Raw genomic sequence first — 60,948 nt, 5'->3', positions numbered from 1 at the left:
TACTTAGAAAGGCAAGGAGGAAACAAACTTTGAAGGGAGAGATGAGACATTTATTGTTGCAAAGCCGAGAGACAGGTTCTTAAAGTCTGCATGAAAGTATTCTGGGAGCAGTATTTAATATGCTAAAGGATATGAGTTCTTTAATGAAGAAGTTTGATTTTTCATCTGCTAGTTACAAGCTGTAAAATGAAGCTTTGTCTCCCTGGCAGGCAAATTTTGGTTTGGTTTAGTGGAAGTTCAAGCCAGTGGCCATTTTCCCTAAGGCGGGGTGATGAGTTTAGGAATACCCAGCTCTGGGAGGAGCCAGTGGACTAATCCTGAACCCTTGAACTATTATCTGCTTCAGCAGTTTTGGAAAGTAGCCTGTTAGGATGGTAGCCGATGAATGTGGCCTGTTATTCTATTGGGGAGTTGGTTGGGACTCTGGAGATGGTATCGACACTGGCGTGCTCTGACTGTGTGGCCAGAGATGGCACAGCATTCAGTCTGCGCACCCAGTTCTGTGGTATCCTCTAAACAAGAGAGAGAACGCAGCCCTGGTTTCTAGAAGAAGATTGTCGTTCCACGTAGCGCAATGTGTCACCAGGAGTTTTTTCATTCCAAGCCTTTGGGCTTCATAACATTGGAATTGTTTTTTCATAATTCCCAACATTCCATAAATATTTGTCAAGGACAAAGAAAAGGAGTGTGTTTCTTTATTCTTCTCACATAAATAACTTTGTACACATGACTTCCTGCTTTCATATGAAGAAGAAACTAGCTCCCTTGTGTGGCAGCTCCAAAATTAAAAGATTGTTGCACATATAAGGGGTTGAATATATTTTATAAAACTAATGCATTTGTATTTCTGTGCTGTTCTAAAGATTACCTTTTTACTTATATTAATTAAAGATATAGAAAGTATATATTTAAATCATGTAAATGTGACTCATTAGGGAGTTTCCTCAATCTTAATAGTCATCAGCTTCTCACACTCATATAGTATGCTGCTCAAATTTTTTTGTGTGCAATATGAACATTTGAACATTTCAGTCAGGTACTGAGCCAGAAAAGGTAATTGAAGTTTTTAGAAAACTTAACGTTGCTTAGAAAATATTTTGTTTTCTTGAAGTAGTAATAATTTGTAGCTGGAAAGATAAGATCAAGACTTATTTCAGGCCACTTGGTCACTGGTTCCTAAATTTAGGAAGCACTTGATTAACAAGTTGGTGAAAGCATTTAGTGGATACAGGAATAGTTTAAATACTTGAGATTAAAGGCTTTCCTCCGATCCCTTTCTAAGAAGTTTTAGCTTAGAAATCTTAGAAAGTTTTCTAAGGAAGTATACCTGTGGTACGTTTTGATCAGAAAGGTAGTTTCTCTTTGCTCTATTTGTTTTATAATTTGTACTAGTTATTTGTTTCTGTTGTCATTTTTTTAATGTTAAAATTATAAATCATGTCTAATCATACTGAATTATAAAACTTCTACTGTATCTTTAAGGAAAAATGAGAATTATCCTGTTTGTCCTGCAAAAAAAAAAAAAAAGTATTGTTCAGGTCTCCTTACGAGAATGTGTTTATGGTAGACATATATATTCTTTGCCAATAAGTATATATCCTTGTCTTTCATGATCTGAAATTTTGTTAGCTTTAGGATGTCTATCCCAGCTTTCTTTGAGCTTTTATTACTCTACTTTTTCTTCATACTTTCATTCTCATCAACATCCCTAAACTTTGTGTGTGTATACTGTTGAAACTTTTAAAAAATCCATTGAGGGTCCCTGAGTTCTAAATATTTTTTGTATTGTTAAAAGATAGTTCATCTTCTCCATTTATAGTTATTTTTCTATTTCTTTTTTTCTATCATACCCATACCTAATATTTTGAGTCCTTTTTATATTTCTTGTTCCTGTTTTCTATTTTTTTCTTACTTTAGTTATTTAAAAGTCTTCATCTGTATGTCCCAGTACTTCTGCTTCAGATATTGTGTATCACCCCATGTGGTAGCCAGTCTTCTGACATAGCTCCCAATGATCTCTGCCTCCTGTTACTTACATCCTGTGTGGTTCTCCTCTATGTTGTACTAGGGTTGGCCTATGTGACCAAGAAAATACAAGTTGTATGCCATTTCAGAGCTTAAGTTATAATAGACATTGCAGTTCTGTCACGGTCACAATCTCTTGCCTGTCTTCTGGGACCACATGTCCTGAGAAGCCTGATTGGAGAGGCTCATGTGGGGAAACCTCCCACTAACAGCTCTGTGTAGGCCATATTAGAAGTGGGTCCTTCAGCCAAGTCATCCCTTCAGCTAACTGCAATCCTGGCTGAACATGACCGAAACCTCAGAAGAGACCCTGAGCCAAAACTACATGGCTAAGCTGTTCCCAGATTCCTGACCCTCGGAAACTGAGAAAATAAATATTTGTTGTTTTAAGCTAAGTTTGGCAGTGATTTGTTATACAGCAATAGGTAACTAAGGTGCATGTATGCTCAGTCACATTCGACTCTTTGTGACCCTATGGACTGTAGTCTACTAGGCTCTCCCATAGAATTTTCCAGGCAAGAATACTGGACTGGGTTGCCATTTCCTTCTCCAGGTGATCTTCCTGACCCAGGAATCAAACCCTCGTCTCCTGCATTGGCAGGCAGATTCTTTACCACTGTGCCACCTGGGAAGCCCATAGATAACTAATATGTCCAGTTTATTTTTCACTGGATGTAGTTATACTGCTCTGGTGTATACATTACCCTGACGTGGCAGCTGTTCTGGCTGGTAACTGTACTGAGGGAATGCTGAAAGCCAGACTAGACTCTGGTTAATCACTTGGAGTCCAAGGGATAAAAGGATGTGCAGGGAGATGGGCCAGATGGTGGACAGTCCCAGCACCATGCAAGCAGAGCTCTCACTTGCATCTATGATCACATTACCTGACAATTCTGCTGGTAGAGTTTCATCTTTAAACCCTAAGAGGGGGGGTCATTTCCCAAGTGGTACCACCAGCCTTTGTGTCTGGAGGGGGACAGTGGAGGAGTAATCACTGCTCTGGCTGCTCATTTCCTCTTCTCAGCAGGGTTCTTGACACCCTGATACTAGCCCTCCCCCCAGACACCTGGACCAGTGGTTTGGATGATTTCTGCAGTGAGGGGGCAGACAAGGCAACGTGGGGGAGAGGTAACAGCCAGAACTTAAATCTCCAACCTCTCCTGTATTTGCTGCCTCCAGCCATCCACCACTCAAAACTCAGGCCAGTTAACAACCACCTTCCAATTCCCCATGGGTCTTCACCACTGTGATGCAGTTTCTAGAACTCATATTTCCCTCTGTAGTTTCTCCAGAGAAGTTTCTGGGCAAGGGGATCAGTGGCTTGTGCTGTCTGCCACCTTGGCAGGAAATCAGGAGTCCCAAATAACTTTGGAAACTAATAAGAGATTTCTGTCCTTTAGGGTATCTGAGCCTCATGTTCACAGAAAGGACTTCTCTGGTCTTCAGAGGTCCCAAGCTGCCATATACAGAATTGACTTGGTTGACCTTTCAAATAGCTAAGCTCACTGATCATGGAATACACCCAGAGGGTGTCAGCCAGTTACTGACAAAGGCGGCCAGATTCCCCCATATCTTGGATGGCCCCTCGGGCCAGGGTGCCTGAGCCCCTTATTTTCACTTGTTAGACCTACAGTCTTGGAGATCCTAGGCACAGAATGGTCTTGACCCTGCACCTCCAGTGACTGAGCTCTCATCTGAGAAGGGGGGTTAGCTTACTCTCCAATACTGGGGGGGTGGGGGGGTGATAGGAGCCTTTTAAGTTATCCCTAGCTTTATATGTCATTGTTGGGAGAGACAGATAAGAGAATGGCTGCCCTGATGCCCACCTGCCTGCATTGCCTAGCACAGCAACTTCTGGCCAGAATCCAGCACAGTGAGGCTACAACTTGAAGGACCCGTTATTTCACTCACCACCTGCCATGTCCTCAGTGCAGGGACGGCACTCAGCCTCTGAGAAGGTAAGTGGAAAAAAAGGCCCTTTTTTGGATCATTATCCTCCACATATGTAGGTGACTTCTTTTAGGGCCTCAGCTTTATTAGAGCTTGATATTTTTGTCCACAGTAATGGGATAGAGAAGACAAATATATGGTTTCCATTGCTGAAATGGTTAAGGTATCCATGAGCTGGAAACCCAGTTTAGTGCTTAGAGCCCTAGGCATGGCAAGGCTGTCCCCAAAGCATGTGGCAAGAATAGGAACCTTAGACCCCTGCCAGGACCACTAGCATTCATGCATAAGACTTACAGGGAAGGGTCTGGATCTTAGAAATGGTGACATGTGCAATGCTAGAGGTAGCTCATCCAATGATTCTAAGTAGCCCATACTTCCCAGTCTTTGTAAGGAATCTTGCCCTTTCTGAGTCAGGAACTCTCCCACCCATCCCTCATTCAGGGGACTGTCCTAAAAACATGTATTTACAGACATCATCCAGACGCTCACAGGCAGACAGATGTACCACAAAATAGCTTCAGGCCTCCTCAAGTGGTGTTTGACCTGGGCTCTCACCTTCCAGAATTGATTTATCAGTATCCATTCTCCTGTCACCAGGGAAGTGGGAGCCACCCTTCACTTGAAATGGGCAGTGTTTCAGCTCCAGCAGGTAAAGAGGCCCTGGGGATTCCATTTATAACAAAAACCAGGGAGAAGGCAGAGAAATACACAGACCACAGTGACTTTCACGTGTGCAAAGTACAGTTGTTAAAAACAAAACAAGAAAACAGAGAAAGGAGGCCAGGGCCTCCATGGGGCACTGTCAAAGCAAAGCCCCATACTCTCGGACCTGGGGAGACAGGGCACTATGCTCCCACAGGTCTAGGGCTGGCAGGCAGGGATGTGGGGTCTCACGTGTAGGCCCTCTTGGCAAAGAATGGAGATCTGATGGGGCTGATGGAGGGCTGAAGGGAGTCTGATCAAGATGGGGCTGTGGCCTCAGCTCCCTCCTCTGAGTCCCACATCTCTGACTGCAGGTAATCAGCGAAGAGAGCCTTGGCCCGGCGTAGGACGCGCCCCAGGTGGTGTTTTCGCACGAGGCGGTCAAAATGCATGGCCAGCTCGTTGTAATCCAGCCCATTGCGCATGATGTGGTCACGGTGCTCCAGCAGGATGGCGAGGCACAGGAAGAGCATGAATGGGTTCCCTCGGCCAAACTCCTGGGGTGGGGGCAGGCCCAGTGGGGGTGGGGGTGGCAAGGACTTCCCAGAGTCTTGTGGGGAGCCCACCTCTGGCATCAAGGGGGATCCAGCAGCCACGTCACCAGCAGGAGAGGCATCCTGGGTGGATGGTGGAGATGAGGAGGATGGTGAATCAGGGTGGGAAGAGGGAGAAAGCAGTGGGTCTGAGGAGTTCAGCAAGGGCTCAGAGAGAGACTTGGAACCGATGAGGGCGGCTGGGTAGGGCAGCTGGATCAGGGAGTCCCTCCTGGGGCCCGTTCTATCCCTGAGTTGCTGGAGGTCATCCAGACTGGCTTGCCTTAGAAGACGCCCCCCGCCACCAGGGCCCTGGCTGCTGGTGGTCAAGTGGTCAACAGCATCTTCAAAGGCACCACCTCCTCCACCGGCAGGCCTAAGCATGTGTCTCTGCCGCATGGGCCGTCCCCGGTGGCTCCCGAAGCCCATGTCCACCACTAGGCTGGGGGGGCCCACGAGCTCTACCTCGTGCTCAGGAGGGTCAGGGGGTAGTGAGCTCCAGGTGACCTCCAGCATGCGCAGAGCGTCGTCAAAGGCAAACTCGCGCTTGAGCTCAAGCAGCAGCCAGCGGTAACAGAAAAAGAGGTCATCAGCACCGGCTTCCTGCAGGTACTGGTAGAAGTCAGGGTCCGCGTGTCGCAGCAGCAGCTTGAGGTGAGCGAACTTGGTGGCCATGGCACGACCATCAGGGTGGAAGTTCGCAGCCAGGCGCTTCATGATGCCACAAAAACAGACGAAGGCATGGCCCTCGTGGTCCATGACAGCAAGGATGGGCGAGGCCAGGTCACTCATGCCCTGGCAGTAGGACACCTGCGGGTGGGTAACGGCATAGGTGGTGAGCAGGTCGTGCAGAGCCCGCAAGTGTGGGCCGTCCTCGGGCCCTGCATAGTAGGGGTGGGCCCGGTCAGTGCGCAGCACATCCTTGAGGACTGTGCTGCGGATGAACTCCAGGTCCTCGGGGCTTGCTCGCTGGGCCCACTCACTCTTGAGCTGCTCATACTCCCGGCTCTTGCGTTTCATGTAGTCCATCCGCTCTCGGCCTGTCAGCCCATCTGGGTACACATTCAGCAGGTACCGCCACACCACCTGGCCAGGGATGAAAGGGATGAGGCAGCGGGTCTACAGATGAGCTGCCATGCCCTTGTGTGTACCTATCACCACCCAGCCACCCTGGGCCCCTGTTCTCCTTTGGAAAAGCCTGCCTTCCTACTGCTGCATGCACTGGAGCACTTCCATAGCATCCCCTGAGAGTGCGGCCCAGAGCATGCATCTCTTGAGCTATTCATGTGTGCGGGAGTGCTGGACCTAATGAGTGATGGAGAAGGCTCACTTTTCGCAGGGAGGGCTCGACACCACCATGATAGATCCGCAGACGCAATTCCTCGGGGCGGGAGAGCTGGCCCTCGTGGTTCAGGTAGGTATGAAACTCCGCATCGCTCAGGGGTGGCTTGAAGGGCTTGACATCTTCCCCATATGACCAGCTCAGCACCTGCTGGACCTTAGACAAGGTGCGGCCCACCTGTGAAAGAAGGAGGGGTGGGGGAGGCCACTGTTCAGCTGGGTAGGCCAGGGGCAGGTGCCAACTGGCAGGCTCGGAATTGGGGGTGCCAGGGAGGCACTGCCCTCCAATAACAGCTGGGCCCTGGGGCTCCCTGAAAGCACCTGAGAGATGATGGACTGTGTGAAGGGCAGGGCAGCTGTTGTCAGTGATGACCGCTTCTCAGCCAGTAGCACATCGGAGCCAATGACATCCTTGGGGCTGATTATGTCCCAGTCTTCCAGCAGCGGGCCTGGGCACACAGAATGACATGGTATGAGAACCCCAGAGCTCAGGACCAGGTTCCTCTCCCTCTGAAGCCAGGCCACCCAAGAGGCAATAAGCCACTCCACTCTCCCTTCCTCTGTCATCCTAATCACACAAAAAATAAAACCATGAATAATCTGGTGGAAACAGTCTCACAGAATGGCTGGTAGACTCTAATAGTAACATTTTAATAACATAAAGCAATGTTTATTGAGAGCTTTGTGTCAGGCACCGTGCCAGGGCTTAACATCAATATAAACAATAAGAACGCTAGACAGCCCTTTCCAGCGGTGACGACTTCCTCATGAGAACATGCCTCTTGCAAAGGATCTTCTTCATTCCTCTCCAGAAGAGGAGAAGAGGAAATGCAAAAAGAAGTGCCTGGTGCAGAGCCCCAATTCCTATTTCATGGATGTAAAATGCCCAGGATGCTATAAAATCACCACTGTCTTTAGCCATGCACAAACAGTAGTCTTGTGTGTTGGCTGCTCTACTGTCCTCTGCCAGCCTACAGGAGGAAAAGAAAGGCTTACAGAAGGATGCTCTTTCAGACGGAAGCAGCACTAAAAGTACCCTGTATCAAGATGAATGGGAAACCATCCCAATAAACATGTTTTGGATACAAAAAAAAAAAAAACAAAACAGAATGCTAGACAACACTTCCATAGGGCTGAGTGACAGGAAGTGTTGTGAGCTCTTTGCAAATGTTAATTCATTTACTATTCATACAGGTAAAAAAATCTGCCTGCCAGTGCAAGAGATGCAAGAAAAGCAGGTTGGACCCCTGGGTGGGGAAGATTCCCTGCAGAAGGAAATGGCAACCCACTCCAGTATTCTTCCTGGAGAATTCCATGGACAGAGGAGCCGGGTAGACGACAGTCCATGGGATTGCAGAGATGGACACATCTGAAGCAACTGTGTATGAAGTACATACACACATGCACTCTCTAAATTGAGCACTATTATTATCACCAATCTTTCTAAGAGGAAACAGGCACAGCCAGAATTAGTATTAATAGTTGCCTAAGGTCCCATAGCGAGTGGGTGAAAGAACTGAAATTTGAAAGTCAGGCCCAAAGCTCAAGAATCCAAACCCTGAATCTTACCTTCCCACTAGTCCTCCTTCCACAATTGGTATAGAATACCATTATTCTCATCTTACAGACCACGACAGAAAGGTTGGAAAAATTAGTAAGTGGACAAGGACATGGTAGGGCTGGGATCTTTATCTTATTCACCTTACTCCAGGGCCCAGGTAAATTTTAGCAAAAGTATCTGTGGAGCAGGTACGTCATGCACGTTACACAGAAGAGATAATGATATGCTTAATTTTATCCAATTCTGGTCCTTGGTCTCTCCCTTCTCTCTCTTCTTTACTCCCCCTTGCATCCTTTCTGCCCACCTCAAATGTCATGTGGCTTGAAGCAGCAATGGCCAATTGAGTAAGTTTGAGAGACTCAAGAGATGTCCACCCTGGCACCACAGAACTGCTAAGCTGACAACAGCAAAGACCAGTGGCTTTCCAACTCTATTACATGAAACAAATCAACTGGGATTTGTTCAAGCCACTGTCATTTGCAGGCAAATGCCATCCCTAAGCAACATTCCCATGAAGTCCACTATACTTTCTCACAGAGCTGAGGGGGAAGCAAACCCTGGGCCACAAGTCACTGCCTCTCCCTGGATGTCCCACTGGGCACTGCAAATCTAATGGGTCCACAAGGGGAGCCCGAGATCCATTTGAGACATGACCTGCTCCCCAAGTCTGAACAGTGTCTCTATCTCTTCAATTGCTTAAGCCCCAAACCTGACAGACCTCTCTCAACTCCCATGGCTTCTGCATGCAGAACATACTTCAATTCCACTTCTTCTCTCAGCTCATACCATGCCTCTCATCCAACCAGTCCCTGCTTCCCCTTTGCCCCTCCTTCTATACTCTCTCCCAACAGATGCCAGAATGGTCTTTCTAAAACATGAAAACACTTAAAATGAAGATCACACTACTCACCAGGTAAAATGAAGAAGGTCACACCAATGGTCTGAAAGACCAAGAGAAAAACCCTTTTCAAGGCACAGAGCTAAAGCTTAATGATGAGAGGAAAGCAGAGAGACCTGGAGGGTGAGTCCAGGAAACCTGAGAGGCAAAAAGTAGGAAATGTAGGAGGAGAAAAGAGATCAAGCAGAGACAGAATTACCAAGATATGAAGGAAAGTGTCCCTGAGATGAAGAAGTGGGTTGGCAAGTCTCAGATAGGATCAATCAATGAATAGCATAGACCATGGGCCTCTCTCAACTCTTACTAATCTGCTAGCAAAATGCCCACATTCTAAGAATGAAGACAAATTCTTGCCAGCTTCCAAAGATAAAGAACAGGCTGCTTACAACTGGAAGAAGGTCAGACTGCCAAAGGGCTTCTGTTCCACAACTCCGAAAGCAAGATAGTGACTTTCAGTATCCACGGAGCACTGACATGACAGGCCTGAGATCCAAGGGCCCCCATCCAGCCACATCAGTACATATCCACCACAACCAAAGAAAGAACTTTCTGATTATTAGCATATATGTAACCCATGCACTAAAGAGGAATTAAAGAGCCTCTAGATAAAGGTAAAAGAGGAGAGTGAAAAAGCTGGCTTAAAATTCAACATTCAGAAAACTAAGATCATGGCATCTGGTCCCATCACCTCATGACAAATAGATGGGGAAACAATGGAAACAGTGACAGACTTTATTTTCTTGGGGTCCAAAATCACTACAGATGGTAACTGCAGCCACAAAATTAAAAGATGCTTGCTCCTTGGAAGAAAAGTCATGATAAACCTAGACAGTATATTAAAAAGCAGAGACATCACTTTGTTGACAAAGGTCTGCTGTATAATCAAAGGTATGGTTTTCCCAGTAGTCATATACAGATGTGAGAGTTGGACCATAAAGAAGTCTGAGTGCCAAAGAATTGCTGCTTTTGAACTCTGGTGCTGGAGAAGACTCGCGAGTCCCTCGGACAACAAGGAGATCAAACCAGTCAATCCTAGGGAAATCAACCCTGAATATTCAGTGGAAGGACTGACACTGAAGCTGAAGCTCTAATACTTTGGCTACCTGATGCAAAGAGCTGACTCACTTAAGAGCCTGACTGACAGCAGGAGGAGAAGGGGGCGACAGAGGATGAGATGGCTGGATTGCATCAGTGACTCAATGGACTGAGTTTGAGCAAACTCTGGGAGATAGTGAAGGTCAGGGAAGCCTGGCATGCTGCAGTCCATGGGGTCACAAAGAGTCGGACACAACTGAGCAACTGAACAACAACAACCATGCACCTTACTGGAGGGGAACAAAGAAGTTCTCTAAGAAACGACTACTGAGTGACTACGAGAGCTCAAGGTGGGTGGAGGAAGGCCAAAGGGAAGGTACATGGTGACAAGCCACAAGTTTTTAATATTAGTATATAGTTAGACATAAAATGACAAAGAGACTGTCATTGGGAGTGTAATATTGTTACATCAGAATTCCTGAAACGTAAGTGACTAACTCTAAAGAAAAGATAATGACAGCCTGGAATTGAAAAAGAAAAACACAATACTGCCTAAGCAAAGCCCAAAAGTTAAGGGTTAGGGACCAGAAGAATGAGAATGAAAAGTGTTCCAAAGCTTCCATTTCAAGGGCTAGGGTGAGTGGGGGTGGGGGAGACCGGAGGGGAAAAGTGGTCAGAAGATTTCACTGTCAGTTGTGTAAAAAAGCATAAATCCAGCTATGGAGTTTTTGTGAGAGACACAGTAAAACTAGGTGACAAAGAAAGGTTAAAAATTGAAGAAATCTGAAGGCATACCTGGCAAACAGAGAGAGCAAGAGCAGCTATGTGAATGTAAGAAAAAGCACTGCTCAAGACCGAAATATGACAAGAAAGAGAGACATTCTATGTTGATTTTTTAAAAAGAAAGAACCCATTAACAAAATGGGCAAAGGATTTCCACAAGCACAAACTCATCTAGTGGCAAAACTGGATCTGAACTGATACGAGACTATATCTAGCTTTATGTAACCCACTAAGTATGAATATACACACATTTCCCTGAAGAAACACTCAAGTTTCATGTAGGGTGCTGTCTCAGGCCCTGCTTGCACTATTACACAATATGTGCTACATGTACTACACCTCCTTATGATAAAATTGTCAAATCTCCCAAATGCTAAATTATATATTCTGCCAACCAGAAATGTAATAGGTTTTTTTCTGAAACTGGGTAAAATTATTTTAACATTTGTATGAAAGAATTCACATTTAAGAATAGTTAACAAAAAGAACCCCCCCCCCCTGAAAAAAATTGTGGGAGGAATGCAATGTTTGTCTTGGTAGAATTCAATATAGAAAGCCCAGAAATAAATCCAAGTACATATATTCTGGTCTGGGAAGATTTCACATGTCACAGGGCAACTAAGCCTGTGGCCACAACTACTGAGTCTGGGCACCACAACGGAAGATCCTCTATGATGCAACCAAGACCTGATGCAGCCAAATAAATAAAAATAAATTAAAAAAAAAACTAGGTCCACTAATCACAATGTTGACTGAGTAGAGATTTATATGTAAAAGAGAAAATAATAAGTGTGTTAGAAGAAAATATAGGAGAATATTTGTATAAAATAGAAGAATATTTGTATAAGTATGTGGACGGGGAAGATGTTCTAAAGAGGAGAAATTCAGAAATCATACAGAAAAAGACAGATATATGTACAAGACTGCATACAAACATTAGTTTTTGATAGGACCAAAAGAGCACCACAAACAAGGCCACAAAACAAAAAGATGAGCTTGGAAAAAAATATCTGCAATACATATGACAGAAAGGGAATTCATATCACGAATGCACAGATTGATTCTGTCTAGGCTTGGCAATCTTCCAACTGAAGAGGTGACAGAAACTGAGTTCTTCCCAGAAAGAGGGACTGGGCCATCTAAGTGATCACAACATGCCTGTTGCTTTTGCATTCATGAACACAATCCCAAGAATTCATTAAGAATATTTATAACAGTTCCATCAATCGGACACTCACCTATTAATGTGTAGTATGATTTATGTTAAACACATACCATTTGTGTACATATACAAATACAAATATACTTACATCTCTCCATATGTGGACTAATTTGTGTGTATATGTGTGTGTGAATAAAGGACCTGTAAGATTACACATCAAACTGATCAAAGTAGTTCCTGCAGGGCAAAAAGATAGGTCTGTATTGCATGCTAAGTTGCTTCAGTCATGTCTTTGTGACCTGATGGACCAGAGCCCGCCAGGCTCCTCTGTCCATGGAATTCTCCAGGGAAGAATACTGGACTGGGTTGCCATGCTCTCCTCCAGGGGATCTTCCCAACCCAGGGATCGAACTCATGCCTCTTATGTCTCCTGCACTGGCAGGGGTTCTTTTCCACTAGTGCCACCTGTGAAGCCTAAGGTAGGGGGTCAAGATTAGGCACGGTGATTCAAGAGACAGACTTCATCATTATTTCTAATATGGATAATGTATTTACTGGATAATTAAAGATTAGTTTCATTAGGGAATTCCCTGGCAGTTCAGTGGTTAGGACTCCGAGATTTCACTGCTGAGGCCTGGGTTCAATCCCTGGGAACTAAGATCCAGCAAACTTGTGTGGTATGGGGGAAAAAAAAAACAACTCCAATCAAACTCCCATCAGTATCTTAATGAAATGATAAGCTAATTCCATTAAATGAAAAGAACAGTAAGTGCACAAGAATATTCAGGAATAATTTTAAAAAGGAAAACATATATCATAAAACTATGTGATTAAAACAACATGGAACTGGCTTAGGATTTAACAAAGAGATCAATGTAAGAGAATCAGGAATTCGGAAACAAACTCGTGTATTTGCAGGAGTTTTGGAAATAAGACAATGGTAGAAATAGAATGGAAATACTGGAAAGTTGATTCTCTTTATAAAGGTAACTTTTAAATGTCCTTTTGCCAAACTACTGGGTGTCTGTCTGTGTATTTTGCATTCCTCTCAGTTTGTGTGTAGCTGGGGTTTTCTTCACATGTTTATTAGCAGAGCAGATTTTATTTCTTTACTGAAATAGTGCTACTGTGTCTATTTTATAGGTAAGGAAATGGAGGCTGGGGGAATTAGCTAAGTGACTGACAGAGTAAGTAGCACACAGGGCTGCTTGTGCAGAGGTTCCTGTGTCTCTGGCTACCAGCCTTTTCCCATTTGTTTCTCTCCCTGTCTCAGTCACTGTCTTTCTCTCTGATTCTTGTTTCTCTCTCTCTCTGATTCTTTTTCTCTAATGTCTTTTTTTAAATAAGCACCACATTTTATAGTCGAATGTTTAAGAGCAAAGACTCTTGAAGCCAGTTCAGCCACCACCTGTGTTCAAATCACGCTCCTCCACTGACTGTCTCTGTGACACAGACAGGTCCTGTCCCCTCTCTGAGACTCAGTTTCCTCATCTGTAACATGGAGATAACGGTCATCCCTACTCTGTAGGATTGTTTTGACAATCCAGTGAATAAATATTATGTGTGTAGAATGGCCTCAAGTGCTCAACACATGTTAGCTATTTATGTTATTATGACATCAATAAAATGCCTATTCAGGCATCTCAAATAGGCACTGTGAATTTCCTGAGACTGGAAACCATGTCTTCTACTCCACAACTTTTTACTTGAAAAAAATTTCAAATCTATGACAAAGTTAAAATGATGAATACATTGACCATCCATACATCTTTCATCTACTCCCCTAACTGTTCATATTTTTTGCCACATTTGCTTCATCTCATTCTCTCCATATATATACATACATTTATTATTTTGCCAAGTTATTTGCAGATATTATAACACCTTACCCCTTAATACTTGTGTTTTTCCCAAGAACAAGGATATTTTCCTTCAATAACCACGATACCGTAACCATACTCTGGAAATTTAACACTGACACTATTATTATCTAATGTATGCTTCATAATCAAATTTTCAGGACCATGTCTTAATTTATCTGTGGGCTCCCTGGGAACAGTACAGGCAAAACTAGGGGAACAGTACAGGCAAAACTAGGAACTAGGAGAAGACTGAAAGTGGCTGAGAGATCAAAGGAACAAATCAATGAAAGTGAGTAGAGGATGAATGAATGAATAAATACAATTACCATGACTATAATCAGCATTATTATATTTACAATATTATTATAACTGAAACATATAATACTATAGCTCTATTATTATACTGCATTCTGTAATTATCACTAGATTATATGCTATAATAAATATGACAATTATTGTCATTAGAGCTAATACTTTTTGAGCATTCACAATGCAGCCATGCACCTTTTCAGGCACTTTTACATGAATTTCCCTGTTTAATCCTCATGATGGCCCTAAGATACCATTATCTCTACTTTATAGGTAAAGAAATGGAGGGCCAGTGGCCAAGCCAGGATTTGGACCTAGGATTCCTTGCTCCTTAGCCCACTGTGAAGGAGTGTGTTGTGAGGAGTAGAGTCATCCTATGGGGAAAGGGGGGTATCACAGAGCAGTGCCCCCAGAGCACCGGGGTACTCACTGTCCTCAGTGGGCCGGATATCTACACGCAGGTGCAGGTAAGGTTTGGAGGCAGTGGCGAAGGCTGTGCTGAGGTCCCAGTCAGACAAGAGTGAGAGGTAAGCTTCCTGCCCCATCCGATCTCGGCCCAGGTAGCTGATACCAAAGTTCTTCTTCCTGGACAGAGGAAACACCGCAGCTTTCAGGGCCCCTGTGCCTGGGAAGCCTCAGGGACCATTTCCAAAAGAAGCCTGGGAAGTTTGTTTCACAAACACAGAAACAGATGCACATCTGCTTGTATCTGGAGAACACACTGAAAACTGGTACTGGGGTCTCCTCTAGGGAGGGTAACTGAGTAGTTGAGGGATTGAAGTGGGAAGAAGCAGCCTTGTGCATAAAAAATAAAGCAAGCTGTATGGTTGTTATTTTTCACAACAGAAAATGTTTATGTAAAAAAGTCAAATTACAATTAAGAACTTGTTCTTTAGATACACCAGTGCAACTCTATGCAAAGCATATTGTGTGATAACTACTGTCACCATGAACGTGTTTAGTCACTCAGTTGTGTTCAGCTCTTTGTGACTCCATGGACTGTAGCCTGCCAGGCTCCTCTGTCCATAGAATTTTCCAGGCAAGAATACTGGAGTGGGTTGCCATTTCCTTCTCCAGGGGAATCTTTCCAACCCAGGAATCAAACCCTCATCTCCTGTGTCCCCTGCATTGCAGGTGGATTCTTTACCCGCTGAGCCATTGCCAGAACTGACAGTCACCATGGAAACCCCCCCAAATACACATCATTTCTGTATCCTTTGAGTCCATTACCATGTGCATATATTCCTCCAAAATAACAATGACACCAAAATAACCATCACATTTGCCCCCAGGAGACACTATTTTTCATCTATCAGGTTGGAAAATTTTCTAATGTTTTTTAGTAACCAGTGTTTGTGAGGAAAACAGAAACTTTATGGGCTGCTGCTGAGACGGTAAATTGGTAACACCTACCCAGAGAACATTTTGGAAACATCTGTTGAAACTTAAAAAAGTATACACCCTTTAATTCAGCAATATCACTGCTAGGAATTCATCCTATGACTAGATTTCCCAAAAAATTCCAAGATATGTATGTGGCTATTTGTTTATTATGAGACTATTTATATTAATAATAACAAAACAAACAACCCTCCCTACCAAACGACAACAATAAAAGTGCCAAACAACTGCTGTCAAGGTGGGTGGCCCACTGGTTTTGCCCCACACCCCATTACTCACCCATTCAAGTCAAAGGCTCGGATGAGGATGTGTTGCAACACATCGAGCGAAGTGATTTGGGGGTCCACAGCAAAAGAGCGAAACTCAAGTGGCAAGAAGCTCTCACATTTCTGTGGAGAGAAGACATGGGGTAGGCCATCAGGGGTCACATCACCACAATGACATGGATGATATGGCAGAAGGTAAGGGTAGAGATGTGGCAGGGGCCAGATCAAGGCGGGAGTTCTGGGCCATGGAGAGAACCGGGGTTTGTGCTCTGAGTGAGAGGGGAGGCTTGGGAGAGTTCTGAGTAGAGGAGGGATGTGGTCTGATTCAGGATTTAACAGGACCCTTCTGGCTGCTCTATGAACAGTCCGTGGGGGACAAAGGAGAAAGCAGTGGTCCAGTGAGGAGGAGGCTACTGCAATAGTCCAAGCACCCAATCCTTCTTCTACATCCCCTCAAGGCTGGTTGCCAAGATCACCATGTTCAATCTTTGGTTGATCAGTTGCTCAGTTGTGTCTGACTCTTTGTGACCCCATGGACTGCAGCACACCAGGCTTTCCTGTCCTTCACTATCTCCTGGAGTTTGCTCAAACTCACGTCCATTGAGTGTGTGATGCCATCCAACCACCTCATCCTCGGACGCCCCCTTCTTCTCCTGCCCTCAATCTCCCCCAGCATCAGGGTCTTTTCCAGTGAGCCTTGAGAACCCCATGAACAGTATGAAAAGGCGAAAAGACATGTCCAGCTTGGCCTTTATTAAACCAGTCCTCCACGCTGCAACCAATCTAGCATGTCTATCTACAACACTCTCTTGCTTAAATCTCTTCAAAAGGAACCCCAGGATTCCCAACAGGAGCTTTTTTGAACTTTACACTCTGGTACTACCAAACTCCCAGAAGTTACTCCGAACACATTTTGGCTCCAGGCCTGTGCTTGTGGAGATCCCCCAGTCTGGAAGGTCCTTCCACTCTTTAACTGGCTCACTCACAGCTTAAGCATCTTCTCTTCTTTGAACACCCAAACCTCTACCTTTGAGCTTCCTCTATTACACTGCAGTGATGTTTACTTCTCTCAGGAATCTAACCTCTTCTCGTCACCACCAGTGCCACCACCCTAGTCTGAGCCACCATCACTGCTTGCTGGAACTACTGCAACAGCTTTCTTACTCAAGAATAGAATACATGCCAAAGGCCCTTCACAATCTGCCCCTCTCTTACCTGTCCTATCCACCCCCTACCACTCTTCCCCTCACTCTCTGGGCTCCAGCAATATGGAAACCTAAGGGAACATGTCAAACTCATCCCCACCTCCCAGCTTTTCTCTCAGTCTAAAACGCTCTCCTTGTTGTTCTCTCGGTCTAAAACACTCTTCCCCCCTGATATGCACATTGGTTACTCCTTTTTATTTGGGTCTCTGTTCCTTCAATACCTTTCTGGGTATTTCCCAGCACGACCTTGGCTAAAGTAACTCCCTAGTTCGGAATCTTTTTCGTTATCTCCCCATGACATTCACCACTGTCTGAAGCATATCCTTTATTTAGCTGTTTGTCTCCCCGACGAGTGTGTCTGCTCATCCAGGATGGGGATTTGCACAAAAGTGCACTCTCAACACAATGTTAAACTGATGTCAGCGCCTCCTTTTCAGACAGCAACAACCTCCCTCATTTCTCAGGGCTCCACTCCATTAAGGCCCCTCCTCTAACCCTATAGCCCCTCCTCTCTACCCACAGTCTCCTCCTATCCATTCCAGAGGGCCCTACCCTTCTATTTGTAATCCCCACGCCCCACCCTCTGCCCCCGCATTCCCAGGTCCAGCCTTCCCCCAGCCCCCAACCCAAGCCACCAATATTCTGCCCTCTAGCCTCTCCCCTCACGTAACACCCCAATTCTCAAGTCCCGCCCTCCATCCTAGGACAGCCACCACCTTCCCCTCTCCCGGGAGCTCTGGGCGGGCTGAATGACGGGCCACCAGCCTCACCTTGACTCGGACCCGCACCACCTCTCGCTCCTCCTCCTCAGCTGCCGCCGCCTGGGCTCCCCCACCAGGCGAGGGCGCTCCGGAGCCAGCCAAGTCCGAGGACCCAGAGGCCGTCGCCATCCTGCTGCCACCCACCTCAGGGTGACAGCTAACCGTTGCCCCCTACCCTTGTGCGCACGCCAGAATGCGGGCGCCCGCGGCCCCACCTTGTGCCCTGGCGCAGGCGCAGAGGGCGCCACGCGACCCTACCCACCCCCCGTTTGGCACAGGGAGGAGGTCACCTCTGCGCTTGCGCAGAGTGTGCAGTTGCCAAGAGCCCCGCCCCCAAAAGCCGGGCATTTTGCCTCAGTTTAGCCAGTATGCAGGCGCCTACTGAGGCCCCGCCTCCCTCGTCCTTGATTTGCTCACTTTGCTTCCGGATTCGCCTAGGTGAGTGTTAACGCGGCGACCTATCGGGGCGAGAAAAGTGGGCGGGGAAAGGACGCTGCTGCGCGATAACGTCAAGGCCCCACGTCCTGCTTCAAGTCGCCTCGCATCTCTGCTTAGAGATGACGTCATCTATTTAAAATCATTTCAAATGAATCTGCTGAATGGAAGAATAATCCTTTTTCCACAATCTTTTAAAAAATAGCTTACACGTTATGAAAATTCACGGACCTGTACATTTAGATGTTTGCAGTTTCTGCCTGCATGTTATACTTCAATAAATAATTTACCCATAAAATCCATTTGTATGCTCTGTGGACAAGTTTGCCTCTGTTTTTATTGAATCTTTACAACACGTTGAAGTCAGTCTTGTTATTAAACGGTGTGTGCCTACCAAATATCAGCTGAATACTGGACATATTTTAGACTCCTTTGAGAAAGTTTATGTGCCACAAAATGCAAAAAGCCATTCTCACTTTACTGTACAACGTCTCTATGGTTTGGACAAAATACATACTGCCCTTAAAAATGTAATTTCTAACCAAGGAGTCCTGTAAGGTACCTGGACTTCAGCTATTGTTGCAGTATTGTACAGATGTTACCCTTAATGTTACCTTTTTAGAGAAGTCTCCTTTTCTAACACACTTCTTGTGGCACTGCCAGATTTTCTGATGGAAACAAGGAGTTTGAAAGTCACTTTTCATTAAAATTATCATAGAGTGGAATGAGCAAAACATTAGCCTAGAACTTGGAATTTATCCTGAGGGCCCTGGAGCACAGGCTTATGATGTGTTCAGATGCCCCTGTCTTGGTTGTGGAGAAACCTCTGGAAGGAAATATACTGGAAGCAAGGAGAGCAAAAAGGAGGTCCTTGCCACAGTGTGGGGGAGAATTTTCTCTTTCATTTGTTCATTCTTCCATTTGTTCATTCTTCCATTCAACAAAGTGTATACCATATAGTTTAAATATACTAATTCATCTAATCTGCATAAAAATCCTGAGGTAGGTACTATCATTATCAGCATTTTACATATGAAAGCACTGAAAGAATGTCATGGGAAAACATGCTCAAGGGCAAAGGGATAGTAAATGGCACAGAGAGAAGAGAGTGCAATGGACAGAAGGTGGGGCTGTGCCTGCTATGCTTGAGGGAGAGCAAGGGCACCATCATGCCTTAAGAAAATAATGAAGTAAGTGATGGATCTGAGGTGAGAAATTAATGCAGGGTTTTGGGTTAACAGTGAGGCATTTCTCAAAAAGTGACACTGTAGGCTCAAGCAGTAAACTGAAGTCCTGCTCTGCACAGGTCACCTGGAGCCCATCTATAGGTATCTGCAGTTTAATTATTCATGGTCATCTCCACAAAATTTCTCAAGTACCCATTTGTTTTATGACTGAAGGTCTATGAGGTTAAAGACAGAGACTGCTGGATGAGCAATAGGGGTCTGTAGGGTTAGGGGTATCTGTGGGTACATGATAAGTGGTCTGTGGGGTGAGTGAAGGGATGTCTGTAGGATGAGTGATAGGATATGGTGTAAGTGATGGAAGATCTGTGCGGCAATTGGGGATCTATAGGGTGAGTGATGGGGAATGTAAAGTAAATAGATTCTTCAAAGTAATTATGGGGAGTTTACAGGGTGAGTGATTGAGGGATCTATGGTGAGTGATGAGACTTATTGGATAAATGATAGGGCATTTGGTAGGAGAGTGATAAGGTCTGTGCAATACATGATGGGGGAATCTATGAGTGAGTCATAGAGTTGTAAGTGATGGAAGGTCTCTTGGGGCAAGTGATGGGGTCTGTGGGGTGAGTGATGGAGGTCTGTGAGGTGAATGATTCTCTCCATCAATGGAGCAAATGAAAGGCTGTTTGTGGGGAGAGTGATGGGTATCTTAGGATTTAATGATGGAGTATGTGGGGTGAGTGATGGGAGTGTAGTGGAGTGACTTTTGTGGGGGTCTCTGGTGTGAGTCATGGGAATCTTTAAGGTAGCGATGGGGTTCTTTGGAGTAATAGGGGATACATGGGGTTAGTAATGGGGTATTTGTGGGATACCTGATCAGGAGATAAGAGGCTGAGTAAACTGAAGAACTTGGATTTGGAAAATTCTCAGCCTGACCATATTTCAAAACAAGAAAGGGTATATTTTGGAGAGAATGCCAAGGGTGTGGATGGACAATCATGCCTTAAAAGACTTTACAGATGTGATTCATGGATCTAATTAACCATCAGGGGAATCTGTGGGGTCAGTGATGGAAATTTGTGAGGTCATAGGTTTGAGGTCTATGGGATAATGATGCTGGTCTATGGCTGAGAGAATGGTGGTCTGTGGAACGAGTGCTGGAAGGATCTATAGGGTCAGTCATGGGGCATCTCTGGGGTTAATAATTAAAAATCTCTCAGTATAGGGTCAAGATCTTTATTTCCTGATTTAAAAAATTGTCCCCATCACAGACTTCCTAGGTTCTCTTGTACCTTTGTCCTATTGGCTCCTGACAGTGGCTCCGCATGGCTCCTTTCTTCCCACTGCCCACCCATCAACCTGAGCTTGACAGGATCAATTCAATTTGTCCTTCCGACCTGTGGGAGCAAGGATTGGGATCTTCTGGTAGGTGGAGAGTTCCTCAATAGCCGGTGTTTAAGCCTAGTTCATCACTCTTTAGTTCTGCTTGCTCTTGGCTTTGGGTGCTTTGGCATCCAGTATGCTCTGGGCATGAGCAAGTTGCTTTATAGAATCCAGTATGAGGAGTCCGGGCACCACCAGCCACAGGGAGTTCAAGAAAACAAAGTAAAACCAGAAGTAGAGTGGGTGGCCCAGCTCCCCGTGCTGGAATCCATCACGGTACTCTGTCAGGAAATAGAGCACATCTCCATATACCTGACCTGTGGGAGGTAGAAGGAGAAGGAAACTCTGTAAGGAGGAGGAACAATTCCAAGCCATTTTCCAAGTTATTAGAGCTCAGGATTCCCAAATTCAGAGACATAAAAGTTCTGAAATCACATGACTGAAGATTTGAGAAATCAGAAATGTGAGAATTCCAGAAATCAGAAGCTGAGACTTTCTGAACTCAAGAGAGTTCATGTCTCCAGAATTTAAGCTCAAAATCTTTTCATTCAAGACAGCTCAGGATTCCAAGACTAAAGAGAACTCACATTTCCAGAAAGCTAACAACATAAGAACATAAGAGGACTGAATCTCAGATGAAGGAAGCTCAGAATCTTGATCCAGCCACCTCATGTAACTGTAACCCTCATGAGAGACTTTGTGATGGAGTGGGAGAAGAAATGAACTCTCCTGGATTGAGAACACAGGCCTGGAGGGGCATGGCTGTTCCAAAACCTCAGGGAGTTTGTCATTCAGTCTGACTCAGCCCTGGATGGGCACAATTGAGAAGTCCCACCCGCAGGAATGCCCCCATGTCTGTAGATCCCCCATCAAGCCCTCAAGCACCCACTGTGGGCTTTCTCCTCACCCATAGAGACCACAAGCTGTAGGACAAAGCGGAGGGGTTGGTGGCGGAGAAAAGCAATCACCACCCACAGGCTGAGTGGTCCCCACAGGTAAGCCGTGACGGTCTCCATGCATATCATGAAGTTATCATTCCTGCAAGAGAAAGGATGGAAGGGGCACTGGCATCACTGTGCTCTACCTACAAGGCACCCCTTAATGCTCCCTGACTTACCTCCCCCCAAAACAATGCAGGTCTCCCTTGACAAACACTTACAGGATGTATCGGCTGTCTCCCTTGGCATACTCTTTCCCTGAGGAAGACAAGAAACTTATATGAAGAATATCAGCAGGAAAAGGAAGTCAGACTTGTGAGAGCCGAGGGCTCATGTAAGAAGGCAGGCTTTACAACCTCCCCATGCCTCAGTTTCCTCATCTGTGAAATGGGGCAGCTGTTTTTATATGTATACAAGATAATGTGTGCAAACCTGACACAACATTAAGTGTTGCTATGATTGTCTTGTATTCAATAAATGTTTGTGGAATAAAATCAGGCAGGTGTAAATGATGGAGTGAGGAAAGTATCCAATGAGAGAAAGAGAGAGAGCTCGAAGGTGAACAGATGAGTAAATGAAAGAGTAAGCAGAGATCACTAAGGAAAAGATAGATCACCCAATATAAAAATATACAGGAGACTGAAATAGGTTTTTCACAAAAGAGGATTCTAGATGGTGAATAAAAACATTAAAACCATAATGAGATATCACTCACATCCACTCGAAGGACTAAAATTTAATAAACACCTGATCATATCAAGTGTTGATGAGGATGTGGAAAAACTAACTCTAATATACTGCTTGTGGGAATATAAAATGGTGCAGCCATTCTTGAAAAGTTTGGCAGTTTTTCATAATATTAAACACACATCTACCACAGGACCCAGACATTCTACTCCTCCACATTTACCCAAGAGAAATGAAAGCAGACCTCCACAGAGACTTGAAGAAGAATGTTCTAGCAGATTTATTCATGAGGCCAAAAAGGAATACTGTTTGTAACAGTAAAAGATTTGGGGAAATACCTATTAATACTGGAAAAGTCAAATAATTCTGTAACATTTATGCTTTCAAAACTCCTTATAAACTTATGATGAATGTCCTCATCAAAAAAAAAGCAAAGTTCAGAAGCAAAGTTCATTTAAAAAAAAGCATGCTACCATTTATACAAAAGGAAAAATTAAAATGATGATGATGATGATGATAAACTGTTATATAGCATGTATTGTCTGCCAAACATTGTTCAAGTGTCTTACATGTATTTGGGTATGACTATTATCCCTCTTCTACAGTTGAACAAACTGAGGCTTATGTGTGTAATTTATGTGTAAACCCTGAAAAGAAACATAAGCAATTATTTGGGGAAACTTGGTGGATAGAAGGTAAATTTTTACTGCATACCTCTAAATGGCTTCATTTTGGACCCATGTGAATATATATGCAAAAAGTTTAAATTTTTAAAATTTATTTTAAACAAATGGAATAAGAGTTGGTGGGTGGGTAAACATCTAAACCAATCCTTGTCCAGGAAATTCCCTTGCACAGCATATTGAAGAACCCAGGACTCACAGAGTTGAGATAAGATGGCTTGGTCTCCGAGAAGGTCCGCGTGGTAGAGGCTGAACCAGCCCTCAATCACCAAGTGAATGAACCCACATACTGCAAACCAGCACAGGGACAGTCTCCGCCAAGTCCCCAGTGGGACGACCGCAGCACGCCCTGACAACAGCCATGTGGCCACAACTAAGACTCCAGAGACGGAGAATAGGCCAGCCAGGATATGCCAGGTGGGGTAGTCATTAGGCACAAAGTTGTCTAGTCTCAGATGCCGAGGCCAGTAGGGGTGCATGGGGCTGGTGTTGGTGGTCATGTCTTTGTAGGCTGATGGTGGTGTGTGGATATGTAGAAAAGAGAATAAAAAAAAAAAAACTGAACAAATACAAAGGCATAGAATGAGATCATAAAATCAAATCCAAATAGTTTATTATGACAAGAAACGTAAGTGGACTCAATTAACCGATTAAGACTGACTCAATTAAAATAATCTAATTATATACTATTTTAAAAACATGAATATAAGGCCACAGAAAAATCAAAAGCTTGTTCCTGCCCTCTGGGAGCCATATGATATGGTAGACACAGGAACCAGAACAGGTCCCAGCTTTCATTGGTCTCACTGGGAAGATAGAATCAGGCCTAGTCTCTGCTCTCATTGGTCACAGTCTGGTGGCCAGACACGACAATCAGACCAGGTCCCAGCCCTCATTGGTCATGCTCTGGCAGGGAGACACAGTAACCAGGTCTGATACCCGCCCTCAGGGGTTACAGTCCGCTGGGGGAGACACAGGAGCCAGACCCGGTGCCATGCCTCACTGGTCTGCTAGGGGAGGACACGACAAGATTTGCAGGGGTCACTGTCTTGCATCCTGCAACAGAAAGCTATTACCCTCCCCATAGTCCTGGAAACCGCAGGACAGACAAAAAAGATGACTAATCAGAACTACACCTTCAGGTTCAGTGTATGGGATTATCCGACCCCTCCCGAAATTGCTCACACTGCAGCCAACCCTCAGGAAAGAGGAAAGTGGAGGGCAGGGGTCCTGCGCCGGGAGCTAAATAGGAAAATGAGGGGCAAATACAGAGACCACCAATCAGAACCAGAACTTTCTGGTTCAGCTGCCTGATGAGAAGCAGATCTTTTGCAGTCCCGACAACCGCGCAGTAGCCGACCGCCCGGCGCAGGCGCGTAGGGGTGGTGAGGGTGGCAAAGCGGCGGGGGAAGTGGGGGCGGGGGAAAGGTCTCGCGCAGGCGCGCCAAGGTCTGGCCATTTAGCAATTGAGAGCTAAGGGATGGAGAGGCATTTCAGGCGGAGGGCAACTCACTCAACAGCGCGTTTGCAGCGGCCTCTCCCACAGGCTCCCGGGTCTCACTAAGATCGCTCGCTGGCTCCGAAATATCACTACTTCAAAATCCAACCTCTCACAGGTTCCGCCTTATGGAACTGGCCAATGGAGGAGCTGGAAAGGAGGCCCGTGCCGCTCTCAACCAATAGTTATTGTCTGTGTGCCGCCGACCCCGCCCTCGCGCGTGGTACCATTTTTGGTTGGTGGGCATTTTCAGCCAGAAGCCAATCTGTGGCAAGTCTTGGCTTGTTTCCCTTGTTTCCATCCCATCGGAAATCGGGTGTTTATCTGCTGTTGAATCAGCATTGCGTTGCACTTATTTGTAAAAGCAGAGCAACCAAAACTTTCCCCAGATCAACCTTCAATCCTAACCCCCCCAAATGGGCAAGGAAACGTAAAACAAATAAGTCCTGGTGGCTCAGCAGTAAAGCATCCACCTGCAATGCAGGAGACGTGGGTTCGATCCCTGGGTCGGGAAGATCCCCTGGAAAAGGGAATGGCAATCCACTCCTGTATTCTTGCCTGGGAAATCCCACGGACAGAGGAACCCGCGGGCTATAGTCCATGGGGTTGCAGAGAGTTGGATACAGCTAACAGGCAGATCAAATCTTACTGCTGCCTCCACCTCTCCCTCAGGCCATCTCCATCCGGACTTCAAGTCAGAACAACCAATCAAAACCCAAGCCCCTCAGCCTTGCTGACCAATTGACATGGAGGCCCTCAAACCCTCTGTGCCAACTCTTAAGAGTGAATCAAAACTCCATAACTCTAACCCAGTGGGCACCCAGACTACTCAGTCAGTCTCTAGACCCAACCCAGGCCTTCTATCCAATTAGAATCCACACCCCTCAGTCCTAAGGACAAATAGGCATCAACTCTTCATAAGTCTTGCTTTTCCTCCACTGTCCCAGTCAGGGCAACCAGTTAGAATGGGAATTCCTCAGTTTTTCAGCCAATTGAAACAATTAGTATCAGGCCTCCCCCATATCCAGGTATCCAATCTGTCCTGGTCCCACTCACATCTAGCAGTACTATCCTCAGGCTCATCATTCAATCACGAAAGATAATAAATCAACTACAAACCAATCACAACCTCCCTCTTCATGGTTTCTAGCTTCCAAACCTTTATCCATGCTGTATCCCCTTCCTAATTCATTTCTATTCCCCACTGAGCAGTGAAGAAAGAGGCTTTTGTATATTTTCTACTTTTATTTGATAATAACAAACTGTATAAAAAGGGACAAGGAAGGCGGGGAGGCCCTGGATCTCCCCCTCTCTGCTTCCCCAAGCATCCCCCACCCCTAGGTCCCAGGAGAGACCACTCCCTTCCCGCCTTGTGGTGGGGTGGGGATTGACAGGCATGGAAACGGTGTGTGTGTGTGTGTTTGTGTATGGGTGTTGAGAGGGGTCAAGGATGGAGAGAGGGTCAAGAATTAGAGGGCCTTCCCTTATCACCCATCAGAGCTGGCACCCTGAGGAGGGGTCTTGAGGGAGCTTGTGATGGTCCACAGATGTGTCTCAGCCTATGAGACGGTAGAAGATCCAGCATCCAAAAGTGACCCAGTGACTGGCCCAGCTGAGCTCTGACCATTTGTGGACAGTGTATGCCATGCCGTAGCCCTGTGGGAAAGAGGTGATGGTTGGTCCCACTCAGCAAGAATAAAGATCTCAGGAAAACCCATCCTTTGCTCAAGGATGTTTCTGTGACTCCACTGCAACCCTGAGTGAGGCCCCAGAGAAGAGATTGAGTACATATGAAAGGTAAGCAGACTTAGTCTTTTTTCTTTTGTGTTTTCTCCTATTTTAAAAATTTAAATACGAGACAAGGCGATCCCACTCTCTGACCTGTACTCTCCCTTATATATAGAGTTCCTAGAAATTGAGTTTTTAAAAAGACAGACATTAGCAGAGGAGGTGAGTAGGCCATTTTCAGAAAAGGAAAAAAAATGAAATCGCTCTTAAACATATCAAAAGATACTCAGCCTCATGCATCATCCTTCCACTCAAACTGACAAACATATCTGTGAAGTGTGAGAGGCACTGTTATTGTTGTGACAAGCACGATCACACACTGCTGGTGGGAGGGTGAAAAGGTAACTTCTCCATTGCTATCAAGACTAGATCCTACAGTTCTGTCTGCTCCTCTGTGAATCCACATGGATGTGACGTTATTACTTGCTGTAGCATTACTTACAATAGAAAATGAGTGGAAAATCACCTGGGTGTTCACTGATAAGGGACAAACTATATTATATCACAATGGAAAAAATGAATGAGGATACTCTGTGTCTTTTTAAAAAAAATTATTTATTTGGCTGTGCCAGGTGTTGTGGTATGTGGGATTTAGTTCCCTGAATGGGGATCAAACCCAGGCCCATTGCATTGGGAGCTCAGGGTCTTAGCCACTGGACCAAGGAAGTCCCTTCTCTGTGTCTTAATGTGGGAAGTTTTCAGGAATTATGTGAAAAGAGCAACATGCAGCACAGTGTCATTCATGTGTTACCTTTAGGGTAAAAACCAGGGGGAGGGAATTAAAAATATTTTTTTATATCTGCTTATTATGCTTATATTTTAGAAGAATAGTTCAATACAATGAACAAAAATGGGTACCCATAAGAGGATGGAGGTAAGACGGTAGGAATAAGACTTTCCCCTGAATATCTTGTACACTGTTTGGTGTCTGAACCATGCGATATGCATTAACTATTTTTTTTTTTAGCTGTGCCTTGAGGATTGCAGGACCTTAGTACCCTGACCAGGGATTGAACCTGGGCCTCAGCAGTGAAAGCACCATGTGCTAACCACTGGACTGCCAGGGAATTTCCTGCATTAACTATTTTTTAAAGTTTTAATAAAAAACCAACAATTTTATTTAAAAAGAAGCAAAACTCAGATTTTACACATTCAACCTGAATGAAAAATCAAAAATTGTTTTTTAATGACAAAATATAAAACATAAAGTTTTATTTTCAATTAAAAATTGAACTAAGGGAATTCCTGGTAGTCCAGTGGTTAGGACTAGGTCCTTTCACTGTGGTGGCCCAGGGTTCAATTCCTGGTCAGGGAACTAAGATCCCGCAAGATGCCTGGTGTGGCAAAAAAAAAAAAAAAGAAGCAAAACCTGGATCCTGTTAGTGCCATATAAATAAACATTACTTTCAAATTGTTTTTCATTTAAAGAGGAGTAAAATCTGGAATGTGCACACTCTACCTGAATAAAAACAGTATATACATTTTAACATACACTTTTAAAGTAGAATCCAGGATTTGCACAATCAATATAAGTAAAACTATTTTTAACAAATTAAATAAATAAAACTTGCGAGTTCTACCTAAGTAACAATATGATGAAATAATTAACTTTTAAAAAAGGAAAACTCAGATTTTATATTCTATCTATAGAAAATAAATTTTATAAGTAAAATAAACATATTTTGCACACTTTATCCAAGTAAAAGACCCAACAGTATCAATCAACCAGAGGGACAATGGGAGAGAAGGACAAAGGAGCAGTGGTTACCCAAGCTGGAGACATTGGACACAAGGTCCTCATGCCTTGTCTTCCACACCTTTGTTCTTATGGTTCTGATGAGCAGGTAGCACATCCCTGGGTGACCCCCAGCCCAGGGTCCCCCCCTCCCCGGGCCACCTTACCTGTTCCTCTGTGGTGTCGTCCACATCAACATCAAACAGGGAGCCCAGGTAGGCTAGGTGGAAGATGGCCAGGGCCCCAAAGAACAGGTTTAAGGCTCGCACCCCCAGGCCCTGTGGAAGACAGATGGATAAGCCTGGCAGCTGGACCTAATCACTGTCCTCCAATCCCACCTGGGCAGCTGCTCCCTGGGAAACACTCTGCTGCTGCTGCTGCTGCTACGTTGCTTCAGTCATGTCTGACTCTTTGCAACCCCATGGACTGCAGCCTACCAGGCTCCTCCGTCCATGGGATTTCCCAGGCAAGAGTACTAGAGTGGGTTGCCATTGCCTTCTCCGAGGGAAACACTCTAGGCACAGGAATAAGGATGTCCAGGGCACCCCCTGCCAGAGTAGGAAAGAGATGGTTCTGATCCTCCTGGAGCTCAAGGGGTATCCAAGGATGAGGATACTGTTAGCTTGAGAATGTCCAAATTGGGGGAGATTCGAGCATTCAGGCAGAGGAGGAAGAATGATGGGTGGGGCTTTGAGTTGGGGGTTTATGGTGATAAACATTGGCTGGCTGGTTAGAGGCAAATCTGACATTCTCCATACTTCTTGTTGCCAAAAGAATGAGAAAAAAAAGACACAAACCAAAGCAAATCGCTACTATGACCTACAGGGCCCGCCTCTCCCCCTCTGACTTGCTCTGCTCAAGCCATCCTGGCCTCCTCACTATTCCTCAAATATTTCAGGCTCTCTCCCATCTCGGGGCCTTTACTCTGGTTGTTCCCTTTGCCCAAAATGCTCCCCTTCCTTACCTCCTTCAGTTAAAGAACTCAAAAGTCACTTCCCCACTTAAACTTGAAACCACTCATCCCTGATATTTCCCTCTCCCCTTCCCTTATGTATTTTCTCCTTGGCACTAATCACAACCTAACAAGCTACTACACTTAACTGACTTATTTTTTATTTACTGTCTCCCCTGTTAAAATGTTTGTCCCAGAGGGCTGAAATTTTGGTTTATTTTGTTCATCACTGTGTCTCCAGCACCTAGAACAGTGCCAGGTACCAGGAGGTGCTCAACAAATGTTCATTGGGAAAATAAACGCTAGGTGGGTATACAGCAGTTGCTTGATACATTCTTATTAGAGAGATGGATGCCAGTGAATAGAGGTGAGGTTATGAACATGGTTCAGGACTGGAAGAGAAAGCTGGGCACCATGAGATAGATATAAGATGGAAAGAGAAATAATTTTTGAAGGGGGGAGTTGACCACAAGGCTGCCTAGGCTGAATCCTCACCAAGCGATGCTGGTGTGAACAGTCTGGTGGGCACCGTTTTGATAAGACGCAGGCACTGAGAATCCGAGCCAGGCGCTTTCGGAGAACTAGGGCAGATGCAGGGAAGGGGAAGGTAAGACTGTCAGGTTAGCCTCAGGTGACAGTGGTTCCAGCCCGCCACCAACCAACACCAGCCACCCACCCCATCTGTTGGGTTGGGTTCTGCACTCACCATGCTCCACGTAAGTGATAAATGCCAGGGACAGCAGTACTGCAGCCAGGTGGAAGCTGAAGCCCTGGGGTGGGGTTGGAGGCAGTGAGGTGAGTGAGCAGGAGGCCCCACCACCCCCACCCAGCTACCATCCTGATCCCACTCTGCTCTGCTCACGTGCAAGAGGGCGCTGGCTGCATAGGTGACCAGCACGGCTGAGAAGGTCCCCAGGTGGAGAGCATTCTTGAAAACATCTATGGGGGGTGGGGAGAGGTGGGGCAAGAGTCTCCTAAGCTTTCCCCCTGCCCTTCCTGGGGGGCCATTAGGGCAGGGTGAGGATACCCACAACCTCTCAGGGCCCCCAGGATGAAGTCTCTCTATAATGGCCTCCAATTTCACATTATCTAAAACTTAGCTCCTGATTATCCCTCCCAACCTTTCCAAGTGTGGCCAATGTCAACTAAACCCTTCCAATGTCAACTAAACCCTTCCAATTCATCAGGACCAAAAGCCTCACTATCACCTTTGATCTGCTCCTCCCCTGACTCTCATAACCAAACTCTTAGCATATTCTGTCAGTTCCAGCTTTGGAGTTTATCCAGAATTTCACTTCTCCATTTCCACTGCTGCCCTCCTCAACACCCCGTCTTTCCTCACAATAGCCAGAGGATCCTGTTACAACAGGCCAAGGCAGCCCGTGGCCCTCCTCTGCTCATACCCCTGCTCTGTCTCTTTCAGAGAAAAAGCCAAAGTCCTCCCTGTGGGCAGAGAGACCCTATAGGACCAGGCTCTGTCACCTCTTAGACCTCACCTCCTGCCACTCATCCCCTTGCTCCCTCTGCTCCAGCCCTACTGGTCTCCTCACTGTGCCTCAAATGTGCCAGGTATACACCTGCGTCAGGGCCTGTGCACTGCTGTTCCTGCCATCTGTTACATTTCTCCCATACATATTTGCATTGATTCTTTCTCACCTCTAGGTGTTTGCTCAGACTAGCTCCTCAGGGAGACTTGCTCTGGTTGATTTATTTAAAATTGCATCCACTCCCACCCACACACCCCTAACACTCCCAGATCATCTTCACCTTCTCTCTATTTTTCTTACCACAGCACATATCACCACCTGAACTACTGTGTCTTTTTTAAAATTATACTGCTCCCCCCAACAAAAATGTCAACTCCACAAGGACAGAAGTTGTTTGGGAGGTTTTTTTGGTCCCTACTATCTTCAACTTGTTGTATGAATGTGAAAAGGGGTGTGGGTTGACTGCCAACCCTCTTGGAGTTATGACTTTGTGACTCACAGTTATTTAGCCAATAAGACATGGGCAGGTTCCAGCTTGTGACAACTTCCACCATGGACCGGGGCAGCTCCACATTCAGTGGCTTAGAGACTGTCAGGTCCCTGTGGGCAAAAGAGACACGCAAACTTATTTGGGATTTAACCCACCTGAGAGTCCCACTTTTGTTCTTAGTTGTTCCCTCCCCTGGGAGCATCCCCCCTCCTCCCTGATGCTCCTCTAGGCAGCACCCTGTGGGAGATGGAGCCCCCCAGCCCTCCCCACCATTCCAGGTGATCCTTCTCCTCGGTGAAGCCGGCCCCCGCCAACGTGGCCGTGGCTTCGGACAGAAAGCCCACAAAGTAGTTGCTGAAGTGGAAGGAGACAGCACTCTCGTAGGCTCGCAGCCACCTGGGGGAAAAGGAGCCAGAGAGAGAGGCATCATGCCCAGGTCCAGGCGTGACACCCCCCAATTGCCAGCATCCCTGGCCCCACTCCGTAGACTCACCTTACCATGGTGCCCCTAGGGGTCAGGAAGGCAGCAGAGAAGAAAGGAAAGAGAGTCAGAGAGGCCCTGGAAGCTGGTCTGAGTTGTTCATCGACAAGACAGACAGAAACATGGCAGCAAAAGAGGTGACAGTCATGCTATAATAGTCACACACATCCATCCTTCCATGCTCTGTTGGTTAGTTTCAGGTGGCTCAAATTGATGTGTGAGCTGCTCTATGATATGACATGGCCCCACGGCTTCACCTGGCCAGACATCCAGACCCAGCCACTGTTAGAGGCTGATCTCACAGCTACATGGGCAGACACACATACTATCAGACTCCCAGCTCTCTGACCAGATTCAGTGACCATAAGACACATAGAAGTCCTTTAGTTAGGCTCAGAGATCGTCAAGCACCCAGTTATGTACACGTACACAATTCTACACTTGAGACAGTCATCCTGTCAGTTGTACAATCAGACATGGTCAAAGACAGGAAACATCTTCCACTGGAAAAAGCGTAGGTTCTGGATTCAGGCCTGGGATTAATGTCTGGCTGTAGTTGGGTGACAGTGGGCAAGTCATCCCACCTTTCAGAGCCTCATTCAGCATCAGACACAATCAGCAGCCAGTAAGGAGAGGAGAAATTCATGTAATCAAAGAGCTGGATGAAATCCTAGTCACACCAGGGGTGGATGGTCAGTCCTGCCCCTCCGTTGAACAATACTGAAGAGCCAGAGAAGGCAGATCCATAGGCAGAATCATCACAGACACACACACAACATGCCACAGATCCATTCCCAGCCACAGTTAGAGACAAGCCAGGTTTAGCCTATCTAGTGACAGCTACATGCTCCCATCACAGACAACCGCATAGCCAGCCAGCCAGCCAGAACTCCAGTCCCACACAAGGAGTCCCTGGCTGACAGGCAGAAACCCACACACACCTCTAGCCAGTGTCACAGACAGGTCAGCATCGCCAACCGACACATATCTGTTACTCTCTATTGCACTCATATAACTTGCTTCTAATGGTGGAATAGCAGAACAGATGGACAGACAGGTACAGTATGTAATGGAGTATCTACTGAGTTATAGGGCCAATCATGGTCAAACCAAAGCCTCAGACAAACACTCAGTCTCTGTCTAGTCACTGGGTAGATGATCAGTCTCAGACTCACAGAACCAATCAGTTACAGACTATGCCCCCACACCCAAGTCAGCCCCACTTGCCCTCAGCACCTGCCCTCATTTACCTGACTTTGCGTTTCTTGCTGTAGTAACAGAAGACAGATAGAAGCATTAAGAGACAAGCTCAGAGCTGGGGAGACCCCAGGTCCCTCCCCAACCCCCTCACTGCCGGGCAGAGGCCTCGAAGGCTGTGCTCACTTGCGAAGGAGGCGGTCACCATCAAGGGGAATGAAGTACGGGAAGAGGTAGGGCCCCACACAGGTGGACAGCACAAGGCACAGCAGGGCCAGCGCCAGGCTCCGGGCCACCTTCTGCAGCCATCGGCGGCTCTATGGGGATCAAGGCTCCATGAACACTGCCTCATGGTGGCTCCCACGGTCCCTGCCCACCTGTCTACCCAGGGCCTCACCAGCGGGTGACCTTGGACGGCCTGTAGGTAGCTGTGGAAGGATATCCAGGGCCCGAACACGATGGTGCCCACGAAGTAGAGGTAGCCCATGAACTCCACAGGCGAGGGCACTGCGCCCACCTCGCCCCTGTCCAGGTCGAAGCCCAGAGACACCGCCTTCATGGCCACGATCATCTGGGCCCCTACATGTGGTGCCCATGGTCAAGTGGATGAGAAGAGAGCAGGTAGCCATGGGGGGATGTGGGGATCACCAGGTTGAAAGGCGGTAGGAAAGAAGAGTGCAAGGGTGGAGAGTGGGCACAGGGTCAGACAGGCAGTTGAGCAGGTGGGCCCAGGACTGGCAGATGTTCTGACTCTATGGAGAGTCAGGCACGGACATGAGATGGGACAGACAGATGGGGTGGGGGAAGAGGCATGGTAGAGAGAAACACAGACGTGAGGGGAGTCTGAGGGCTGCGTGTCCAGTGAGCTAGGCAGATGAGGGAGAAGCATGGGGAAGGAAAGAGACAGGGTGGGGGGATTTAGGAGAGGTGGAGTGGGGCTGGAGGGCTGGGGCGGGGGACAGAGCCAGGGCTGCCTACCTCGCATCTTGTGCCATGTCACGGTATCCACCATGTGCATCTCACTGAGGAAAAAGGTGGTGATCTTGGCCCTATGACTCCCCTGGCCTCAGACACCGCAAAGGGGGGAAAACCAAGGTGCAGAGACAGCGTATTTTCCCTGCCCTGCACAACCTCATGGAGGAAGAGTTCTCCAGGGCTCCCTCCTCCAGGGGGAGCTCAAGTGCCACCTGTCCAGGGTAGCCCTCTGGAAAGAACAAGCCTCCCAGATTTCCACCACCTCCAGAAACATCCTATGCCCTCCCTGTCCTGGACAGTCTCATGAGGGGTGCCCTGGGGACCCACCCACCCCCACCCACCCACCCCCACCCACTCTTCTGCTGATGGTACAGGGATGAAGACTCACGCCCATACCCCATAAGCAGGTAGATGAGGATGGTGACGGAGAGGAAGACACCCCGATGGGAAGAATGTCGGCAGAGGAACAGGACGAGGTAGCACAGGAGGCTGAGCAGCACGACCCAAACCATGTGCAGCTGGAAGAAGTGGTAGAGGCTGAAGAAGCCACCTGCCACGGTGCTTGCATGCTTCAGGTAGGATGGCAACCCTTTGGGTGAAAGAAAGAGAGAACATGATAGGGAACTAGAGGAGGGTTGGTAGAAGGACAACCTGGGCAGAGTTCACAGCTCAGGCAAAGGCTTAGAGGTTGGAATGTGGTGGGATTGCAGGTGACACAAAGCAGGTTTGGGGGAGCTGGGGAGGCGGCTTGGGTTTAAAGAAAAGAGACATCTATAAAGGTCATTTTGGGAACCCTGGAGGAAATCTGAATAACTTATATTGGATAACACTATAGCATTGAGATTAAATTTCCTGAGGGGTGATGCTTTAGGCTATGGTTGTGGGGGGAAGATGTCCTTATTCTTGGGGGACACATGCAAGAGGATTTGGGGTGAAGTGTCAGCAGGTTATTCAAGTGATTCAGGAAGATGATCGAGCGATTGATAGAGCGAGCTAATGTGGCAGGATGTTGACAGTTGGAGAATCAGGTGATGCGTATATGAGTGTTCATTGTACTATTCTTTCAACTTAGCTTTGCAGTAACTTTGAAATTTTTCAAAATGATAAACCTGGGGAAAAATAAAACATCCATTTAAGATAAAAGAACAAGAAAAAAGAACGTGTAGAACTTCTGAGTCTCAGATTTCCAAAATTCTCAGCATCCTATAGGAACCTTGGGGACTTGGAATCTTATCTTTTAGATAAAGGCATGCCCCGGTTTGTGGAAACATTTCAGAATCTTAGAATCCAGAAATCTTATTATGATTCTAGAAATCCAGAATGCCAGCATTTTGGAAGCATAGAATGTGAGAATTTCAACATGTCAGAATCCCCAAACCCTGTGACATGGTACTTTGGGATACATGGTACTTTCCATAGCCCTGTGACATGTGCATTTCAGAATTTTATAACCTTGGGATGTAGGCATTTCAAGACCCCAAGATTTAAGAACCTCAGCTTTCAAGAGTCCCAGAACCCAGGGATACTGAAAGGCATGGTTTGGCATGGCAGGATGAGACTTGGTGTGATGTAGCATGGGGTGGCCAGGTTAGTAGGATGTGGGGTGGTAGAGTGGGGCTTAGCCTGGTGTGATGTGGTAGGCTGGACACATAGGAGCCTGGTTTGGCAAGATATGGCAGAATAAAGTGGGCCTTGGTATGGATAAATGTTGCAGGTGTGATATGGCTTGGCATGGTGGCCCATGGTGGGGCAGGCACTTACCAAGCCTCCAGAGGAGGCGGCAGGCGAGGCAGATGGCAAGGAGCAACCAGATCTGGTCAAGGCCCTGCTGGGCAGTAGGCAGGAGACAGCCCTGCAGCAGCTGCTGGAAAAATTCCTGGCGGCTGAAGGTGGCCATTGCGGACCCCCAACGAATGGATGGACAGATGGATAGACCTGCCAAAGGAGAGACACAGAGGAGGCTAGCTGGGATGTCCATGGGGCAGAGATGATGCTCAAGGGACGGATTTGAGCACTCAGATTTCAGTTTAGGGTATGGCGGGGGGAGGGTGCGAGTGTCAGGTACATCAGACTGAGCCGCCAACTGTGTGTGTATGTGTGTGTGTGTGGGGGTGTCCGGGTGCCCCATACATAGCCTGTGACCTGAGGTGAATGAAGGATCTGTGTTCTTGTACGCTGGGAACAGTCCGGGTCCGATGGTGATTGAATGGTGTACATTCTAGGCCTGTATATCAAATTGAAGGGCTCCCTGGTTTGAAAGGTAGAGTCACACTGTGTGGAGGGCAGAGCGGGAGATCCTGTGACACTCGGGGACCGTGTGCATCTCTCCTTGAACGGAGGTGGGGGGTGTCCTGTATCCCCCGCGCGCCCCATCCCACCCCCACCCGGCCGCCAACAAAGCCCTTCCCAGCCCCGGGGGCTGCAGGGAGGTGGAGATGGCGGTAAGGGACACGGCAGAAGGGGGAGTTGGAAAGGTGATGGAGAAGGGGCCCTAGCATACGCACTGCAGACCCGCAAGGGGAGGCCGACTCAGGATGCAAGCTGGAGAGCCGAGCGTGCACCACCGGGGACCTACCTGGCAGTAAGGAAGCTGCGGTCCAAGGGGCTGGGGACGTGCCGCCGCCGCGTCGTCGCTGCCTCCTCCCGGCAGCCTCCCCCGCAGGCCGCAAGGCCGGGACCAGCTGCAGCTCTCAGGGCGGCGCGGTGAGCGGGCCCTTTAAATCCCGGGCCGGTCCGGTCGGCCAATAAGAGAACGGGAGCGGGGCGGGGACGAAGGAGGAGGGGAGCGGGAGGATTGAGGGAAGGAGCTGGAGGTTGAGTGGAGCCGGGCGCGGAGGACGTAGGAGAGCGGAACGTTGGCTCCTGCAACTTTCCGACCTTTTAGTGTGCCAGTCCCTAAAGGGTCGCGTCGGGAGGTCTTCTGATCATCCAAGAAGAAACCGTCCAATCACCAAATTCCTAAACCGTGGAAGCCAAGATGGGAAAGATGGGGGAGGGAGGAGAGAAAGCCCGTTCCTCCACTCATCCGCCTCGCCCCTGAAACTGCCCACCCGCGCACGTCTTCGTGACACTGTTATGCCCCCGTTTCACAGATGGGAAAATAAACCGAGCTCTCTCCTTACCCATCCTTTGAGGGAACTATGGGAATTTCCAACCCTCCCCACCATCAGAGACCGGCCAGAAACACAAGTACTGACTGTGTCACCTGGGAGCACGAATTAGGCGCCTAGGCTTTCCCCTAGGGACTCCCAGTGAGCACTTAGCTTGTCACTGAGAACTGATTTGCAGGTTGACTTCCCCACCAGACTCACTCCTGCATTGAGGGTGACCCCAGCAACTACTGAGTGTTTCCTATGAACCAGGAGGCTAGTACAGAGCACCGAGTTCCCGGTGGCTCAGCGGTAAAGAATCCGCCTGCAATGCAGGAGACATAGGAGACGCGGGTTCGATCCCTGGGTGGGGAAGATCTCCTGGAGAAGGAAATGGCAACCCACTCCAGTATTCTTGCCTGAAAAATCCCATGGACAGACGAGCCTGGTGGACTTCAGTCCATGGGCTCCTAAAGAGTCAGACATGACTTGGTGACTAACTTAACAGTGTCCCCAACAATGGTTTGAATTTGGGCTCTATCTGCACCAACTCTGAGGATTTATGAAGCATAAATCTGATTAAGGGCCTTTTTCCAAAGGAGCATTTATTGGGCACGAATTGCAAATTTAGCTATCAAGTGGAAGAAGAAGAAAGCTAAAGTCAAGCTGGACCCCACCCTGGCCTGAGGAGCTAAATCAAACAGGTTCTAATCAGATTAATGCCTGCCTGTATGGAGCTGGGCAAGCCATGCCCATTCCCCAGGCTTCAATGTCCCTTTCTGTTAAACAAAATAGTGGGATTAGCAGTTATTTACTTGGAAATACCGATGGCAATTGGAAAAAAAAAAAAGTATGTCTCCTCTCTTTAAAAAATGTTAACATAACGTTAAATAGAGTTTAAACACATAACATATATTACAAATAAAAAGTATTTAACAGTTGATCCTTGAACAGCACAGGTTTGAACTGTGTGGTCCACTGATAGGTGGGTGTTTTAAATCCTGGGGTGTGGAGGAACCATGGGTATGGAGGGCCAACTATGAATTATACACAGATTAAACTCCTCCCAGTTGTTCAGTGGTCAACTGTAATGAATAATTACACAGGCCAGGTGCAGAATTATTAATTCCTTTCCTTAACAGCAGAATACAGGCCATAAATTTTGTGAATTGGACTTCATTCTAATTTTTTCCTCAGTTTTCAAACACTCAAGTCAACAGTGACCCACAGCACAAGCAAGAACTATTTCCTTTGGTTGCAAGACCTGGCATTTAAAACTGGAAGATCCTCACTATGCGTATCCTGAGCATCACAGACTTGATTGTTTCCATCTAGTCTTTTGATGTATGTGACAAAGAACCAGTCTCTAGATTCTAGGAGATATAAAGGGCATCTACAAATCAATAAGAAAAGGACAAACAACGCACTAGAAAATGGACAGTAGACATGAATAGGTAATTCAGAGAAGACACCTGAAATGGCCAATATGTATAATATATGAATAGATAACTGAATCTTTTTAGCTATCAAGGAATTGTAAAATTAAAACAACAGGTATGATTTCATATCTGCTAGATGTGATGTTTTATATTTTTACCACTGGAACTTAGTAGAGAGTGGACACTCATTAATTATTTCTCAGACTTTGTAAACTATATAGTCATTATGGGTTATGGGTTCTAGGACATTTTTAATGGTCTCCCTGTAATTAAAGAGATGAAAATTAAACAAAGAGATCTCATTCTTTGCTTATTGTTGTTGTTCAGTCACCCAGTCGTGTCTGACTCTTTGTGACCCCACGGACTGCAGCATGCCAGGCCTTTCTGTCCCTCACCATCTCCCAAAGTTTGCCCAAGTTCATGTCCATTGCATCCTTGATGCCATCCAGCCATCTCATCCTCTGATGCCCTCTTCTCCTTCTGCCCCAGCAGCATGGACTTTTCCAATGAGTTAGATGTTCGCATCAGATGACCAAAATACTGGAGTTTCAACTTCAGCATCAGTCCTTCCAATGAGTATGCAGGGTTGATTTCCCTTAAGATTGACTGGTTTGATCTCCTTGCTGTCCAAGGGACTCTTAGGAGTCTTCTCCAGAACCGCAGTTCAAAAGTATCAATTCTTCAGTGCTGAGCCTTCTTGATGGTCCAACGCTCACATCCGTATTTGACTACTAGAAAAACCATAGCTTTGACTATAAAGGTCTGTAAGTGGGTAATTTTTCTTTTAATTAATTGTCCTCTCAAGCCAGTCACCTCTTTTGGTGGGATCCAAAGGCGTCAATTTTTCAGTGCTCTGCCTTCTTTGCAGTCTAGTTCTCATAACCTTAGCTTATTAGATTGGCAAAAACAAAAAAATTGCCAAGCCTCAGAATAATACCATTTTTTTCCTCTCTCTCCTTCTCTTTTTCTGTCTGTATCTATCTATAATTTTTTCTAAAGTATTTGATCATAGTTGCAGATGTGATGCCCCTTCAATTAAATTCAGTATGAATTTTCTAAAACAAAGACGTTTTCTTACATTCTTACCAGCAGAGTATGAGGGTTTCGATTTCTCCACATCTTCTCAAGCACTGTGTTATCTGACTCTTTTGGGTCTAGCCATCCTAGTGGGTGTGCTGATACTGTTGTTTTATAGGAAAAGGAAATCCTGGGTCACGAGCTGCCTTCCTTTATCAGGTCTTTTGGATTTCTTCCAATCTGGAACAACATCTTGCTCTTCCATTAACTGACACGATCTTGATGTTTTTGAAGAGCATAGGTCAGTGCTTTGGAAGAATGTCCTTAAATTTGGGTTTATCTGCTGTTATTTCAAGATTAGATTTGGATTATGCATTTTTGGCAGGAATTCCACAGCAGTGACGCTGTGTTCTCCTCAGTGTCTCCAGAATCACAAAGTATTTGTTAATTCATTTAATTAATACCAACTCAGACATGTTGGTATTAATTTTGATCATTCAATTAAGATGCTGTCTTCCAGGTTTCTCCAACGAAATGTACTCTTTCTCCTTTGTAATTAACATTAAGAAGTATCTTGTAGGGATATACTTTGAGATTATGTATCTCTCCTATTTTTCCTCAGAACTTCCACTCACCAATTTAGCATCCATTGGTGATTCTTGCCTGAAGCAATTAGTATTATGATGGTGGCACTACAGATGGTGACTGCAGCCATGAAATTAAAAGACACTTACTCCTTGGAAGGAAAGTTATGACCAACCTAGATAGCATATTCAAAAGCAGAGACATTACTTTGCCAACAAAGGTCGTCTAGTCAAGGCTATATGGTTTTTCCTGTGGTCATGTATAGATGTGAGAGTTGGACTGTGAAGAAGGCTGAGCGCCGAAGAATTGATGCTTTTGAACTGTGGTGTTGGAGAAGACTCTTCAGAGTCCCTTGGACTGCAAGGAGATCCAACCAGTCCATTCTGAAGGAGATCAGCCCTGGGATTTCTTTGGAAGGAATGATGCTAAAGCTGAAACTCCAGTACTTTGGCCACCTCATGCAAAGAGTTGACTCATTGGAAAAGACTCTGATGCTGGGAGGGATTGGGGGCAAGAGGAGAAGGGGACAACAGAGGATGAGATGGCTGGATGGCATCACAGACTCAATGGATGTGAGTCTGAGTGAACTCCAGGAGTTGGTGATGGACAGGGAGGCCTGGTGTGCTGCGATTCATGGGGTCGCAAAGAGTCAGACACGACTGAGTGACTAATTTGATCTGATCTGATATGATGATTTTCTTTTATTAATACATGTATAGCCAGTCCCAAAGAAAGGCAATGCCAAAGAATGTTCAAACTATTGCACAATTGTGCTCATTTCACATACTAGCAAGGTAATGCTCAAAATCCTTCAGGCTAGGCTTCAATAGTACATGAACCGAGAACTTCCAGATGTACAAGCTGGATTTAGAAAAGGCAGAGGGACCAGAGATCAAATTGCCAGCATTCATTGGATCATAGCAAAAGCAAAGGAATTCCAGAAAACATCTACTTCTGCTTCATTGACTATGCTAAAGCCTTTGATTGTGTAGATCACAACAAACTGTGGAAAATTCTTAATGAGATGGGAATACCAGACCACCTTACCTGTCTACTGAGAAACCTGTGTGCAGGTCAAGAAGCAGCAGTTAGAACCAGACACGGAAGAGTAGACTGGTTCAAAATTGGGAAAGGAGTACGTCAAAGCTGTATATTTTCACTCTGCTTATTTAACTTATATGCAGAGTACATCATGCAAAATGCCAGGCTAGATGAATCACAAGCTGGAATCAAGATTGCTGGGAGAAATATCAACAACCTCAGATATGCAGATGATACCACTCTAATGGCAGAAAGTGAAGAGGAACTAAAGAGCCTGTTGATGAAGGTGAAAGAGGAGAGTGAAAAAGCTGGCTTGAAACTCAGCATTAAAAAAAAAAAAAAAACCTAAGATCATGTCATCCGATCCCATCTCTTCATGGCAAATAGATGGGGAAAAAGTAGAAACAGTGGCAGATTTTGTTTTCTTGGGCTCCAAAATCACTGCAGATGGTGACTGCAGCCATGAAATTAAAAGACACTTGCCCCTTGAAAGATGGGTCAATGACAAACCTAGACAGTGTATTAAAAAGCAGAGACATCATTTTGCTGACAAAGGTCCATATAGTCAAAGCTATGGTTTTTTCCAGTAGTCATGTATGGATGTGAGAATTGGACCATAAAGAAGGCTGAGAGCTGAAGAATTGAGGCTTTTGAACTGTGGTGCTTGAGAAGACTTTTTTTTTCTTTGCATTTTGTTTGTTTTCAATTAATTTATTTTAATTGGAGGATAATTACTTTACAATATTGTGATGGTTTTTGCCATACATCAGCATGAATCAGCCACAAGTATACCTGTCCCCCCATTCTGAAACCCCCTCCCACCTCCCTCCCCACCCTACCCCTTTGGGTTGTCCAAGAGTACCAGCTTTGGGTGCCCTGCTTCATGCATCGAACTTACATTGGTCATCTATTTTACAAATGGTAATGTACATGTTTCAATGCTATTCTCTCAAATCACCCTACGCTCACCTTCTCCCACTGAGTCCAAAAATCTGTTCTTTTCAACAATCCCACTGCTGGGCATACACCCCAAGGAAACCAGAATGGAAAGAGACACATGTACTCCAATGTTCACTGCAGCACTATTTACGATAGCTAGGGCATGGAAGCAACCTAGATGTCCATCAGCAAATGAATAGATAAGGAAGTTGTGGTACATATACACAATGGAACATTACTCAGCTATAAAAAGGAATGCATTTGAGTCAGTTCTAATGAGGTGAGTGAACCTGGAGCCTATTATACAGAGTGAAGTAAGTCAGAAAGAGAAAGATAAATACTGTATATTAATGCATATATATGGAATTTAAAAAGACGGTACTGATGATCCTACATGCAGGGCACCAAAGGAGACACAGATGTAAAGAACAGACTTATGGAGAAGACTCTTGAGAGTTCCTTGGACAGCAGGAAGATCAAACCAGTCAATCCTAAAGGAAATCAACCCTGAATATTCATTGGAAGGACTGATGCTGAAGCTCCAGTACTTTGGCTACCTGATGGGAAGAGCTGTCTCAATGGAAAAAAAAACTCTGATGCTGTGAAAGATCTAGGGTAAGAGGAGAAAGGGGCAACAGAGGATGAGATAGTTGGATGCCATCACTGACTCAATGGACATGAGTTTGAGCAAACTCCAGGAGAGAGTGAAGGACATGGAAGCCTGGCATGCTGCAGTTCATGGGGTCATAAAGAGTTGGACACAACTTAGTGACTGAACAAACTGGAATTTTACTGGGAAAAAGAGCTTTGTCTTCTTCTCCATGTATTTATTCATTTGTTTATTTGTTTCAGTATGGGACTCATAATTTACAGGTTAAAATTTTAAAATAGTTAAAAGTTATTATTGTTATGTAGTTATAAAAGTAGCTTGATGTAAAATTTGCATACCATAAAATTCACCTGAGTTAGTTGTACAATGCAAAGGTGAAGTGAACTGAAGTCGCTCAGTCGTGTCCAACTCTTTGCAACCCCATGGACTGTAGCCCACCAGGCTCCTCTGTCCGTGGAATTCTCCAGGCAAGAATACTGTATATGTATATAGAATATAGTATATTTATATAAGCTTAAGCAAAAATCACCCAAATCTAATTTTAGGACATGGAGATCACTCCAAAAGAAGTCTTATGACTGTTAGCATTCACTCCTGTCCCTGAGCCCTAGGCAACCACTAATCTCTTTCTGGATTTGCTTATTCTGGACATTTCATATAAATGAAGTCATACAATCACAAATCTTTTGTGTCTTGTTTCTTTCACTGAGCGTAATTTTTTAAACTGTGATAAAATACACATAACATAGAATTTAGCATCTTAACCATTTTAAGTGCCCAGTTCAGTGATTAAATATATTCGCATTGTACAGTCAACACCACTATCCATCTCCAGGACTTTTTTCATCTTTCCAAAGTTAAACTCGATACCTATTAAACACCAACTCCTTCTTCCTTCTTCCCCAAACCCCTGGCAACCACCATTTTACTTTCAGTTTCTAGGAATTTGGGCTGTCTGAGGAGGCCTTACAAATAGCTGAGAAAAGAAGAGAAACAAAAAGCAAAGGAGAAAAGGAAAGATATAAGCATCTGAATGCAGAGTTCCAAAGAATAGCAAGGAGAGATAAGAAAGCCTTCCTCAGTGATCAGTGCAAAGAAATACAGGAAAACAACAGAATGGGAAAGACTAGAGATCTCTTCAAGAAAATTAGAGATACCAAGGGAACATTTCATGCAAAGATGAGCTCGATAAAGGACAGAAATGGTATGGACCTAACAGAAGCAGAAGATATTAAGAAGAAGTGGCAAGAATACACAGAAGAACTGTACAAAAAAGATCTTCACGACCCAGATAATCACGATGGTGTGATCACTCACCTAGAGCCAGACATCCTGGAATGTGAAGTCAAGTGGGCCTTAGGATGCATCACTATGAACAAAGCTAGTGGAGGTGATGGAATTCCAGTTGAGCTATTTCAAATCCTGAAAGATGATGCTGTGAAAGTGCTGTACTCAATATGCCAGCAAATTTGGATAACTCAGCAGTGGCCACAGGACTGGGAAAAGTCAGTTTTCATTCCAATCCCAAAGAAAGGCAATGCCAAAGAATGCTCAAACTACCACACAATTGCACTCATCTCACACACTAGTAAAGTAATGCTCAAAATTCTCCAAGCCAGGCTTCGGCAATACATGAACTGTGAACTTCCAGATGTTCAAGCTGGTTTTAGAAAAGGCAGAGGAACCAGAGATCAAATTGCCAACATCCTCTGGATCATTGAAAAAGCAAGAGAGTTCCAGAAAAATATCTATTTCTGCTTTATTGACTATGCCAAAGCTTTTGACTGTGTGGATCACAATAAACTGTGGAAAATTCTGAAATAGATGGGAATACCAGATCACCTGACCTGCCCTCTTGAGAAACCTATATGCAGGTCAGGAAGCAACAGTTAGAAGTGGACATGGAACAACAGACTGGTTCCAAATAGGAAAAGGAGTTCGTCAAGGCTGTATATTGTCACCCTGCTTATTTAACATATATGCAGAGTACATCATGAGAAACGCTGGGCTGGAAGAAGCACAAGCTGGAATCAAGATTGCCAGGAGAAATATCAATAACTTCAGATATGCAGATGACACCACCCTTATGGCAGAAAGTGAAGAGAAACTAAAGAGCCTTTTGATGAAAGTGAAAGAGGAGAGTGAAAAAGTTGGCTTAAAGCTTAACATTCAGAAAATGAAGATCATGGCATCTGGTCCCATCACTTCATGGGAAATAGATGGGGAGACAGTGGAAACAGTGGCAGACTTTTTTTTTTGGCTCCAAAATCACTGCAGATGGTGACTGCAGCCATGAAATTAAAGCGCTTACTCCTTGGAAGGAAAGTTATGACCAACCTAGATAGCATATTCAAAAGCAGAGACATTACTTTGCCTGACAAAAGTCCGTCTAGTCAAGGCTATGGTTTTCCTGTGGTCATGTATGGATGTGAGAGTTGGACTGTGAAGAAAGCTGAGTGCCAAAAGAATTGATGCTTTTGAACTGTGGTGTTGGAAGACTCTTGAGAGTCCCTTGGACTGCAAGGAGATCCAACCAGTCCATTCTGAAGAGATCAGCCCTGGGATTTCTTTGGAAGGAATGATGCAAAGCTGAAACTCCCCTCACCACTTTTTTTTTTTTTTTTTTTTGCTATTTTATTTATTTATTGTTATAGTAGTCACCCTAATGAGTATGAGGTAGTATCTCAATGTGGTTTTGCCTTGTAGTTCCCTAATGATTAGTGATGTTTATAATCTTTTCATGTGATTATTGACCCCATTTATATATATTCTTTGGCGAAATGTCTATTCAAGTCCTTTGCTCATTTTAAAATGGTTGTTTTTGAGTTGTAAGGGTTCTTTATATGTTCTGGATATTAGCCCCTTATCAGAGATAGATGATTCATAAATATTCTTTCTCACTCCATGGATTGCCTTTTCATTCTGTTGATTGTGTTCTTCAATGCACAGGAGTTCTTAATTTTGACATAACCAACTTACCTATTTTTTGTTTTGTTGCCTGTGGTTTTGGTGTCATATCCAAGAAATCATTACCAAATCCATGAAGCTTTCTCCTCTGTTTCCTTGCAAGAATTTTATAGTTTTAGCCCATACATTTATATGTTTGATCCATTGTAAGTTAATTTTTGTATACAATATGATCCAACTTCATTCTTTCACATGTGGATATCCAGTTTTCCCAACATCATTTGTTTAAAAGAATTATCATTTTTTATTTTAATGCTCAGATTTTTCTAGTTTTGGCCAGTGGGGTTCTCTTCAAGCTGGCTCCTGTGTCCTTTTGACATGTCTCCATCATTTTTTGAGCACATCTGTTCTTTAGATCACATCAAGAGGTTTCAGGCTCATCTTGTACTTTCCCAGTCCTGGCTCTGGAGTCAGCCATTTCTCCCAAGAAGCTTCATTTCTTTTTAGTGGATAATGGCACTTATGACACCAAGATCTGGGTACTAAAAGTGCTCATTTCTTCTGTAATGTTGCTGACTCTAGGCACTCTCAGTGGACAGAATTAGGATATAAATATAGACACGTGTATGTTATGAATCCATATATACATATGTTTGTAAATCCATACACACATCTATCTTTCTCCTTATATATTCAAATCCTTGAAAACCTGACATCTACAATACCAATCCAACACACCAGAGTGTTCATCTGAGCCTTTCCCTTTTCTGTTTGTAACTCTCTTCTCTAATAGTAAGAACCCTGATTCTCATTAGCCACAAGAATTTTACTTATTTGCTCAGCCCTAAAATACACATTCAGTAGTTTCAGATTTACTAACCTGATTCACTGTGGAAGAGAAGTCTACCAACTAGAGGTCAGTATTTTCTTATAGTCCTTTTTTGTCTGTAGCCTGATGGATACCTGTTCAAGAGTTGCTTGAGTCTGGGACTTCCCTGGTGGTCCAGTGATTAGGACTCTGCACTGTCACTGCAGAGGGCATGGGAGATCCCCTGAAGAAGGAAATGGCAACTCACTCCAGTATTCTTGCCCAGACAATTCCATGGACAGAGGAGCCTGGTGGGCTACAGTCCACAGGGTCGCAAAGAGACAGACATGACTGAGTGACTAACATTTTTCACTTTCACTTTGGGGAACTAAGATGTTAAAAAAAATTACTTGGGTTTGTTCTTCCTGGTCCCCTTCAGTGAAGCTGTGTTTGAAATGTGATTAAGGTTCACTTGTTTCTGTCTGTTTTAGGATTTTCCCCTACCCTGGTTAACTTCATTTATTTTTTAAAGTATGTGAAATATTAACATGGTTTCAAAAGTCAGAACTATATCAACAAGTGTGTTGTGACAACAAGAAGTGTCATTTCTCTGTCCCATTCCTTCCAGCTGGCTCCCACCCACCCCTCTAGGCAACCAGTTTCAATGCTTGATGAAACACTCGCCTCTGTGTATTTCTTTTTGGTAAAGGTAAGCAAGTCTACATGTGTTTTCTTATATCATCTTCTTATTACACAAAGGGTTGCATACTATAGATCCTTTTGGGTACTTTGCTTTTTTCCCACTTAACGGTATGTCCTAGAAATCACTCCTCATCCATCCATAACTTTCTTCCTCTATCTTTTTGCAGCTACCTAGGACTGCATTGTGTGACTATACCACAGTTTGTTCAACCAGTCTATGTATAGGAAATCATACTGTTGCCTGCTGCTGCTAAGTCGCTTCAGTCGTGTCCGACTCTGTGCGACCCCACAGACGCAGCCCACCAGGCTCCCCCGTCCCTGGGATTCTCCAGGCAAGAACACTGGAGTGGGTTGCCATTTCCTTCTCTAATGCATGAAAGTGAAAAGTGAAAGTGAAGTCGCTCAGTCGTGCCCGACTCTTAGTGACCCCATGGACTACAGCCTACCAGGCTCCTCCGTCCGTGGTATTTTCCAGGCAAGAGTACTGGAGTGGGGTGCCATTGCCTTCTCCGTACTATTGCCAGGATTTTGCAATTATCAATCATGCTGCAGTGAATAGCCTTGTGCATATATATTTTCACATTGTTGGAAGTGTATCTTTAGGGCCAAATGCTGGAAGTGGGATTGCTAGGGTGAAAGAGAAACATGCGTGCATTTTTGTTAGATGTCATGTTCCCCTGCACTGGGGTTGTAAAAAGGTTGTTTAAAAAGCATGAAGAAGAAAAGCTGCTATTCACAAGAGAAACCAAATCATCTTTATTGCAGCCATTCAATAGTTCATATTGGTTTTAAGATCTGAGGGATTTAATTACCCAAAGACTGATTTTAACAGTCATTGAATTTCGCTGATATTGTCAGGGCCTCTGCAGGTGGGTGCACCCTCCCCAACACAACCTGATGCTGCTATAGAAGCTTCTTTCACTGGTGGCTCAGATGGTAAAGAATCTGCCTGTAATGCAGGAGACCTGGGTTTGCTCCCTGGGTCAGGAAGATCCCCTGAAGAAGGGAATGGTTACCCACTCCAGTATTATCAGGAGAATTCCGTGGTGGGATGAACCTGGTCGGCTAAGGTTCATGGAGTCGCAAAGAGTCGGACACGACTAAGTGACTAACATTTTCACTTTGGGCTTACCTTATGGCTCAGCTGGTAAAGAATTTGCCTGCAATGTGTTCGATCCCTGGGTTGGGAAGATTCCCTGGAGAAGGGAAAAGGCTACCCACTCCAGTATTCTGGTCTGGAGAATTCCAAGGACTGTATAGTCGATGGAGCTGCAAAGTCGGACACGACTGAGCTACTTTCACTTTCACTTCAATTTCATTTTCCAGAGGCAGCAACTGAGGTCACACATGACAAGTCACAGGTGTGGCCATCTTGAAAGGTGATTTAAAACCTGTCTGGGCTCTAGGTGATTTAAAAAAATTATTTGTTTATTGGTTACACCATGCAGCATGTGGAATCTTAGTTCTTTGACTAGGGATCGAACCTGTGCCCCCATACTTTGGAAGGTGGAGTCTCAACCACTGGACCTCCAGGGAAGACCCCTAGGCAATTTTAGAGATTATTTATTTCTTTGTAAGATCCAAGATCTTCTAGAAAATCTAATTAAAGCCCTCTCCTTAGGAACACACTGAGAAAGAGAAAAGCAGCCCCCCACACCCAGGAGCTGGCCTCACACTCACAACCAGAACCTGGTGTCCTCCTGTTGAATGTGAACAGTTTTGTAGCATATCTGCCTTAGACAAGGCCACTCTGCAGCTGCCCTAGATCAGGACACAAACAAGACCATGTCATAATCACATCTGAACACAGTCAGAGCATGTGCATTGTCCAAGTCATAAAAATTACCAAGTGATTCCCTAACCTGGTTAATATGCTGTTCTTTACCAAATACAACTCATTTTAGTCTTCCCTCTTTCAAGATAAGATTTAATGATACCCAATCATAGAGTAACTCCACCTCCAATCCAGAGCAAAACTCTGCTTCCTTAAACCCTCCTCCAAGTCACCTAACAGCAGCCCAAATCCTAGAAGAAATCTTCTCTAGCACCCTCTTACTTAGACACCCCACAGTGTGAGCTGTCTTTTGTTGCAAGGAGCAATCAACTTGTTCAAGCACAGGTGTGGGGTCCTTTGAATGAAGGGCTTTGACTGTACTTAGAGATTTCACAGCAAATTCAAGGACTCTTTGGAACCTCTAGTCCACGGACTCTTAATTAAATGGCCTTGTGGCTAGAGTATTGGTCACGTCATTAAATAGTTGGAGAACGTGAGGTCTAGACAGATGAACGGACTTCCTCAAGCACTCCTCTGAGCTGGTAGCTGGGTGGCAACTGGAAACCATGGTGGCTGGGCCCAGGAAGAGATATATGTCCAGCAGATATGGGACCTGTCCCCAAGGCCCATTCCAGCCCAGCCAGACCCCAAGAGGAGGTCAACAGCGCCGCCTGCCCCCAGCACAGGCCACAGAACTCGCAGCAGCACTCTCACATGATTGTGTCTGAAGGATGGCTTCTTGCCCTCCCTTATCCAGCTTTCTCTCTGCATATTGGAACAGTAAGATCCCAGGTTGAGGTGAGGGATAAAGGAACTCCCACCCCTGGAATTCCCTCGAGGAATTTCAGGCAGTGAGGTATCAGCCCAGAGGGTTTCATCCTCCCTGGTCCAGCTGCTCTGAGTCGCAGAGCCTGGTCCCTCACAGTCACCGGAAGCATACCTTATTCCCATCTGTTTCCCTTCTCATACCTCCCTGCCTTTGCCCATGCCATGCCCTCTGCCTGGAATGCTGTTCCTCTACTTGTCATCCTTGAGCTCTCCTGATTTCCCTTCAAGATCCAGCTTGCTATCACCTGTGAGGTGTCGGGGTAATCGTTCCCACCTCCTGCCTTTGGCACTCCCACACCCTGGGCAGACACTCCCTTCATAAGCCTTATCACACAGGAGTGCCTGTCTCCCCACTAGGCAGGGCCTGCACATCTGTTCTCTCTGGGGCCCCCAGTGCCTGGGCTGGGCTGCGCTGCGGTTCCAGGGGGTGTCCAGCAAGGACTGACTACAGGACTCTATCGAGCAGCCAACTAGTGTGGGTGAAGGAGAGAGGTGCTGCGGGCCTCTGTCTGCCCAGAGTGTGCTTGGGATAGGGCTGCCAAGAGGACCTTCTGGATTTATGGGGGTACTGAGGCTCCCTTTCCAGTCATATTGCCCTCTGCTTCCTGCTCCACTCCACCTGCCGGCTGCTGCCTCTGTTCCTTCCAGAGTCCATGTGGGCTTCTCCATAGCTCCTGGCACCCCAGGGCCTCCTAGCACACTGTCCCCTACCCCAGGTCCCCCTGGTGCCCCAAGATCTGAAAGCGCTGATCTCATGTCGAGCTGTTCAAGCTGTGGGCTTATGCTAATTAGGGCTTCCCTTGTGGCTCAGCTGGTAAAGAATCCGCCTGCAATGCAGGAGACCCTGGTTCGATTCCTGGGTTGGGAAGATCTGCTGGAGAAGGGATAGGCTACCCACTCTGGTATTCTTGGGCTTCCTTAGTGGCTCAGCTGGTAAAGAATCCGCCTGCAACGAGGGAGACCTGGGTTTGATCCCTGGGTTGGGAAGATTCCCTGGAGAAGGGAATGGCTACCCACTCCAATATTCTGGCCTGGAGAATTCCATGGACTGTATAGTCCATGGGGTTGCAAAGAGTTGGACATGACTGAGTGACTTTCACTTTCACTTTGTGCTAACTGAGCCTGACACCTGGAAGGCTGCAGCATGGGTGTCTGTCAAGCCATTGAGCCCTAACCCTGCCAGGGATATCATTTCTATGGCACATCCTCGACTGTTCTCCCTGTGAAAGACAATGCCATCCCACACAGTCAACAGAGACCAGTGCTCCTGACAAGGGGCCTAGGATGGTTTCTTAGATAAAGATTCAGCTACACTCAGGAAGTTTCAGAAGCTTATTCTCGCCAGGAAATTTTTATTTAGAACCCCAGCTAGCAGTGGCCTCCACCTCCTGGTTAGAGACACCCAGTGCTCCCCTCCCTCCTCTTCCCTTGGTGATGTGGCCAGGCATCCTTCAAGACCCTCAGCCCTGCAGAGCTGGGTACACTGCGATGCACATGCCCAATGCCCTCAACCACACTGGGTCCCTCACACGTCCCCAGAGCATGTGGCATGAGTCAGAATTCATGATGGCATCTGCATACCAACCAGCCATCTATGCATCCATCCATCCATCTGTCCATCCATCTCAGAGACAGTTCCCACAAAGGCATCCTTTCTGAAATTTAGAGTCTTTTTTCCCTTTGAATTGGAGGCTGGACTTGACATGTATGTCTCCTTGGGACCTGAAACAATAGCGGGCTGGTCACCCAAAGGTCTCTAGCCACATCCTCTGGGTTCTGGCTCTTGCTCAAATGTCACCCCTGGCTTCCTAGGGCCAGGAATGAAAGGTTTCTGCTCCTCTTTCCAGAGTCACCTTCTGCCTCGGCCCTTCATCCACCTGACTCTTCTACCACAGTCATCTCTCTTACATCTCCCAGAATTCACCCATGCTGTTCCCACTTCCAGGAATGCCCTTCCTTCTTCTCTCTCTTGAGGCCTCCACAGCATTGATCACAGAGTCATGCATTAAGATATGCCCATGACTGTCTCTCCAGCTAGACTGGGGGCTGCTTAAAAGCAAGGGGGTGGACATGATTCATCTCTGTGCTCCCAGTGCATATGGTATGGACTGGATCCATAATAGTCTCCAGTTATGTGGGTGGGTGGATGGATAAGTGGGTGAATGAATGAGTGGGTAGGTGGGTCACCGATGGGTGGATGAATGGGCGTAAGGCTAGGTGAGTGGTTGGGTGATGGGTGAGTATATGGATGGATGGAAGAGTGGGTGATGACTGTCCTAGTGTTTTGACCTGCCCTATATGCTTTCTGGAGCCTCCCCTCTGACCCTCCCACACAGAACTTATCTGTAGTCATCTGGAAGAGCAGACCTCCATCTTTAGAAGGTTTTTTCCTCAGCATTCCCTGATAGCTCAGTTGGTAAAGAGTCCACCTGCAATGCAGGAGACCCCGGTTCGATTCCTGGGTTGTGAAGATCTGCTGGAGAAGGGATAGGCTACCTACTCTAGTATTCTTGGGCTTCCTTAGGGGCTCAGCTGGTAAAGAATTTGCCCGCAATGCAGGAGACATGGGTTCGATCCCTGGGTTGGGAAGATCCCCTGGAGAAGGGAACAGCTACCCACTCCAGTATTCTGGCCTGGAAAATTCCATGGACTGTATGGTCCATGGGGTCACAAAGAGTTGGACATGACTCAGAGACTTTCACTTCCTCAGCATTAGAAATTAGTGCTTGATGAATACACATCAACCTGATAGCTTTGGAACAGAACTGAAGTGACAGGTTGACAGCTGGGCAGACAGAGCCCTCAGAGGAAGGGAACAGAAGTGCCTGGGAGGGCCGTCTGCCTTGCATGGAGACCTAAGATAGGAAAGAAATTTCTTTTTCCTCTTGCACTGCCTGGGGGCTTCTAGAGCCACTGTGTACTTGGAAGTCTCCCCAGAGATCTCCCCTTCCTATTTCCACACTGCCCTAAATTCCACCACCGGATCAAGTCATTTCCAGTGAAGCTTTGCCTCTGCCATAAACATTCTCGCTGCTTCTTGAAGACATTGACATCTTATTTTTAATTTTTTATTTTAATATTATTTTTTGGCCACACTTGTGTGGGTTGTGGGATCTTAGTTCCCCAACTGGGGATCAAACCCGCATCCTTTGTGGTGAAAGCATGGAGTCCTAAGCACTGGACTGCCAGGGAAGTCCGGACATTGACATTTTAGTATAAAATACCTTTTAATCGGAGAAAGAAAAGGCAACTCAGTCCAGTATTCTTACCTGGGAAATCCCATGGACAGAGGAGCCTGGTGGGCTATGGTCTATCGCATCACAAGAGTGTCAGACAAGACTGAACAGCTAAAACAACAACCTTTTATTCTGTCACAAGAGGCAGAATTTCTGATGGCTGAGAGGGACGAGGTAAGTTTACTGTGTAAGCCTGAGGCCCTCCAAACAGTGAGCAGAGAGGGGACTAAGTCTGCCAGTGATTTTATTTAAGAATTCAGTCATGGCCAATTGTAGTAGGCAGGCATTCCTTTTGTCAACTCAGCAGCCTTCCCCTCTTCTATTAAACACTACCCTCCATTTTCTTTTTGACAAAACACCTCACTCCACCACATGTTTAGTTCTAATGGGGCTAATAACCCCCAACCCTGCCCAGAGCTCCAAAAGTGGACCTGTGACTAGCTTGGCTGTTCAGAGAAATCTGTCATCCTGATGACAGGGTCAGGAATGAGCATGTGACCCAAGCTAGGCCACATGACCTAAAGCTGTGACTACAGGGGAAAAGACTTCTCTTTCCCCCTTGGGGCTCCTAGCTATTCAGGTGGAGGTGAGGTAGTGACTTCGGGAGTGGCCGGCTGAGAGTAAAGCTGTCAAAGAAGAAGCAGAGCCTGCTCCTGATGAGAGGAGGAGTCCTTAGATGTGGGGTACAGGCCCCACACTAGCTCTGCCCAGGCCAGGTCTCTTCAGTTATCCAAGTAAGTCCCTTTTCCTTCAGCTGCTTTGACTTGGCTTTCTGTCACTTACAACTCACAGATCTCTGAAGAATACATCCACCTTCCTGCCCTCGCCTGCCCCAGTGAGATTCTCTGCTCATTTTCAAGATGGATGCTTGAGGTCAGAGCATGCCACAGCCAGGATTCAGGTCCAAGAACTGGCCACTGTGTCCATCCCCCCAGCCCCTACAAGTTCCCCAGGCAGGCCTCAGGAGTGACCTGGACCAAAATCTCCTCCACATGAGACTTGAGCACCTGGGCACCTGGGCTCTTGGCCAGTTCTGTCTCTTAGCCTGTTGGGCAACTTTTTTGTTGTGGAGGGATGTGCCTTACCCCCTCTGGTCTGCAGTGCTTTATCTCTGAAAGCAGGGCCTGGGGTGAGGGAGAGCTTCAGCTCCTGGCTGTTATGCTCTCAGAGACCATCTATTCTTCTCTAAAAGGTGGCTACAAAGGTCCTCAGCAATTCTCAGCTCCAAAGTGCCCATTGTGCAGATGGAGAAACCAAGGCTCTAAGAGGTAACTTCTCCCAGGGTACCCCACAATCACCTGATGGGAATACATCTTTCCTTGTGCTCCTTTCCCCTTTGTCCTCTGGGCCCTATGATCCCCTGGTGGCAGCCAGGGGAGTGCCAGAGACTGCAAGCCAGACATGTCTTCACAGGACAAGGATCTGACTCACCGATCCATCATGCAGGGAGCACTTGCTGGGTGTCTTAGCCCTGGATGGAGCAGCTGGGTCCTGCTAGGAAGGGGGCCCAAGCATCCTTTGTAAGATGTCTGCCATTGTAAGTTCTGAAAAGCAGACAGATCTAATGACTGGCAGCTGACATTTATTGAGTGCTTGCTCTGTGCTGGACTATTTAGAGAGCTTCTCATCCATTATCTTGGTTAATCTGCTCCAAACCACTGTAAGGCAGGAACCGTATTACCTGGGTTTCATTGATAAGGCAGCTGAGGCTCAGTAGTTGAAATAATCTGCCTAAGAATAAAGCCATTCCTACTGGTGTCAACAGCCCAGCAGCCCAGGATGGCAATGGGGCATTCGAACATCTTCATGTCCTGAATGAGCCCACCTCGACGGCCACTGTCTGAGATGGGAATGGGAAGCTTGCTGTGTCTTAGATCTGAATCAGAGCACAGCACTGAAGGTGGTATCAATGGGGGTGGGTCCTCTCACCCCAGAGGGTCATTCCACATCCTCAGGGTAGGGGAGTATCACTGCAACCTCCCCAGCCCCCGCTATTCCACACCCTGTGTGAACTACATCCCCTCCCTCCAGGACCAGGGCAGAACCCATGATGGCCTGGATTCAGCTCTGTCTCCACACTTCAGCCCTTGACGTTCATTTTACATGAGTCCCTTCCCCTCCCACCTCGGTGACCTCATCTATACTATGAGCTGGTAGATGCAGTTTAAGGGAAATTTCCATAATGGTAATACCATGACTCATACATAAAGAGTGAACACATGTCAAAGATTTTACTTAGGGCTTTTATTAATGAGAAAACGGGTAAGATGTTACAATCAGCTCAAAGCAGAATCTGCAGAATAGACATATATAGATAAATTTGCCAATCGATATGCTAGGATATTTGGAATCATCCTTTCTACAGGGCAGAAATCAGTTGTATTTTGAAAGGACAAAATTCACTTGCATGTTTAATAATGGGACTCTGCAGGTCTGTGTATGTTAACTCCTGTCTCTTTAGAGTTTCAAAATGGTGCTGTCAGGGACAAGGGTGCTGCCCCTATGGATCAGATAAGCCATAAAGGCCACCTAGACACACCATTGTTCCATGGAAACAACACCTAAGAATAGTTCTGCATCTTTAAAAGCCTTTCACATTTTTTCCTGAAAATGTATAGGGCTGAACTAGACATTGGCTGAGACTTTTTCCAGCTCAGAGGCATTCCTGGGTTGAGGCAAGCCCAGCCCCTGGGGTTATATCTGCTTTCTGACTCATCTATCCCTCCACTTGTTTGCTTTCAAGATCTGGATGCTGAGGGGTGCCACTAGCTCACATAGGGCATTTCTGGTCCCACTTTCCTCCTTGGCCAGGTGTCTCCGGTTAGGGCACAGCCTGCTCGGCTGAATGAAGGAAGGCGCGATTTCCCAGCTTCAGCTTTGTCCCAAGTAACAAGGGTGGAGAATAGCAAAACGGTCATGAATTCCGCTCGCCTGGCTCTGCCAAAACCTGGATTCCTAGAGAAAGCACCTTTCTTGGTTTCTCTTATAATCCCCAGCCAAGTGGAGGGGAAGGGAAGCAGCATGTCCATCCCCTACACAGATGCCATATGTGTGCCCCCAAAGAGACATGTGCACGAACACCAAGATCCAAGCTCGGGAGCATATCTGAACACTTGAGTATGTGCTGTGCCTGGGCCCCTAGGGGTACACGTACAGACATTCCCTGACTCAGGCCCACATCCACACATGAAACCATGCACACACATGTGCATGGGCCCCCAGAGTTGCACAGGCACAGATAATGAGGCCCAGGACCATGGGCACACCTGTAGCCACACACACACACACACACACACACACACACACACGCATGCATAATCATACAGGGCCTGTGGACCAATATGCCCCTGTGCATACACACATTCATGGGTGCCTGGAGGTCCATGTGCACAGACACCAGAGTCCAGGCTCCTGTGCACTTGTGTGTCCATCCACACATTCATGTGCATTCATGAGTCCCCCAGGGCACATGAGCACAGCCAGCCATGCCCAGATCAATGGAAATATCTGCATCCATGCCCACATACACGCCCAGCTCAGGCTCTCAGGGGTATGTGTGTCCTGACACCCAGGATCAGCCCCATGTATACACTTGGTCAATCACACTGGCAAATACCAAGCACCTGGGGTATATGAACACAGACACTAGACACACAAGCCTGGGCCAATGGGCTCCCCTGCACCTGTATACTTACAAACAGCCACGTGTGTGCACCCTGGGGTATACACATACACACAGACAAAGAAACACTCAGGCTTGTACCTGTGGCAGTAGGGGTTTGAAATCAGACTCTCAGGCATAAGCACATCCTCGCCCATGTACACAATTGCTTTTCACAAGCATCCTGGGCAGGGTACAGGCCCCTGTGTCCCTACTGGGCTCATGTGTACCCTAGCACCTCCATGAAAATGCACACTCGCACCCGTGAAATGTACATGCACACCTACACCCAAACCAGCAAATCCCGAGTGCACCACATACCACTTATGCGTACATGTGTGAGCACTGTAAATGTGCACTCCAAGGCATAGGCACACCTGGCACATTTACATATAACTTCATATATGCTGGAATGCACACGTGTGCACACACACCGCCATGAAGGCACGTGCACCCAGTTACCCGCGGAAGCTTTCATTCACCACCTCCTGTCTGGCAGGTAATTACTTTCAGCTCCTGCGTCTGGCAGAACTTTCTCATGAGATGAGGGCTGTGACTGATGATCCACCTCAGCTTTCACCAGCTCCTGCCTTCTAGAGGGATTCAGACATTTGTCCCTAACCTCGGGCTGCCACCAAGCCTGAGATAACACCATTACAGCTACTCTCCCAAACCACAGCACCAGTGGATCTAAACTGCATATGTATTCCCTGGGAGAACAGCCTGGAATGAACCAGGTGTGGGTGGGGCTTTAGAAGGAAACATACAGCAGTTCTAAAAGCTCCCCAAATAATTCTTACCCATCTTGCAGTGTGGCTGTGGGTGTCTTGTGGATTCAGTTCAGTTCAGTCGCTCAGTTGTGTCTGATTCTTTGTGACCCCATGGACTGTCCATCACCAACTCCCGGAGCTCACTCAAACTCATGTCCATTGAGTCAGTGATGCCATCCAACCATCTCATCCTCTGTCATCCCCTCCCCCTCCTGCCTACAATCTTTCCCAGCATCAGGGTCTTTTCCAAGGAATCAGTTTTTTGCATCAAGTGGCCAAAGTACTGGAATTTCAGCTTCAGTCCTTCCAATGAATATTCAGGACTGATTTCCTTTAGGATTGAATGGTTTGATCTCCTTGCAGCCCAAGCGACTATCAAGAGTTTTCTCCAACACCACAGTTCAAAAACATCAATTTCTCGGTACTCAGCTTTCTTTATAGTCCAACTCTCACATCCATGCATGACTACTGGAAAAACCATAGCTTTGACTAGACAGAGCTTTGTTGGCAAAGTAATGTCTCTGCTTTCGAATATGCTGTCTAGGTTGGTCATAACTTTCCTTCCAAGGAGCAAGCGTCTTTTAATTTCATGGCTGCTGTCACCATCTGTAGTGATTTTGGAGCCCCCCAAAAATAAAGTCTGACACTGTTTCCCCATCTATTTGCCATGAAGTGATGGGACCAGATGCCATGATCTTAGTTTTCTGAATGTTGAGCTTTGCCTCTTCACACCGAGAGATGAACTCCCCAGGTTGGTAGGTGCCCAATATGCTACTGGAGAAGAGTGGAGAAATAACTCCAGAAAGAATAAAGAGACAGAGCCAAAGCAAAAACAACGCCCAGTTGTGGATGTGACTGGTGATGGAAGTAAAGTCCAATGCTGTAAAGAACAATATTGCGTAGGCACCTGGAATGTTAGGTCCATGAATCAAGGTAAATTGGAAGTGGTCAAACAGGAGATGGTAAGAGTGAACATTGACATTTTAGGAATTAGTGAACTAAAATGGACTGGAATGGGCGAATTTAATTCAGATGACCATTATATCTACTACTGTGAGCAAGAATCCCTTAGAAGAAACGGAGTAGCCCTCATAGTCTTGCGGATACAGCCCCCAGAATCTGATCCATGGGAGTGCTGCAGATTTCAGCCTGCATTTCTCTGGGCTACCCCTCTCTTCTCTGAGCTTCAGAGTTCCCTTCAACTAGACAAGGAAGATGGGCCAAATTTTCCTTCTTTTATTTGAAATGCCTGCTGCCCTCCCCAATGACCAAAATGTGTCTCCTGGAGTCAAATCTGAAACTGAGAGGCAATATATTAGTTTGCTCAGTGTATTAGGGCTGCCATAACAAAATACCACAGAGAGGGTGGCTTAAACAATAGAAACTATTTCCTCAAAGTTCTAGAGGCTGGAAGTCCAAGATCAGGGTGCCATCTGAGTTGGTTTCTTGTGAGGCATCTCTTCCTGATTTGTAGATGGCCACCTCCTCACCGTATCCTCACATGGTCCTTCCTCTGTGCACATGCACATGGAAAGAACTCGCTGGTGTCTCTTCCTGTTTTTATAAGGCCCCCAGTCCTACTGGATTATGATCAACCCTTATGACCTCATTTTAAAATGACTTTCTTAAAGGCCCCGTCTTCAGAAATAGTCACACAGGGGATGAAAGCTTCAACATATGAATTTGTGTGTCTGTTAGTTGCTCAGTTGTGTCCAACTCTTTGCGACCCCATGGACTGTAGACCATCAGGCTCCTCTCTCCATGGAGTTCTCCAGGTAAGAATACTGGAGTAGGTTGCCATTCCCTTCTCCAGGGGATCTTCCTGACCCAGGGATTGAACCCAGGTTTCCTGCACTGCAGGCAGATTCTTTACCAGCTGAGCCATCAGGGAAGCCCTAAGAATTTGTGGGATGACACAATTCAGGTCTTAACAGTCAACAAAGTGCTACGTTGAGGTGCAGCAGGATGGCTACAGCTCCTTCTTTTCCTCTGATGTGTTCCTGAGATGTGTCTGTGCATAAACCAGATGGAGAGGAGGAGTACCAACAGGCATGATCACAGCCCTTCTTGTAGACGTAGAATTCTTTATTGCTTGTGAAGTAGTGCACTTAAAAAAAGTCACATTTACTGAGGTATATTTATTTACATACAGTAAAATGTCTCCTTTGTACCATACCAGTTCTCTGAGACTTGATAAACAAAAGCTAATTGGTTAATTGCCACTAGTAGGAAAGAAATTCTCTCACTCAAAATAGTTCTTTATGTGGCCATGCTGAAGTCAGCCTCTCCCTCCACTCCGAACCACCACCTGGTGACCGCTGATCTGTCTGCTATTCCCAGGCATTCCACTTTCTGTGTGCTCAGTCGTGTCTGACTCTTGGTGACCCTATGGACTGTAGCCCGCCGGGCTCTTCTGTCCATGGAATTTTCCAGGCAAGAATACTGGAGTAGGTTGCCATTTCCTCCTGCAGGGGATCTCCAGATCTCAGGGACTGAACCCACATGTCAGGCATTGCAGGCAGATTCTTTACCACTGAGCCACCAGGGAAGCCCTATAATTTTGCTTTTTACAGAATGCTATATAGGCAGAATTAGACATTATGTAGTCTTGTTATCCAGGCTTCTTTCACTCAGCCTAGTGCATTTGAGGGTCATCTATGTTGGATGCATCAGTAGTTTGCTATTCATTGCTGAGTAGTAAGTAAGGATGTATCAGCTTCTTTATTTGCCAGTGATTGAAAGACATTTGGGTTGTTTCCAGGTTGGAGTGATTGCGAATAAAGTTGTTATGGATATTTGCATATAGGTTTTTGTATAAATATTAGTTTTCATTTTTTTGTACAAACATAACTTTTCATTTTTTCTTAGATAAATACCTATGAGTGGGATTGCTGGGTTGTGTAGTAGGTGTATATTTCACTTTATAAGAAACTGCCAAACTGCTTTCCAAAGTGACTTAACCATTTAACATTCCCACTAGCACCAAGGGAGAGTTTCAGTCTCACTGACAGTATAGTCAGTCTTTTTAAGTTTTGCCTTTCTATTAAATGTGTATATCTCACTGTGGTTTTAATTTGCATTTCTCTAGTGATTAATGTGGAGAAGGCGATGGCACCACACTCAAGTACTCTTGCCTGGAAAATCCCATGGGAGGAGCCTGGTAGGCTGTAGTCCATGGGGTGGCGTAGAGTCAGACACGACTGAGCAACTTCACTTTCACTTTTCACTTTCATGCATTGGAGAAGGAAATGGCAACCCACTCCAGTGTTCTTGCCTGGAGAATCCCAGGGACCGAGGAGCCTGATGGACTGCCGTCTATGGGGTCGCACAGAGTTGGACACGACTGAAGCAACTTAGCAGCAGCAGCAGCTGTGATTAATGATGTTGAGTGTTTTTTCACATGTTTATTTGCCATCTGTATATCCTCTTTGGTGCAGTGTCTGTTCAAGTCTTTTGCCCATTTTGAAACTGGGTTGTTGGTTTTCTTATTATTGAATTGTGGAAATTCTTTATATATTCTGCATACTGCTCCTTTGTCAGATGACTCATTTTGAAAATATTTTCTCCAAGTCTAGGGCTCATCCTTTTACTTTAAAAAAAGAATTATAATTTATTGGAGTATTGTTGATTTACGATGTCATGTTAGTTTCAGGTGTACAGCAAAGTGGATCTGTTATACATATACATATATCCACTCTTAAAAAAATATTTATTTGGCTGGACTGGATCGTTGTTGTGGCACATGCCATCTCTGATCTTAAAATAATTTTATGTATTTATTTTTGGCTGTGCTGTATCTTCATTGCTGGGTGGTCTATCCTCTAGCTGTGGTGTG

At 45.9% G+C, this 60,948-nt stretch overlaps 4 protein-coding genes across 7 annotated transcripts; 1 reads left to right on the top strand and 3 right to left on the bottom strand.

Annotated features, from left to right (window-relative positions):
- Positions 1-673: 673 nt before the first annotated feature.
- TBC1D25 (TBC1 domain family member 25) lies at positions 674-18,069 on the bottom strand. Its single transcript, XM_070365812.1, has 6 exons — positions 17,804-18,069; positions 15,842-15,951; positions 14,592-14,746; positions 6,873-7,000; positions 6,541-6,729; positions 674-6,296 (listed from the first exon to the last, which is right to left on the bottom strand). Exons 1-6 carry the CDS (start codon positions 17,921-17,923, stop codon positions 4,935-4,937), a joined length of 2,064 nt encoding a protein of 687 aa, XP_070221913.1. The 5' UTR covers positions 17,924-18,069; the 3' UTR covers positions 674-4,934.
- LOC106700898 (small ribosomal subunit protein eS27-like) lies at positions 7,289-7,651 on the top strand. The gene has a single exon (XM_014478654.2). It carries the CDS (start codon positions 7,327-7,329, stop codon positions 7,579-7,581), a length of 255 nt encoding a protein of 84 aa, XP_014334140.1. The 5' UTR covers positions 7,289-7,326; the 3' UTR covers positions 7,582-7,651.
- Positions 18,070-20,635: 2,566 nt separating the features above from the next.
- On the bottom strand, positions 20,636-24,770 carry EBP (EBP cholestenol delta-isomerase). 2 transcript variants are annotated; one of them, XM_070366548.1, is made up of 5 exons: positions 24,618-24,770; positions 23,304-23,615; positions 21,956-21,992; positions 21,704-21,834; positions 20,636-21,113 (listed from the first exon to the last, which is right to left on the bottom strand). In XM_070366548.1, exons 2-5 carry the CDS (start codon positions 23,602-23,604, stop codon positions 20,890-20,892), a joined length of 693 nt encoding a protein of 230 aa, XP_070222649.1. In that variant the 5' UTR covers positions 23,605-23,615; positions 24,618-24,770; the 3' UTR covers positions 20,636-20,889. The 2 variants fall into 2 exon arrangements, with proteins under 2 accessions (XP_070222649.1, XP_070222650.1); XM_070366549.1 differs by having other exon boundaries at positions 23,304-23,663; positions 24,618-24,722.
- A 1,069-nt stretch (positions 24,771-25,839) lies between these two features.
- On the bottom strand, positions 25,840-36,419 carry PORCN (porcupine O-acyltransferase). 3 transcript variants are annotated; one of them, XM_005887682.3, is made up of 15 exons: positions 36,283-36,419; positions 35,469-35,642; positions 34,104-34,296; positions 33,711-33,754; positions 33,130-33,311; positions 32,919-33,049; positions 32,786-32,803; positions 31,548-31,562; positions 31,325-31,450; positions 31,064-31,164; positions 29,940-30,016; positions 29,784-29,847; positions 29,573-29,658; positions 28,293-28,403; positions 25,840-26,258 (listed from the first exon to the last, which is right to left on the bottom strand). In XM_005887682.3, exons 2-15 carry the CDS (start codon positions 35,602-35,604, stop codon positions 26,157-26,159), a joined length of 1,386 nt encoding a protein of 461 aa, XP_005887744.1. In that variant the 5' UTR covers positions 35,605-35,642; positions 36,283-36,419; the 3' UTR covers positions 25,840-26,156. The 3 variants fall into 3 exon arrangements, with proteins under 3 accessions (XP_005887744.1, XP_070222114.1, XP_005887747.1); XM_070366013.1 differs by lacking the exon at positions 36,283-36,419 and having other exon boundaries at positions 34,104-34,816; positions 35,469-35,602; XM_005887685.2 differs by lacking the exons at positions 31,548-31,562; positions 32,786-32,803.
- Between the last annotated feature and the right edge of the window lie 24,529 nt (positions 36,420-60,948).

The sequence above is a fragment of the Bos mutus genome, chromosome X (genome assembly GCF_027580195.1).
Source record: "Bos mutus isolate GX-2022 chromosome X, NWIPB_WYAK_1.1, whole genome shotgun sequence".
In the NCBI taxonomy this organism is placed as follows: Eukaryota; Metazoa; Chordata; class Mammalia; order Artiodactyla; family Bovidae; genus Bos; species Bos mutus.
This window is presented reverse-complemented; position numbering and strand designations above follow the sequence as displayed.

Coding starts and splice junctions, on each gene's coding strand:
- LOC106700898 (XM_014478654.2), top strand. CDS start 7,327: ATGCCTCTTGCAAAGGATCTTCTTCATTCCTCTCCAGAAGAGGAGAAG.
- TBC1D25 (XM_070365812.1), bottom strand. CDS start 17,923: ATGGCGACGGCCTCTGGGTCCTCGGACTTGGCTGGCTCCGGAGCGCCC. Junction 15,952..17,803: donor TGGTGCGGGTCCGAGTCAAG/GTGAGGCTGGTG, acceptor TTCTCTCCACAG/AAATGTGAGAGCTTCTTGCC. Junction 7,001..14,591: donor TATCCGGCCCACTGAGGACA/GTGAGTACCCCG, acceptor CTGTGTGCCCAG/GCCCGCTGCTGGAAGACTGG.
- EBP (XM_070366548.1), bottom strand. CDS start 23,604: ATGACCACCAACACCAGCCCCATGCACCCCTACTGGCCTCGGCATCTG. Junction 21,835..21,955: donor GGAGACAGCCGATACATCCT/GTAAGTGTTTGT, acceptor TTTCTCTTGCAG/GAATGATAACTTCATGATAT. Junction 21,114..21,703: donor ACAGCTTGTGGTCTCTATGG/GTGAGGAGAAAG, acceptor TACCTCCCACAG/GTCAGGTATATGGAGATGTG.
- PORCN (XM_005887682.3), bottom strand. CDS start 35,604: ATGGCCACCTTCAGCCGCCAGGAATTTTTCCAGCAGCTGCTGCAGGGC. Junction 33,050..33,129: donor CCGTCCAAGGTCACCCGCTG/GTGAGGCCCTGG, acceptor TGATCCCCATAG/AGCCGCCGATGGCTGCAGAA. Junction 31,165..31,324: donor GAGAAGGATCACCTGGAATG/GTGGGGAGGGCT, acceptor TTTTGCCCACAG/GGACCTGACAGTCTCTAAGC.